The 71,549-nt window shown below is 48.0% G+C and overlaps 3 protein-coding genes across 4 annotated transcripts in view; all 3 read right to left on the reverse strand.

The window, feature by feature from the left end:
• BAZ1B (bromodomain adjacent to zinc finger domain 1B) overlaps positions 1-3,643 on the reverse strand; it is a 52,044-nt gene extending 48,401 nt beyond the window's left edge. The window contains exon 1 of the mRNA XM_075594475.1: positions 3,194-3,643. Coding sequence (XP_075450590.1) covers positions 3,194-3,312 — 119 coding nt within the window. The 5' untranslated portion in view covers positions 3,313-3,643. The remainder of the gene's footprint in view (positions 1-3,193) is intronic.
• Positions 3,644-12,194: 8,551 nt separating this feature from the next.
• Positions 12,195-40,059, reverse strand: MKS1 (MKS transition zone complex subunit 1). Its single transcript, XM_075594476.1, has 18 exons — positions 39,905-40,059; positions 39,690-39,823; positions 38,899-38,966; positions 38,540-38,695; positions 34,351-34,448; positions 34,121-34,249; positions 33,484-33,588; positions 33,192-33,300; positions 32,462-32,518; positions 29,292-29,334; positions 27,494-27,556; positions 26,232-26,302; positions 25,280-25,349; positions 22,592-22,696; positions 22,045-22,178; positions 19,978-20,060; positions 19,475-19,572; positions 12,195-14,855 (listed from the first exon to the last, which is right to left on the reverse strand). Exons 1-18 carry the CDS (start codon positions 39,979-39,981, stop codon positions 14,752-14,754), a joined length of 1,704 nt encoding a protein of 567 aa, XP_075450591.1. The 5' UTR covers positions 39,982-40,059; the 3' UTR covers positions 12,195-14,751.
• Positions 40,060-45,043: 4,984 nt separating this feature from the next.
• BCL7B (BAF chromatin remodeling complex subunit BCL7B) lies at positions 45,044-59,375 on the reverse strand. Of its 2 annotated transcripts, none has more exons than XM_075594477.1 (6): positions 59,220-59,375; positions 54,204-54,279; positions 53,506-53,578; positions 50,203-50,355; positions 49,316-49,395; positions 45,044-45,441 (listed from the first exon to the last, which is right to left on the reverse strand). In XM_075594477.1, the coding sequence occupies exons 1-6, from the start codon at positions 59,309-59,311 to the stop codon at positions 45,352-45,354; spliced, it is 564 nt and encodes a 187-aa protein (XP_075450592.1). In that variant the 5' UTR covers positions 59,312-59,375; the 3' UTR covers positions 45,044-45,351. The 2 variants fall into 2 exon arrangements, with proteins under 2 accessions (XP_075450592.1, XP_075450594.1); XM_075594479.1 differs by lacking the exon at positions 59,220-59,375 and adding an exon at positions 58,337-59,134.
• Positions 59,376-71,549: the final 12,174 nt, after the last annotated feature.

The following is a 71,549-nucleotide window of genomic DNA, read 5'->3' on the forward strand; positions in this document are numbered from 1 at the left end:
GCTACCACATGGTATTTGCAAACAAGATTACAATCTCAGTAACTTTCCAGGAGAAGGAGGTGAAATAGAAACACACAAAGCTCTCAGTACACCATTTTCAAAAGCATTTATGCTTAGGTCATGCTACAAGAGCAGAAGGGAGGGACCCAATCCAAGAGCAGGTGTGTAAACAATGGTATAGTGGTACTGTACTCTGTTATATGGCATTGCTACACTACGAACATACATTATGTGTAGGGCTTCCATCTTACAGTGTAATGTGTAAAGTGTTGCATTACAAATAAACTATATTTTACCAATCATATGACGTTACAAACGAAGAGTACTCATTTCTATTTTCCACAATCCACTTTAATTTTTTTTCTTCAGGTAATTTAAATATGTGGAAAAAACAACTACTATGGGCTACTCTAGTGAGAGCATTTTAGTGAGATTAATGTTTCGGCTCTGCTGGGGCACCTCCGTCAGGACAAGGGGTAACACCACGATATTTAACAAGATTACGTAGCAAAACATGAAAAAAGAAACGGCACCAAAACGTCATCCACCCACAGTATCGTAACAATACCTCCCACCAGATGTGTACAGGGTGGCACCTCCCTCAAAATTGTGGGGACATTGCACGCACCATTTACAGGGAGAATAGTAAAACAATTTCAAACAATATTCTGCAAATGAAAATACCAATGCATGTCTCAGACAGTTCTGCAACCCTTTTACCCTCGTATTGCTTTGCAAACTGCTTCCACGGCAGCCAGGGATTCTGGGTAATGACTTGCAAATGAGTAGTGTGTCACTCTTTAGTTCTTATCCATTTTAACATGGCCCATTAAGCTTAAACCTGTAGAAGCTGTGTAAGGCCGCGATTATAGTGGCTGCATGCGCGACATTGTGCCGTACCTCGCTGAGGCAAGCCATAGAGCGCACGACCGACTCTCTGGCAGCCAAACAATTTTTAGTTTGTCGCACGACGGCCAGGGCACTCGCGCGCGGTTCAGCCAATGAAGGCGAACCTCTCACGTGATGTCACGGCCACGGCTCCCCGCAGCGCAAATACTATGTACACAAACCGCGCAAGCGACAGGCGCACGTGACATCACGTGCGCGCAGCAACTATAAAACGCGGCCTAATACAGCAGGCATAAGTTTATAGGGGTCCATGTTAAAATGGATATGAAATAAAGCGTGACAAACAGTACTCATTTACAAGTCATTACCCAGAATCCCTGGCAGCAGTGGAAGCATTGTATACTAAGAGATAATGGGGAAAGAGGGTTGTAGACCTGTCAGACATGCAAATGCAACCCCACGTGGTATTTTTATTTACTGTACACTGTCCGTGGGAGGGTTTGCCACTTTTTTTTTTTACCCACCATAAGTTTTTTAATGTCTGGTTAAAGAATATTCACACTTTACTATGTAGAAGATAATGTCCCGTAATCTGACAATCAAGATTACAATACAGATCAATATTACTATCCATCCAATATATGATAAGTACAATTGAAGCATAGTGCTACTATAAAAGAATGGTGGTATGCAGTGGTCGACAAATCACCAAAAAAATCTACTCGCCACCCAGTACCACACGTGTGCTGCTTGGGCTAATAGGAGCTCGCCACGATGTTAAATCCACTCGCCCGGGGCGTGCAAATGTATACGTTTGTCGAACACTGGTGGTATGTATTCAACGTGAATCAATGTTATGCAACTCTGCAGCCTAACCGACTTTCTGCTTAAGTACAAAGAGATACAGGAAGCAATAAGAAGATACATATCTGTATCTATTCTGAAACCGGTGCCACAGAAGCAAAAAACTTTGGTCTCATAAAATATAGAGTAACCCAGCGTCTTGCAGATTTCTTTGCAACACCAAAGTGTGTGTGCAGGGTTACAAGGTTTCTACTACCATCAGTATAATGCTTGTCTGCATCAACACATTCTTAAACATAGTTGGACTCAGAGATTCAAGGGACATCCACTACATAAGTATGTAAACAGCTACGTGCTGCCTTGTTTAAGTCAGGATCCCTCTCTCCGGCAGCCAAACACAGCCACGCTTCTCATTTTACAACAGAATAAAAAAGGGTGCATATCCCTTCTTTGCAGCCTGACCCCATTAACACACGGGCACAACGTATTCATCAGGATAATACTGGGGATCAGTTGTTCTCATCGCCAGATAATGCTCCTATGTTGCTGCCCCCACTGGCAGTGAAGGGGTTAATGGTACTTCCCAACAGCGTTAATTATAGAATGATATGGTCACAGGTTTTCCCTTCCACCACAATGTGTTGCCAACTGCTCTGGCAGCAACATGAATATCCGAAATAATAACAGTGATAAATTCCCACTTCTCCTTTCCCCCACAATGCATTACTGGCAGTGGAGATGTTACCAGCACTTCCACCACTATTAAGATTATACTAATGCTAAATTAATGTACATATACCAATGTCCCACTTCCCCTGAATTATTGCGTAATGTTAATATGTTTCCCCTTCCCCTGTATTAGTGCATAATGTTAATATGTTTCCCCTTCCCCTGTATTAGTGTATAATGTTAATATGTTTCCCCTTCCCCTGTATTAGTGCATAATGTTAATATGTTTCCCCTTCCCCTGTATTATTGCATGTTATTATGTTTCCCCTTCCCCTGTATTATTGTATAATGTTAATATGTTTCCCTTCGCCTGTATTATTGTATAATGTTATTATGTTTCCCCTCCCCCTGTATTATTGTATAATGTTAATATGTTTCCCTTCCCCCGTATTGTTGTATAATGTTAATGCTCCCCTTCCCTTGTATTATAAAATATAGTATACTGCTCACACACAACGTTTCCCCTGTACTATTATACTAATTCTCATGTACCAATGTTCCCCACCATCCCACTTTATATAATGGGAATATAATGTCCCCACTGTATTATACCAAATGGCACCCCTTGCCCTGTATTACACCAATGCCCCCCCCCCCTGCCCCGTATTACATTAATGTTTTCCTTTCCCCCGCATTACACTATTGGTCCCACTTCCCCTGTATCACACTATTGGTCCCCTGTATTGCACTATTGGTCCCCCTTCCCCTATATTGTACTATTGGTCCCCTGTACTGTAGCACTGGCCCTCCCCCTGTACAGATTAGTATAACCATGTCCATAACAGAAGGGTTGCCCCTGTAGTAAGGATACTCCCGGCTGCGGAAGGCCTCCTGGGTGTGTTCCACCACATACTGGTCCTCTCCGGGCGCGGGCGGCTCGCTCAGCGGCTTCACCAGCGGGAAAGGTTTCCGGCCCAGCAGCGGCGCCATCCCGGGCCCGGGCCTGACAGGCAGGGAGGGAGGAGGGGGCGGATGCTGCGTGTGTCCGCAGGCAGCGCGCGTCCTGTGCCGGGCTCGGCCCTGCTGCTGCCAGAGGATGCTGCTGCCCTTCACTCCACAATCCGCCGGTTTCCCGCCACACCGCGGCGCCTTGGATACCCACACATACACAAAAAAACAAAAAAGGGATTGAAAAATGGCGGGAGATTCCCCTCCGCCGCCGGCTGCCTCCTCCCTCGGATACTTCCTCCCGCCTCCGCGTCGCTCAGATACTACCCCCCCACTCCAGTACCTTGCCGCGCGCTGACAGTCTGGCAACGCCCACCACCGGCCGGCGCTGTATTCCGATTGGCCGCGACGAAACGGGCGCCTCGCTTTTTGCTCTCCTGCTATTGGCTGTGCCGGCACCTCGGCCCCGCCTTCTTTTTTTTTTTTTTTTGTCCTAGCGTAAAATAGCTTGGTTGCAGCGCGCGCAGCAGGGAAGTGGCGCTTGTTGAAGCAGGGGGCGATGTCATTAATATCGATTTTTTTTTTTTCAATTCGTTGAACTTTATTGTAACACCTAGCGGTGCAGAGAAGGTGACACGGCCAATAGAAGGGACACGCACGTGTGGCATGTGGAGGGAGGAGTGTAATCTGACAGCGACGACATCCGGGCATCGGGCGCTTTGTCTCTACTCTTTTCCGCGCGCTGGCCCCGCCCAGACATCAGAAAGGGGGTCGCGCGGGCCCAACTGTCAAGAACAATAAAAGCACGCGCACATTGTCTGGAGGAGTGACGCAGCCTGAGAGGCAGGGGGGGGGAGAGGAGGTTGTTTTTTTTAACCCCTTCACCGCTGAAGTGTTCTTTACTACCTTAGACCAGTGGTTTCCAACCTGTTTTACATTGTGCACTCCCTGCTAGAAAACATTTGTCCTGCCAACCCTAATTAATACATCATATTGCTTATACATCAGACTATTTCTACCCTGACTGTGTGACTGATCCCAGGCAGTATAGTGTCCTGAGCTCATTGGGGGAACATACTCGTAATAAGGCCCCAAACTGCACCTCAGCATGTGCAGACGCCAATTACTGCGCAAGCTTCCAAAGCCGCTCACCACAATGCCTTGCTTCTGTGGATGCAAAGTGTGGTGGGGAGCCATTTTGGAAGGTCCTGCTGTATATGACAGACTACGTATGCCGTCCCCACACAGGGTCAGGAACCCCCTATACTGCCTGGGACCCATCCTTGTCTGTTTTTGGGGGGGGCGAACCCCTTGGAGACACCTCCTGAACGCCCTGTTGCCTTAGGCTGCGTTTGTGTGCGCGACGGCGCGAACAACATAAAGCACTTCTATCAGGCCGGCCATAGTGCAGAATTTTGAAGAGACAAATGATTTTGTTTTGCATTTTTCATTCTATGAGGCACCTTGGCTGTGTTTACTTTATGGTACTAGACTGACATTATCCATTAAGGAGCTTAAAGCTGAACTGTTTACTTACCACTGCACCTTCTGCACAGAGGGTTAGTGTTACCGTGGAGGCCATACTTTGAATCTCCTTCTAGCCTATCCATGCTGTTTGGTCTGTACAGTATAGGGTGTTCCCTGCTACAGTGATCGTTATGCTTGTTAGAATTAATTAGATCCATCTGGTGCAGTTTTCCTATTTTTACAGAGGGAGACCTTTATGGTTTGGGTGAAAGGGAAGTACCATGTGTCCCTCTTGAGAGGCGCCGTGGGAAAGGGCCTGAGGAAGGGGCATTTAGCCCCGAAACGTTGCCCCCCTTTTTTCCCGGCACATCAGCTCCCTATATTGCCCTTTTTTGGCTTTTGTATTCCCTATTTTTTTCCCCCAAACCCCCCCCCCCCTTTTTTTTTGTTTCCCCTTTTTCCCATTCCCCTCCCTCCTATGCTGGTTAGGCTTACATCAACTTTTATACTATTTTTCTAGATATGTGTATTCATGCCGTATCTGTCAATGTATATATATCCTTATATTGTTTCATTTTCAATACAATTTCACTTTTTTGATACAACAAAGTGTTTAAATATTTCTTACATTTACTTACGCTTTGAGTGCTGGGAACACCCACAATTTTACTGAATTAGTACTGGGAAGGCTCAGGGTCCCTCCCTTTGTTCCCCTGCACCTTACATACTTGATTTTCTCTTTCATCTGGAGTGCTGTCTATAACGCCATACATTGAGTTTTTCGCGTCACGTCACGTTTCAGCCAATGAGGGCGAACCAGCCTGGTGACATCACAGCCACGCCTCCCGAACCAGAATGCAGGGGTCACTCGGGCGACACAGGCGAGCGCGACTCCTTGCGCTCCGTCGCTCGCGCGCCTGCACTATAATCGCTGCCGTAGACTGAGACGTGAGCAGCCATCAACCGCAGTGAAGTGAGGGGAATGGGCTGCAGCTACCGGCAAACACTGGTACTGATTTCAGAATAGGTTAATTCAGGGGTGCGCAAACTGGAGGGCACGCAAGAATTTCTACGGGGTTACAGAGGGCCCGCGTTCCTCCCCCAAGGCATTTAAATTAAATGCCTGGGGAGGCGTGTGGCCTCTGTAACTCCCTTACCTGAACTCTGCCGGCTCTTCAGCGATGCGTCGCCATAGCAACGCGTGTCAAATGATGCGGCGGGGTCACGTGATGTCACATGACCCGCGACGTCATTTGACATCGGGTGCTTGAGGGTGGGGGGCGAGAACGCTGCGGCTGCCAGGAAGTTTGCGCACCCCTGGGTTAATATATCCTTTTGGAAAGGGGGAGAAACTGTTTAAACAAAGTTTAAAGTTAATTATTTGTATTTCATAGCCTTTGTGCCATTGAGAAAGCAGTAGTGCTGTTTGGTCTCCATTTAAAGTATGGTACAGGTCTGTAAATCCTTTTGCGAAGAATAAGTGAAAAGCAACTTTAAATGAGATGTCCCAGAAACAAAAAGTGATGCATCTTTTTAACCTCCACTATACAGCAAATACAAATATCACATGTGAACACATGAACGTCTCCTACAGGTGTGCAACCCGGCTTTTCCCCACGATCTCTTAGCATACAGTGCTTCCACTGCAGCCAGGGATTCTGGGTAATGACATACACATGAGCACTCACAGTGTGTCACTCTATACTGTTTATCCTTTTTAACATGGGCCCCTGTGAGCTTATCCCTGCCGTATTACACAGCTTCTACAGCACCGCCTGGGTTAAAGACGTGCATGGCCATTAAACCTTCTCAGAGAGCACTTTTTAACCCAGGCAGTGCTGAAAATCTGTGTAATACGGCAGTCGGCAGGCATAAGCTTAGGGATCCATGTTAAAATAGATAAGTAGTAAAGAGTGACTCACTTTGAGTGCTCATTTGCATAAGCACTCACAGCATGTCACGTGTCACTTCCTTTACTCCCCATAACTTACTTTGTGTACCAGCTTCACATAGTAAGGTCAGTAACTATCCTCACCCTGATGAGACTGTAAATTTTGGATGATCTGTCTGCGAGTACGTTTACTGGCCGTGCACGACTTTAACCCAGGCTGTGCTGTAGAAGCTGTGTAATACCGCAGGCATAAGTTTATAGGGGTCCGCTATAATGGAAAAGTAAAATGTGAAATGGAGTGTTCGTTTGCATGTCATTACCCAGAATCCATGGCGGCAGTGGCAGCGTTGTTTGCTGAGAGACTATGGGAAAGCAGTTTTATGAACCTATAAAAAATGCGGCAATGCACTTCTACCATATATAAACTCAAATATACTACAAAAATCCATACCTAGTAATAAGAGGGGGTGCACCCCAGGAGAAAAGGCAACATTAAGGACAAAAAAAAGTTTAATTAACCTGTCAGAGGCGTGATTGTGCTCTTAAGTAGTATTTTTATTTGCTGTGTTTTTTAAGTATACTGTAATTTATTAATATTTTTTTTATTTGTACAGCACTGACATATTTCCCAGCGCAGTATAATGTGGGAGGTCGGATAATAACGTATGACAAAAAGAGGACAAACGGAGACCATAAGGAAGTCCCTGTTCCCCGGAGCTTGATTTATTAATAAAAATGTTTTACCAGGAAGTGATACATTGAGAGTTTTTCATTTGGACTAACAAATAAATCCAGTCCTGGTCCTATGACATAAATTGTTAGTCCAAATAAAAAAAAGGTATCACCTAATACTGAAACAAAGACCCCAAAGAAATTGGGTAAAGATTGTAACGAGACACTCAAACTCATGGACATTGAAGCAGCAAACAACAAAATCTTATTTTTTTTTTTAAATCAATCAGTTCTGTGGTATTAGATAATAGTGACTGTTTTTGTTTATGTGATTTTTTTAAAGCATTTTTTGATTTCTGTAGCAGGTTGTAGCCCACCTCCCAAGCAGAGCAAGATCTTGTGCAACAGTTTCCTAATGTGATAATTTGTTGCAAATGTTCCCAGCTGTTTAAACTGTAACAATAATGTTACCTTAGTAATATCAGGATACATTGTAGCTGCTGAGTTAGGCTGCACTCCTGCAGCCCGGTACATGGGATGTTCACACATCGCAAGGATGGGCGTGCACACTCTATGTCGCGACTCCGGCACCCTGAACGCAGCTTACCAATGACTGAAGCAGCCATTATGTTAGGCACACAATCAGGACTTTGACAAATTTATAACAGGAGCACCAAACGATTGCAAGCTTAGGTATGAATGGAGTATTATACATTGTCACATGATATATATATCTATATATAAACATTGGAAAACATTCTAACTATAGGATTAAAGAAACATTTTGTGTGTAAAGAAGAATTTGAAATTATTTTAATAACAAAACAGATTTGCCAATTTTTTATAATTTACCAAAACTACATAAAAACCCCATTCATCCCCCTGGTAGACTTATTATTTCTGGTGTTAAATCTATCACATCTAATCTTTCAGCTTTTATTGATATTTTCTTGCAGAAATTGGTCAAGAAACTCAAATCATATTTACAGGACCACACACATTTTAAATGTATTGAATAATATAGTTTAGACTAGTCATTATTATTTAGTCACGTGTGATGTCACTTCACTGTACACTATTATAGAGCATGAACACGGATGCACTGCTGCACGTTATTTTTTAGAATTAGAAGGCACTTACTCAACGACACATTGATTTTATTATTGCATTAATAAAATTTACTTTAACACAACTTTTTTTGGTTTAATGAAGATTTTTTTTTTTTTTTTTTTTACAAATTAAGGGCACGGCAATGGGAACCAGGTTTGCACCGAGTTATGCTAAATCTCCATTTTGAGATGTGGGAAGACCAAAAAATCTGGTCTCAGCATGAATTTGGTGCAAACCTTGTGCTCTGGACCAGATTTGTGGCTGATATTGTTTTCATTTGGGATGGTGATCACAAAACTATATTATCATTTGATTATTTAAATCAAAATAATTATAATCTTAAATTTACTCACAATTATAGCACTACATTTGGAGTTTCTTGACCTACTTATCTATATTGATGAAGGTCAAATTCAGACTAAAACTTATCACAAACCCGTCAGTTGCCTTAATTATATTGAGGCTGATAGTAATCATCACAAACCCTGGCTTGAAAATATTCCACAAGGAGAGCTAAGAAGAGTGAAAAGAAACTGCTCTAATAACATCGTTTATGAACAACAGACAAAAACGATGTTGTCTAAATTTGAAAAATAATTCTAAAATACAAAATACAAATATTGATGGCAAAATTGATATTCCATTTATTACACAGTTTAATCCCTTAGCTACAGACATTAAAAAAAAGTTATTCACAAACATTGGCACTTGGTTTTAAAAGATACCATTCTTCAATAATACCTTCCTAAGACCCCACGTGTATTATTTTCAAAATCTGATACACTTAAAAACAAATTGTCACCTAGCTGTCTTAAACTGGCCCATCAAAAAGTCTCCAATACCACATTTTTGGACCCTAAGGGCTTCTTTAGAGTTGAGAGTAAATGGGATGATCCCACATGTGTGCTGTAAATAGGTATTAAGTGTGTGAGTCCAATGAGTGAATAAGAGTATATAGGGAACAGGTCCATATATTGGTGAACAGTCTCATGTAGCCTATATTGGTGTGTGGTGCCGATGACACAGAATAATGACAATCACCGGAGCATGTATATATACCTTGTTCAGTGCCCCTGTAATAAGCAGTATATAGGGCGCACTACAAGGAAATTAAAACTCCGTTTTGCTGAACACATTACTAATATACAAAAAGGTTTTCAACAACATAATTTGTCCAAACATTTTTCCGAATTTCACAATTGTAATCCTGCAGGTAATCTCTGTGTGGGAATGAACAAATTACCCCACAAGTGGAGGAGGGGGAATCTATAAATGCCATTTCTAGACTAGTGACAAAGTGGATACATGCTGTCAAAACACTTGTTCCACTAGGTCTCAATGTGGCTATAGATCTGGGTGCATTTTTGATGTAGTTTCCACTTTTTATCTATTTCCATGATTCCCTTTTATTTATCTCATCTTTCTATATATATATATATATGTATATATATATATATATATATATATATATATATATATATATATATATATATATATATATATATATATATACCGGTATATATATTGTTTATCTGCTGTGTTATCATGAAGAAGTATATATTTTATATAATTAATTATTTTTAATGTTATTTATTAACATGTTCTTTTGTTATTGTTAATTTTATGCTATGGGTTCTTAATCTCATATTGTCTGCACCTGTCACCTATATGAGGCTCTCATCTGGTTGGTATGGATGGTCCAGATTGTGACCCATCACAGCGGATTTCAATCTACTTAAGATCCTCATACAGGTGTGACTGCATACCCCTTGGAAAAGTCTGTTTAGACAAAACGCATAAGGCTACGGTAATCTTGTCGCCGAAATGTTCTAGCCTTTTTTACAGCATGCCTTATTCAAGGCAATTGGGACTTTAAACCGCATTCTTGGCCCAACCTCTCCGGATACTATAGGTGGGAATTGACCGTCATCGCGCAAATACCGCGAGACTTTGCAACGGAGGAGGAGACCTGGAGCACAAGCGTCGGATAGCAGACGGCGTTTCTTCGTGAGCGTGCAACGGATCCTGAGGCTACCAGTTCCTTTATTGCTGTTGAAGACCAGGATTTTATCTGGACATGCCCATTTTTATCTTCCGCTTCGTAAGTAAAATCTGTGCTTGTGCTGTGTCATATCTTTTTCATTTATAGGTCTCACTCAATCTCGGATTCTACAGATTGGGATATATTGTGATTAAGTCCAATCAGTGTTTATTAGTTTAAACATTGTTGCCAGTGGTTTGCGCCTTTTGTTTTTCTTCCCTCTATATTCATTGGAATTGTGTTTCCTATACATTGTGGCAGCATCCACCGGCACACTCATAATACTGTCTATTTTTATATTTTGCGCACCTTTATAAAGGAATACATTGAGAGTTAGCGCTCGTTTTCAAGTGTAGATTCCACCAAATGGAAATTGATCACTCTTGGCTCTAAGATCTGCCTGGAAATATGTACTAGAATTGTAAAGTCCAGTATTGTATTGCTGATGCAATATATAATGCAATAAAGCGCAGTTTAGCGTGAAACGCGTGGGAGGAGAGTTTTACCTGTTCTGTCCCTAGTATGTCATTTGTTTAACATGTAACCCAATAAATCTTTTTTTATTTTTGTATCACTTGGTGAGCTGTTTGGTGCCTTTCTACTGGGTAGCTGTTCAACCAATCTACCTTCATCCATAGTAGATTCCACCAAGGCTGATAAGGATGAGAGATGACCTGTTTTTAACACCACGGTAGTTCCTAGCACCTTCTTCTCCTCTCTTTGGCTACGGCCCCAGTGGTCACAGCTGCACGCGCGGCAGAGCGTGCACCCGTTTCAGCCACGACATGTGGTCTGTGGCTGTGCTTTCAGAGCAGAGCAGGAGATCCGACGGGGGCACGGCCTTGACGTCATGCGGCTCGTCCGCCCTCATTGGCTAAACCGCCACGTGTCCAATGTTCGGCCGGCCCACCAAAAGACAAAAGTCTTGTCTTTTGGCCAAGGTGGTCGCGCATCGCGGCTTGTGCGCGCACACACACACCGACTGGGGCCTGCCCCATAGGAGGGCTGTGCCTTGCGTGCGGCGCGGGTGCCGCCGTGGCCACTGGGGACCTAGCCTTTGAGAGCAAGCGAGGGCTGCATTGTCAGTTGCAAACCCAGTCTATGAGAGCAACAAACTCAGAACTGGCGACTCTCTCCAGTGTTTCCGCAGAACAGTCACTTGGCAGCCCAAGAAACGGCGTGCGAGTCTGGTAGCGACGGTAAGGAGGCGATAGGGAAATAAGTAACTGAAGGTGTATGGGATGCAAGGAGCGGCTCAGGGAGTAACGACACTGACTTTGCAAACACTGAGTTTGAAGCAGGGGACCCTGGTTATAATCCCAGTGTCAGCTCCTTGTGGCCTTGAGCAAGTCATTTTATCTCCCTGTACCTCAGGCACCAAAAACAGATTGTAAGCTCACCTGGGCAGGGACTCTGTGTCTGCCACATTGTATGTACAGCACTGCGTACACTGTCAGTGCTGTAACAGGAGGGAGGGGGAAAAGAGCTCGTATGGCCGAACTAGTATGACAAAAATAAGTGTCCTTGGGAGAGGACATGCCACAAATGTTTACTCTATCCCCCGTTGGGAGCAGTGTTTCCCATGCACTAATACTGCCATGGGAACGGCTTATGGTAGCATTATAACGTACCTCTCATTGCGGATATTCTGATCATTTATAATTAAATATGCGATCTCTCAAAAATGTTTAGTTGAAAGGAGACACGAACAAGCAAAATATGCAAAAACTTATTTTATGTACAGTTTTCCTTAGAAATAATAAAACAAAAATTAAATGATCGGACAGCAAAAACCTAACAAAAAAGCAGCCCTCTTTCCAAATAGAAAAAGAAAGGCAGCCTTTCCCCCCCACTCTCCTGCAAAACACAAGACAATACAGTATGTTCAGCGTGCTACAGATAAACAAATTAGCAGGAAGCATTGTAGAATGCATACAAAAGTAAAATAAAACAAACAGTTATCAGATTTCTCCTTCACTGTACATGGTTGCTTACATACAATATATTACAGTGCAATATTTCTGCGGGCATATTAGTCTTGAAGACGTGCACATTAATTGTATATTGTTTTAACCCTTCAATACACAAACTAAAGCAAGCGTCAAAAATGTTACAGAGCTTTTTAAAACCTCTAGGTCTCTTACCTCACTGTTACAAGCATAAAGAGCTATTGTGCTGGTCCATTACACCGTGTCACTAAAATCAGGATTTATTTATTATTGCTAACCAAATCACAGCTGGATGGACTTATAAAACATCAAGGTGACGCATGGTGTATATGTTAAGTATTCTCTTATGAATACACACGCTTACAAATCACATTGTATGACCTCGGGGGAAAAAGCACCATGGCTCATACTTACTAATCGCGCTCCGCTATGATTCCTACTAATCGCGCTCCGCTATGATTCCTACTGACGCCGGAAGACACCTTACAACCTGTATGTGAATACGTTATAAGTTGTCATCTGCCACCGGAAGGTGTCGTATGGTAGAGCACCGTTTAATAAACATTGGCCCTTATGTGCTTCAGTTACATCGGTAATTAGGAAGCCACCCTAGATTGTTCCTATTTGAAGCACCAGAAATATGCTGCCAAGATTCTCTCGACAGAAGATGCATGAATACCTGAAGTTCAATTAGGAAAAAGTGGCAACCGCCTCCCCAGAAAGCCTATACGACTTTAACTTATATAATGTTAGTATCTTGCCCTCTTAAAATATCCGTCTTTTTTTTTTTAAGTGTTAAAATTCACGATTTTGTTTAGTGTCAGAGGTAACCACTTGGACTGCTCCGGGAAGAGCTCCATTTTAACCTTCCCGTCACTTAATGTTTGAAAAGTTTATATCTCCGAAGCGAGAGGGGGTATTTTCTAAATAAAGTGTTGGAAAGGGCAAGAGATCTCAAGTACACAATATTCAAGAGGCGCTGTACCACTGTACAATTATTACAGGACTGCTTAATAAGTCACGGTGTTAACGTCTACAAAATAATCCTTTTATACTAGGACTCCCCAAGTTCCGTAATCGAGAGCAACGATATACCCGCTACTAATGATTTCTAATCATTAACAGTTTAACCAGCCTCACGCTGATGAGATCTAAAAGGTCGAAACAGCTGTCTGGGAGTAGGTTTACAGGCTGTACATTTATTTAACCCAGGCTGTACTGAAAAAAAAAAAACACTGTGTAATCCGGCAGGCATAAATTTATAGGGGATCCATGTTAAAATGGACAAGAAGCAAAAGGTGACACTTTGTGCTCATTTGAATGTCATTACCCAGAATCCTTGGCTGCAATGGAAGCGCTGTATGCCAAGAGATAATGGGGAAAAGACGGATTGCGGACCTGTCTGAGACGTGCAAATGTGCTCACAAGTGGTATTGTAATTTGCTATAATTAAGAATTAACCGAGCTCTAGTTATCACTGAGACAACTTGCTTTGGTATGTGTTGCCCTGAAATCTTGGGCTATTGGTTGCTCTTGATGATTGAAGTCTCTGTAACAGGGACCAAACAGCTGATTTCAGAGCCAGGTGATGCAGAGACAAGGACAGGATATGCACGGGGGCTGCTCTCTGTTATAGCAGTAGCATTTCCTCAAGTGTAGTCTCTATCCTATCTGTGGCAGGAGTAGGATGGACAGTGGCACACATTTGGTCCTATGGCCTAGTCGAGAGGTGGGATGAGACCAAGATTTTTTGGGTCTGTGCACCCCGGCTGGAGAAGTCCCGGGGGGGGGGGGGATTCGTAGTAGATTACGTCTGTATGAAGCTCACAGAGCGCAAGGTTACGCCCCAATGCAGCGACACACTGGTACGTCAAACCGTTCCCAGCATGAACCCTTGATGTCAAGGATATACTTCCCTCATTCCTGACGTTCCTGGGCCTTCTGGCTAAGAGGGGACAACATTTTTCAACCCACCCGGCCCATTTGGGCTGGGGTGCTCCGGCACGACTCAAGCCCTACGGCTGGTCACCGTCCCTCTTCGGAGGGAAAAAAGACTTGGACTTTCTTGCAGGCCTTTTGGCTGAAGGGAGGAGAGATGGACGTTCCGAATCCTGACGGAGGACAGCGTCAAAGAGCCCTAGCAGCTTCCTGGCCTTCAGCCTGAATATTTTTGGGAGGAGTAGCAGGACTTGTTCGACTTCGGGAGGACAATCTCAAGGAGAAGCCCCCAAGCCGCTGAAGCAGCTGGAGTTCAAGGGGGGTGGGGAGGGGGGGGGTTTAAAAAAAAACTAATAAAAAAAACCCAGTAGCATTTCCTTCCTCCAGTCTGTATCTTTACACGCTGAGCAGGTTCACGCTGTGGACTGCTGGAGCGAAGCCTTGGAGGTGTTCAGAAGGTCCTGGGGAAGGCTCTCTCTGGCTTGTTGCATTCGCCGCCTTGCTTTCTGAAAGGCGTCTGCAACAAAATAAAAAGGTTAGGGTTAAACACAAAACTGGGATAACAGCAGGAAATAGATTCCTGCAATGCACAGTGTATTAGATATTTAATGAAGCATTTGGGTAGCTCTGCTGGCTGATAATATACATCTCATGCATTTACCACCATGACCCCTTGCAGACGCACCCAATATAACACCCCACCTAGCGTCTCTGTAAGTTCTCCCCACTTACCACTTAGATTGTAAGCTCTTCGGGACAAGTACTACTTTTCCTAATGTCTACTTTTATATATGACGCGCTTATTCCAATGATGTTGCGTGTTACTGCTGTATAGTGCTACGTACATGGATGGCGCTATACACAAAGATATTATAATATGTATGTACAGCTGATCCTTTTCCTCCGCTGTGTAGCCTCAGCTGCATTTTATTTGTGGACTTATTATTTTAGGACGATTTGGTGCCTACCTGAAACAATTTTGGGAGTTCCAGAGCTGTATCAGTATCTGGCACATCTGCTTGGAAATGGTCACATGCAAAGCCAGGTTTAATACAGCGGGTTACGCAGGAATGTGCTTCCATGCTGTTTAAATGCTCTTAACACATTTGGGGTTTTCAAATCATAACATAAATATGAGGAGAGGGGAAAGAAGAAGTTGTGCTTATCATGTACATTTTACACCCTTCCACCAAAGTAACTGATTATTATGTAATGGGATAGTCCCTTCCCAAGTCCAACGTGACAAAGGAAAGTGACGAGGTATAATAGTTGCATAGGATTCATGTAGCTTCATTGACACCTTCAAAAAATTTAAATTTAAATCAGAAAAGTAGACGTATTTTTGTCATATTGTTTTTAAACCGGAACATTTCCTGGTATACTAATGCTTGGAGGGTTTTTAGAATCTTCCTCCATTATGTCTTGTGGCGAATATGCATGGAATCAGCGGCCCTGGCGAAAAGGGAAAAAAGGTCTATTTCTCAACACGTAGAGTGGTGACTTTAGGGATACAGGCAAATAACAGTGTCAGTGCTTGTCAGATCGCAAAGACCACATTTTCTTCTTTGAAAATGAGCTAGAGAGCAAAAGATAGAATGATGCGTTTCTTGCAACTAAAATAATAATACACAAACCGATGAGTTATGGAAGTCTTGCCTAACTTTTCCAAAGACTTCCATAACTTTATTTCATACAGCGCTTTCCTCCCAATGGGACTCAAAGCGCTTCACAATTACAGTATAGTGCACAGTAGCAGCACATGGAATTTTTAAAGGCAGAGTCCCTGTCCAGGTGAGTTTACCATCTATGATTTTGGTGCCCGGGGTCACAGGGAGCTGACACTAGGGATTGAACCAGGTTCCCACTCAGTGTCATTACTCACTGAGACACTCCTCCTCTCCTGCAATTCCTTTTGAAGCGGAGAAGATTGACGCATGTGTACATCCACTGCGCGTCTCACAGCCATTGGACAACGTCTCAACTGTGGTGCTATAAATAGATCATTCAAGCACTCCGTTTTTAAGCCCCCGGACGAAGCCAAGGTGGCGAAACGATCGTTGGGGCCGTGTCTGTACTCCCTGATGCCTTGTGCCCTATCCCGATTTACTGCTGAGCTGTCCTGTGCTAATCTGGATCAAGTTTTTTTTATCTCATTCACGCATTTGTGACTTTGCATTTACTTTGCCTTGACTCATTGCAGTATCATAGCATTGTTATGCTGTTACATCTGGTGCACTGCACATTTCCATTACTCTTGACTCTATTCCTTGCTATTACCTAGTTCCCTTTACATTTGTGATAGGTTAATGGTGTTTTTCACTGTTGATAGGGACTGTAGGGTAAGAGGTGTCTTTGATCATTGTGGTTATATTTGGTATGTGTGCTTTTGTACCATTTATTATAGTAATCTGTGTGGATGATTTATGCCTGATCCATTTTTCCACCTATATATTATAACTTCAAGACCAGCTGGCCTCATTGGGGAGAGGGTTTATTTTAGACTCTCTTTCTCAATTAGTTTACTTATATGAGGTTTAATTGAACATTTACTAACTTGCTTATGTATATCATTGTTTGAATGGGTTTTTCCCTATTTATAATTATATAAGGTGGCATCGGGGATTGTTTTAACTTATATGTGTATATTCTTTGACGTTCTTAATACAATTTGTATGTTCACATTTGAGTATATCTTAGTGCTATTATTGGAACACAATATATATATATATATATATATATATATATGTCTCCAGGTTAAGGTTGCCCAGGAGTCATAAATCACCAGTAAATATTTATACACAAGTCTCGTCTGGTTCAAGGGGTCCAGTTATGGTCCTCTCTGTGAGGGTGAACTCAGGCCGCACCGTAGCACAGATACACTGTGGAAAGAGGGGTTACACAGCCAATTACACGGATAATGATTTACATGAAAGAAACATTTTGACCCATACGTGAGGCTGCTCACCATATATCAAAATATCTCTACCATACAAACATAGGGACCTATTTAGCAAAGTCTCCCGGCGCAAATAAATCACACCAAATTTACCAAGGAAAAACAGTCCCTTAGAAACCAACGAGATTCTCTCCTCTGATAAATCTGGGGTTGTTTGCAGTCGGGAGACTGATCAATGGCCTCATAATCGCCTCCCTCGTGGGGTTTTATGGAGTGTTTTGGTACTTCAGGTATAGGGAAAACGTGACCCAGGATCACAAATAATATACACTCCTTGAGAAAGCGCCAAACTTCTGCAAAATGTGTGAGAGGTCGTTTTATTAACGACCAAATAAAGCCATCTTTATATTTTTATACAAAACGGGGTCCCGCGCTATTTTTTGCTCGCTGTGGCTGCGTATTTTTCCTTTTGTTCATGCTTCACAAATAATATATTACCTGATAAGTGCAATATTTACAGGTCGTCATTTTCACTCAGTATTGCCAAAGTATACCCTGCAGTACACTCAATAACCACCGTGTGGCGCTGGCTACGGTTATCATATGGAATATATACTGCGATCTAAATAATACCCACAGTGTGTCACTGGCAATCACTATAACCCACACCGAATCCAACTTGCAATGCATATAATGATCACTGGGTGACCGTTTGTAGTATACGGGTATATATGCTTGAATTAGCATCTTTGTTTCTCGTGTCGCTGACGGCGCACAAAGTTCTGACCTGCAAGAGATATACACTTCTCTAGGACCAATATAGCAAGGTACTGCTTTAAGACCTGCGCTTCCGCAAGCGCGCGGAAGCGCAGGCGAGCCCCTACTAAAGCCGCTCTAATTGCGGCTGTAGGGGCTCAGTGCTGAGCGGGAGCGCGCGTCAGCACGCTTCCGCCAGCAAGCGCCAAACATGGCCAAGGCCTTACACGGACCCATGGAAAACATTGTGCAAACCGTGTGCATTACACTCCGTGTAGTCAGTGAGCACACAACATCAGTGGCACTTTGTTACCTATACAGAATACACTGCTCTTACACAAACCAAAATGAAGCTTCTCCTCCCACCCACCCCAGGTCTAACCACACGGAATATATCACACAATGTGCAAAATGGCCACAAGGTGTCACCACTCACTGGAACAGAATAGATTATGCAATATACTGTACACACAAATACTTCTTATAGACACAAAGGAAGCCTACTACCGGGGCTTCTCCAGCTGCCGTCACCGGCACCACGGCTGTCTCCCAGGCCCCAGAGATACTTTACGTCCATTTCAGACAAGTCTCACTTGCAGCCTATGGCTCTTTCTACCACTGTCACGGATCAGTATTAATAACAAATGTATAATATATATTTTTTTAAAGTAAATAGCATATATATATATATATATATATATATATATATATATATATATATATATATATATATATATATATATATATATATATACAGACACACACACACACACACACACACACACACACACACAATGAATACAGCCAAGTATGATGATCATCCACATAATTATTAATATTGAAGTTGTCTGTGAGAGGGGTAAGTTTGAGAACTGTGGTCCTAGTTGATAAAGAAGTAGGAGGGGAAAAAAAATATCAAGTGGGGTCTAGGAGGGCACCAGCCACAAATGATCCCTCAGGTTTACTGGTTTCCACAACCAGATGATGTCACTGGTTTCATTCCCAGATTCCTTCAAACATCGCCCCCCAGAATCTACTTTAGATTCCATAACTAGGGTCTACAGCAGGGGTGCTCAACGCCAACGGGTCAGGTTTTCAGGATATCCCAGCTTCAGCACAGGTGACTCAATCAGTCGAAGACTGAGCGCCTGTGATTGAGCCACCTGTGCTGAAGCACAGATATCCTGAAAACCTGACCCGTTGGGGGGCGGCTTGAGGACTGGAGTTGAGCACCCCTGATCTTAGTGCTGCGTGTCCTGAGAAAATGAACAATACTCCAAATATTGTGTTAACCCCTTCACTGGAAAAGAGGCCTGCCACACATGGATTTGGCAGGCGTTGCAACCCCCCCACCTGCACCTAGTCTAACATGGCACCAGCATCTAATAACATGCACAATAAAATGGTGCAATATGAGCCCTGACCACATGAGGACACTGTTCTACACAGAAGTACACGGCTTCCGAGTGGAGTGAGACACGTACCAAGGACATTGTGAATGGAGCTTTGCTGGCTGGAGCCTCCCAGACGATCTAACACACTCTGCATCCTTTTCCTCAGAGAGCTGCTGTCAAGGAAGGATCTGCAGAGGAACACGCACATTAAGAGAGCCCAGAGAAATAAAGGACCCAGTGAATGATACAATTAACTCAATCATTTAAAATCAGTGGCGAGGGTCTCAAAATTGAAGTAGTTGCAAATGTGCCCGATTGGAAGAAACACTACACCCATTAAATGTTAAATATCGGATCTGTGGACTTTATTTTTTTTAGAAAGGCTTATACCAGCTTTCGGCTACAAATTCGGGCTTTTCTTTTGTGTGAAATCCCTTGGTTCCAATGCTAATGCCATGTATTAAATCGATCGTCCTTTCCTCAATTGACCGAAGGCCAAATGAATAATAGTATAAATCTAGGGTGGAGTGACACATTTTGACCCCAAAGCTTTAGCCATACAGAAACGCAGACGCAGAGAGGAGTGCTCGTACCGGGACTGCTGCACACAGTGGAATCGGAAAGTGACGCTCCCCGTTGTCTGTGTTCTAAAGCCGAAGCGACTGAGACGTTCTCCCTGCAGGGGGGAAAACAGTCAGTGATTCTCAGACACGACTGAGCAACCGTGCACCCCGCTCTCTGATGGATTGTATTTTTAGACAGAGACTGTTCAACTGGCAACCCAGAGACAATGGGAGTTGAGTTGCGCTAGACACTGCGAGGGGAGATCAAGCGAACAGAGATTCACAAATCTTAGCGAGCTCAAAATTCCCAAATATTATCAGAAAGTAGCCACTGGAACACTGCTCGGCACGTAAACGTCAGATACACAACAGAAAAACAAAAAGGAGTCCCCAATGCGCATCCAATTGATATACAACTCATTTTATCCATTTATATATTTTCTTCTAGTAAGCAAGGCTACTCGTGTATAACCTTTGCTGCCACCATAAGCTCGGGAAAGATAGATTTTTCTTCCACTTGGAAAAATAAAAAAAATGTTAGGAGCGTTTCTGGATTATTTGGAACCATATTTAACCCCTTGGGTGCTGGAGGGCCAGAGCGCCATGGTCACTCCGGCACACGCAATCACGTGTCCGCTCTCTGTAGCGGTCGCGTGATCGCTCCGTCGCAGGTGACGGAACGGGAGGAGTCGCCGACCCCGCCCTCCGCCATGACGTCAGATCGCACAGGACAAAATCTCCCCTAAAACCACATGCATTTTTGGGGGGGACGTAGCTACATCATGGGGCCCCCCAGGGTGCCAGAACCCATAATGTAGTAGCTATGTCCCAGGGCATCCAAAAGTTTAATATAGTACTTATAATTTGTAACCCCTTAGACCTTACATGCAGGACGCTAACCCTTGCTATTGAGAAGGGGTGGCCAACTCCAGTCCTCAAGAGCTACCAACAGGTCAGGTTTTCAGGACATCCCTGCTTCAGCACAGCTGGCTCAATCAGTGGCTCAGTCTGACAGAGCCCCCTGTGCTGAAGCTAGGATATCCTGAAACCTTGACCTGTTGGTAGCCATAGAAGACTGAAGTTGGCCACCCCTTATCAAGATCATTATGTTGCATTTGTTTTATATTTAGCGGAGGAAATACAAAGGGCACAGTATAAGATCGGTAGTGTAGGAACACCCCCAATGAGTCCACCTTGACGTGTTCGCAGGCTTAACATGTTTTGGCCAAAAGATTGCACTGAATGACCCATACTTTTTGGAAGAAAATATATGAATCCAATAAATAATTTGCCGTATTGAACGGGCATTGAGGCTACTTTGTTTGCTGTGCAGAGAGGTACAAACATGGAAAGATAGAGAGCGTTCGACTGACAGAGTAACACAAGAGATACTACATTATTGTCCGCTGGCCTTGCTCATCCATATGATCCAGCCCCCTGTTGAACAACCACCACCAGTAGGGCCAACCCCTGGCTTCTGATCACATGAAGATGTCCGTCCGGGTCAGGTTGTGAAATTGGGCTGGTTGTTGGAAAAGTCCGAACTGGCTGAAAATGTCCACAGAGTTATTCCAAGTATTCAAGGGGAATATTCTGCCAGCTTCGGCTCTTACATCAGGAATCCCAATTTCAAAGCCTAGCCTTTTTAAATCCCCCCCCCCCCCTCCTCCCTTTCTTTACCTAGATGGGAAGCAGGGGGTCCCAGGGCTGAAACGTGCTAATTTTCAGCTCTGGTTCCCGAGATACAGCTGGAGGTGGTGCCAGTACCATCCCCTACAGGGGAACAAAATGTCCGTTTAAATAGCCTGCATCACGTGGGTCAACAGGACTCAGCCATCTGTTGCAACTTCCTATGGGCCAGTTTAATGCAGGGGATTTCAAGAACAGGAAGTCCAGGCGCTGCCTTCTCTGCATCCCATCCGGGCAAATGGAAAAGGTGGGGGGGGGGGGGCGCGGTGGGGAGGTGCTGCTCCTTTAACCATTGCAATGGTCAGTGATATGGAAACAGCCGAGACCCCTGTGTTCTAAACTCCTAGTTCCCGGACACACGGCCCTGTGTGGGGCGCATGGTACAGACACACAGAGAAGCTCAGTCACCTGGAAGGTCCCTGGCACTCTGATGTAGGTCATGTCCTCCAGCTCTGGAGATCCCCCGATGAAGAACCTTCTGAGTTCAGAGACTGTTCCCAGCTCCACGGGCCTCCATGTCTGAGCGGTTAAGGTATGCATCCCTGAGCAGGGAAGAGGTGTTATGTGAATGGGACGCCCTCCGAACTGCTTAACGATATCCTAGTTGCTAAACGGGATTGCTCCTTCAAATCTTCGGCAGGAACGTTGCTTACAGCAGCAGTATGAAATCTGTCGTGAAGCACTCGGCCATGTAACGCTATCTGACCTTTTCCAAGGAGCTTTTCATTTACAGGACTCCCCATTCCCCCCAAATTAACACACATTGACGTAAAGTTACACGAGAGCCACAAAATACATGAACCCTGTTGCTGCCAGATGGATCTGCAATGCATTGTGTTATAGTCCCTTCTGGCACAGAGAGGATTAATAGAAGGAATATTAATGGACGATGTTTTAATAGTATCCCTGCACCCGTAGTGTACTTCACTGAAACTGCGGCCTCGCTCACACTTGCCTGGAGTCTCTGGCAGCACAACAGATCCATATCCTTCCACTCGGTATCTCTGCCAGAAATCCAGAGACAGCACCTCAAAGTACAGCACAGGCCACTGCGGGACGTCTGAAACAACAACCAATGGCTGTAACCTGCAGGCCCTGCTGCTGGGACTAGGCTGGGTCTGCCGCTGGGACTAGGCTGGGTCTGCCGCTGGGACTAGGCTGGGTCTGCCGCTGGGACTAGACTGGGTCTGCCGCTGGGACTAGACTGGGTCTGCCGCTGAGACTAGGCTGGGTCTGCCGCTGGGACTAGGCTGGGTCTGCCGCTGGGACTAGGCTGGGTCTGCCGCTGGGACTAGGCTGGGTCTGCCGCTGGGACTATGCTGGGTCTGCCGCTGGGACTAGGCTGGGTCTGCCGCTGGGACTAGGCTGGGTCTGCCGCTGGGACTAGGCTGGTTCTGCCGCTGGGACTAGGCTGGGTCTGCCGCTGGGACTAGGCTGGGTCTGCCGCTGGGACTAGGCTGGGTCTGCCGCTGGGACTAGGCTGGGTCTGCCGCTGGGACTAGGCTGGGTCTGCCGCTGGGACTAGACTGGGTCTGCCGCTGGGACTATGCTGGGTCTGCCGCTGGGACTATGCTGGGTCTGCCGCTGGGACTAGGCTGGGTCTGCCGCTCGGACTAGGCTGGGTCTGCCGCTCGGACTAGGCTGGGTCTGCCGCTGAGACTAGACTGGGTCTGCCGCTGGGACTAGGCTGGGTCTGCCGCTGAGACTAGACTGGGTCTGCCGCTGGGACTAGGCTGGGTCTGCCGCTGAGACTAGACTGGGTCTGCCGCTGGGACTAGGCCGGGTCTGCCGCTGGGACTAGGCCGGGTCTGCCGCTGGGACTAGGCCGGGTCTGCCGCTGGGACTAGGCCGGGTCTGCCGCTGGGACTAGGCCGGGTCTGCCGCTGAGACTAGGCCGGGTCTGCCGCTGGGACTAGGCCGGGTCTGCCGCTGGGACTAGGCCGGGTCTGCCGCTGGGACTAGGCCGGGTCTGCCGCTGGGACTAGGCCGGGTCTGCCGCTGGGACTAGGCCGGGTCTGCCGCTGGGACTAGGCCGGGTCTGCCGCTGGGACTAGGCCGGGTCTGCCGCTGGGACTAGGCCGGGTCTGCCGCTGGGACTAGGCCGGGTCTGCCGCTGGGACTAGGCCGGGTCTGCCGCTGGGACTAGGCCGGATCTGCCGCTGGGACTAGACTGGGTCTGCCGCTGGGACTAGGCCGGGTCTGCCGCTGGGACTAGATTGGATCTGCCGCTGGGACTAGGCTGGGTCTGCCGCTCGGACTAGGCTGGGTCTGCCGCTGGGACTAGGCTGGGTCTGCCGCTGAGACTAGACTGGGTCTGCCGCTGGGACTAGGCTGGGTCTGCCGCTGAGACTAGACTGGGTCTGCCGCTGGGACTAGGCTGGGTCTGCCGCTGAGACTAGACTGGGTCTGCCGCTGGGACTAGGCTGGGTCTGCCGCTGGGACTAGGCAGGGTCTGCCGCTGGGACTAGGCCGGGTCTGCCGCTGGGACTAGGCCGGGTCTGCCGCTGGGACTAGGCCGGGTCTGCCGCTGGGACTAGGCCGGGTCTGCCGCTGGGACTAGGCCGGGTCTGCCGCTGGGACTAGGCCGGGTCTGCCGCTGGGACTAGGCCGGGTCTGCCGCTGGGACTAGGCCGGGTCTGCCGCTGGGACTAGGCCGGGTCTGCCGCTGGGACTAGGCCGGGTCTGCCGCTGGGACTAGGCCGGATCTGCCGCTGGGACTAGACTGGGTCTGCCGCTGGGACTAGGCCGGGTCTGCCGCTGGGACTAGATTGGATCTGCCGCTGGGACTAGGCTGGGTCTGCCGCTCGGACTAGGCTGGGTCTGCCGCTGGGACTAGGCTGGGTCTGCCGCTGAGACTAGACTGGGTCTGCCGCTGGGACTAGGCTGGGTCTGCCGCTGAGACTAGACTGGGTCTGCCGCTGGGACTAGGCTGGGTCTGCCGCTGAGACTAGACTGGGTCTGCCGCTGGGACTAGGCTGGGTCTGCCGCTGGGACTAGGCAGGGTCTGCCGCTGGGACTAGGCCGGGTCTGCCGCTGGGACTAGGCCGGGTCTGCCGCTGGGACTAGGCCGGGTCTGCCGCTGGGACTAGGCCGGGTCTGCCGCTGGGACTAGGCCGGGTCTGCCGCTGGGACTAGGCCGGGTCTGCCGCTGGGACTAGGCCGGGTCTGCCGCTGGGACTAGGCCGGGTCTGCCGCTGGGACTAGGCCGGGTCTGCCGCTGGGACTAGGCCGGGTCTGCCGCTGGGACTAGGCCGGGTCTGCCGCTGGGACTAGGCCGGGTCTGCCGCTGGGACTAGGCCGGGTCTGCCGCTGGGACTAGGCCGGGTCTGCCGCTGAGACTAGGCCGGGTCTGCCGCTGGGACTAGGCCGGGTCTGCCGCTGGGACTAGGCCGGGTCTGCCGCTGGGACTAGGCCGGGTCTGCCGCTGGGACTAGGCTGGGTCTGCCGCTGGGACTAGGCCGGGTCTGCCGCTGGGACTAGGCCGGGTCTGCCGCTGGGACTAGGCCGGGTCTGCCGCTGGGACTAGGCCGGGTCTGCCGCTGGGATTAGGCCGGGTCTGCCGCTGGGACTAGGCCGGGTCTGCCGCTGGGACTAGACTGGGTCTGCCGCTGGGACTAGGCCGGGTCTGCCGCTGACAACTCACCGTCTGACTCCACCTCTTCGGACAGGAAGACCTCAAAACTGAACGGATAGCAGAAGTACGCAACGCTCTCCTGGAGACAGGATCAGACAGAGAGGACAATACGGTATGTTCACAGAGCAGGACATGCACATAGGGATATACAGCAAGAGGGCTTCAAAACAGAGACAGCAACAGAGAAGCAGCCTGGACTTAAGGAAAGGAAAACAGAGGAAGAAAACTAAAGTGCATGGCAAAGAGTGAGCACAAGAGAATAGGTTCAAGTGTGATGTACGTCACAGAGAATCAGTACTACCTTTCTCTTTTTAATATCTCTTCAGAGGATATCTTACAAAAAAAGCACTCTCCCAAACAGCTATTTTTGTTCACCCGTATTTTGTTACACTCAGTATAAAGTGCTGTCTGCCGCACGGATCTCTACAGCGTCTGCGATCCGTGGTCGCCGGGCAATTAGATATTCCAATACAAAATACACGCGTGGCAACGCTGTTACCTGCAGGAAATCTCCTGATTATGCTGAGATTTACATTCTAGTTGCCTAGCAACTGGGTCATGGGAGCACACCATGGTTGAGCTCCACACAAGCCCCGTCTCATTGGTCCAGATTAAAAATAAATAAATACAAAAAGATTTCACAGTGCACAGTTTTAGAGCCGGGGCGGCGAACTTCAGTCAGGTCAGGTTTAAGGACATCCCTGCTTCAGCACAAGTGGCTCAATCAGTGGCTCAGTCATTGACGGAGCCACCTGTGCTGAAGCAGGGATATCCTTAAAACCTGACCTGTTGGTGGCCCTTGTGGACTGGAGTTGGCCGCTCCTGTTTGAGGGTGATGCTTTCCTGCATTCAAACTCATCACCATCACACGCGGAGAGTGGCAGAGGCTGAGTGGGCGCCTGAAAGAGGCAGCCAGGCACAGGGGGATGAATGGCTGTGTTTGGGTTTCCGGAGCCCTTACCCTGCCGTGGGTTTTTGTTTTACAGCTTTGCGTCACTCCTGAGAGCTCCTGGAAGGCTGGGCTGGACCAGTCTGCGAGGGAGAGAAACAACCGCGCTATACGCAGAGCAAGCATCGTATCACGTCATCATCACACCGCGCTTTGTAACGGAGTCAGAAGCACCTTTACATTGTAGGACCCGTAGACCAGCTGACTCCTTACCTATCAGTGTGTGTTCAAGTGATAGTATTTTTGTATGTTAAATATACTGTATATGTTAAATGTTATTGTCTCGCAACCCCCGTTGCACTGCAGAATATGCCGGTGTCTCATACGTACATTTTACGAATAATAAAGGTCTGATGCTTTAAAGGCTCTTTTCATATGCGATCTAGCAAATTCAGTTAGAGGATGCTCAACAGTCAATAAAAACAAATGTTATTAGAAAGCGTATTATTTAAAAACAATACCCGAAAACAGGTACGAACCCCTTTTAAATGCGCTCTAAAAAGTATCAATAATAAAAAATTTAAATATAAAATATAAATACACATACTGTACTTAGTTAAGTTATGGTGGGGAAAAAAAGTGATAAAAACCCTCCACAGCAAAGCATATAGCAAATGGAAATATTACTGTGTGCTCATTTGCATGTCTTAGAGAGATCTGCAACCCCGCCTTTCACCATTATCACCCAGCGCTTCCACTGCAGCAAGGGATTCTGGGAAATGACATGCAAATGAGCACACAGTGCCACCTTTTGCTTCAAAACCATTCAACATGGTTCCCTATAAGCTTAAGGCTTAAGCTTGCTGCATAGTCACAGCTTTGAGCACAGCCTGGGTTAAGATGCATATCAGGTAAACCCACCCACAGACAGACAGACAGAAAGAGACTTTCAAGAAATATATTCAGCACCTTGATTTAAACTATCAAAATAAGTAATAAACTAAGAATTCAATTGTTAGACCGCTAAATAAGTATTCCGTTTGTGCGGAAACAGCAACCAATTTAAACTCGCCCGGTAAATTTAAGGAAGGAAAATAACAACATATTAAAACTCAATGGGCTTCATTTATAGGCGTCCCTAGAAAGTCCCGTACACCAAATTGTTGCTTAATAGATTTTTGCATCTTGGTATCTTTGTGGAACAGTCAGGACTACGACCCTCAGTGAAATGGACTTTGAACCACAAGTTCAGGCTCAGCCTGGATGCGGCTGCCTTTTAATGTCCAGTAGTGGTGAACACACACACACACACACCATCTGTGTTGGTTACTTACATTTCGGCAGCTCCATGAAGAAATGTACGTAAAGATTATCAAAGTCATATTCCTGCGCCGAGACTGGGATAAGAGAGAGACGAGAAAGTGTCACGGAGATTAAGGCAATAGATGGAAGACAGAGAGAGGAGGAATTCAAGAAGCGGAGCTGACAGGAGGGCACATTGGTCGAAGACGAATGGCAGAAGGAAAGTAAGGTGGGGGGGGGGGGGGTGGGAGTGAGAAGGCAGGAGGGGAAGGGAGAAAAAAAAAGTGGAGGGTACGCAAGAGAATATACGATCGGCCACAAATACATAGAGAAAGTAGGGAGATGAGATCAAAAGTGGAAAGGTATAAGGCCCATATTGACCACACTATGAAATGACCGCCTTGTTAAGGAAGCGTTAGCAATACATTAAGACTTGTATGAAAGCCATCAATCACATCAACATCTTCACAGCATATTAAATAGGTGGATCAGTGAGCAGTGATCATAAATGGGTGTCCCCATGGAAGGCTGCGCTTATAGTGCCTTGCGACAGCGACGTCGCTCGAAAACAAATACATTGACTCCGTCGCCAGCGCTTATAGTAAGCGCGACGGAGCGTCCAAAAAAATTGGTAGCCGGGTCTATTTGATTTCTTAGAGACAGTCGCCACATGTGACTGTCTCTAAGCCAATCAGAAGAAGCAATGCAGGAATAACCTGCCGCCAGTGCGCAAGGGCTAGAGAGAGTGTATAATCCGTATTGATAATAACACACAGGTAAGGCACTTAATGAAAAAGCATGCTTGTAGGTCCAGCGGCCAAATGAAGCAGGTTAGGGGGAGGGGTGATAACGGGCGACATTAAGAATCGCCGACCATCCTGAATGAGAACAGCCGGGCTGATGCTACGACACCCTCAGCCCACTCTGCCAATAAAATGCCTGCTGTCACGCTGTATCCAGTGTGTCCCGCTGAAGCGGAGATTATACACCGCAATGAGTGTCTGCAACGGTGTGTAGAATCCACGTGCCACCAGCTAAGGTATCCAGAACATCAAACAGAAGGAGCGGTGCACTGAGGTAAGTAGGGAAAACCAAAACGCAGCTCTAACAAAAACGGCTATTTATTGAAAAAAAAATGGACAAAAATCACTTAACTAGATGACTTCTGACACGTTTCATCCCGCAAGGGACTTTGCGGGATGAAACGCGTCAGAGGTCATCTAGTTATGTGATGTTTGTCCATTTTTTTTTCAATAAATAGCCGTTTTTGTTAGAGCTGCGTTTTGGTTTTACCTACTTACCTCAGTGCACCGCTCCTTCTGGTTGCTGTTCTAAACCAATCAGAGACCGCGGCCCGCCCCCTTTGGTGACGTCACTAAAAAAACAAATTACAACTATCGCGGGTGGCGACGGCATCGGTCGCGTCGCCAGCACTATAAGCGCGGCCTAAGGCAGCATTATATGCATTGCCTTCTCTTCCACTCCTGACCTGAAACCGGTGACTGGAGACCAGTGGCCCCACACTAGTCAACTTGTGGACCGCAGTACTCACACTCCTGTATGTGCCAGATCTGTGTCCGTGTCACCCAACCAGGGATAGGATAGAAATATGGCTATTCAGAAACCATGTTAACATAAATAGTGCCGTTTTAGATTGTGGCCCAACGCAGTACATATGAATTGGAAGTATTCAGCATATTAAAGTCTCAACGTATGAGACATTTCCCCATATTATAGTTTGCCTCTCATAGGAGGGGATTTGGGGTCCTACTGAGGGGTCTCACGTGTATCTCTTTCGTGGAATGAAGCGACCTAAATAAATGTACTCACCAACCTCCCCATTAACAAAGAGCCGGAGAGTGCCAGCAGGAGGCTGCAAAACCAACAGACAATAAGGAAACGGGTTAAGTGTACACTCAATAAAGTACACACAGATCTGCACAGTATGAGTGTGGTGGTGATCTAACCAAGGAATGGCAAACTCCAGTCCTCAAGGGCCAACAACAGGTCAGGTTTAAAGGATATCCCTGCTTCAGTCAATGACTGAGCCACATGTGCTGAAGCAGGGATATCCTTTAAACCTGACCTGTTGGTGGACCTTGAGGACTGGAGTTGCCCACAGCTGATTTAACCACAACGCATCCTCAACACTCAGAACCATCATATAAAAGTCAGGCTTAATCAGTACTCAATCATCGAAAAAGTTCTTCCTGGATCAGATTATTCGTTGAAATATGTTCTTTTAATCTTCCAGCAGAAAAGGAGGATTCTTCTTGTACTCTTTATCCTGACAGTAAAGCTCGTAACCAATTTTCAGGCCCAGGTTGATGACAGTCTTGATGACTGTCACAAGGTTGATGACACCTGAAATGTTTCTTTAAAGAATCAGACCCATGCTGGAGGGAAAATATACAGATAATAAACAACGTGTGCATGCGATAACTTTCCCTCTAATATGACATTTTGACTTATTTGTTTCCTGTGAAAAATAAATGTGCTTTTGCATTAATACCATATACTTATTGTGCTACACTCGTACCTGTTTAACTAATTAAGTTACCATAACTACTCACAAAGAACAACAAAAAAAACACACATTGGGATTTTACTATTTACAGAAACAGAACTCGACGGTTTGATCACGAAACATTGCGCAAGCGTCTTGAAAAAAATATTTAAAATACCAACATTTTGGACTCTAACATCACTGTAAACAGTTCACTTGGGCCCCCAAGAGTAACTGCACCTTTCATTTAATACTGATGAACATAAACAATGCACCTTAAATTCAGATTCAAATAGTTGAGTGTCAATCAAACACATCTCTTATGTTCAAACATTGATACACTGGAAAATGAAATGCGTCAGGTTTAGAAAGCTCTGTACTCAATCATTTTATCTGTGAAGAACTCGGATGTTGGTCCCTAAGAAGTCACAACGTACGGCCCAGCTGTATTTCTCCAGGACCAAAATGTGCCTGTGAGAAAGTATGATACAGAGGATGTGACCGCGAGAGAGGAGAGAGGCGACAGAGAGAGAAAGAGAGAGAAAGAGAGAGAGAGAGAGAAAGAGAGAGAAAGAGAGAGAAAGAGAGAGAAAAAGAGAGAGAGAGAGAGAGAGAAAAAGAGAGAGAGAGAGAGAGAAAAAGAGAGAGAGAGAGAGAGAGAGAGAGAGAGAAAGAGAGAGAGAGAGAAAAAGAAAGAAAGAGAAAAAGAAAGAGAGAGAAAAAGAGAGAGAGAAAGGAAGAAAGGAGAGAGAGAGAAAGAGAAAGAAGAGCGGCGTCGAGAGAAAAATAAGAGCGAGAGAGAGAGAGCGAGGCGAGAGAGCGAGCCGAGAGAGAGAGCGAGGCGAGAGGCGAGAGCGCGAGGCGAGAGAGAGAGCGAGGCGAGAGAGAGCGAGGCAAGAGAGAAAGAACGAGGCGAGAGAGAAAGGGCGAGAGAGAAAGAGCGAGGCGAGAGAGAGAGAGAAAGAGCGAGGCCGAGAGAGAGAAAGAGAGAGAAAGAGAGAGAAAGAGAGAGAAAAAGAGAGAGAGAGAGAAAAAGAGAGAGAGAGAGAGAAAAAGAGAGAGAGAGAGAGAGAGAGAGAAAGAGAGAGAGAGAGAAAAAGAAAGAAAGAGAAAAAGAAAGAGAGAGAAAAAGAGAGAGAGAAAGGAAGAAAGGAGAGAGAGAGAAAGAGAAAGAAGAGCGGCGTCGAGAGAAAAATAAGAGCGAGAGAGAGAGAGCGAGGCGAGAGAGCGAGCCGAGAGAGAAAGAGCGAGGCAGAGAGAGAGAAAGAGCGAGGCAGAGAGAGAGAAAGAGCGAGGCAGAGAGAGAGAAAGAGCGAGGCAGAGAGAGAGAAAGAGCGAGGCAGAGAGAGAGAAAGAGCGAGGCAGAGAGAGAGAAAGAGCGAGGCAGAGAGAGAGAAAGAGCGAGGCAGAGAGAGAGAAAGAGCGAGGCAGAGACAGAGAAAGAGCGAGGCAGAGACAGAGAGAGACAGAGAGAGAGCGAGGCAGAGACAGAGAGAGGCAGAGCAAGAGACAGAGAGCGCGAGGCAGAGCAAGAGAGAGCGCGAGGCAGAGCAAGAGAGAGCGCGAGGCAGAGCAAGAGAGAGCGCGAGGCAGAGCAAGAGAGAGCGCGAGGCAGAGCAAGAGAGAGCGCGAGGCAGAGCAAGAGAGAGCGCGAGGCAGAGCAAGAGAGAGCGCGAGGCAGAGCAAGAGAGAGCGCGAGGCAGAGCAAGAGAGAGCGCGAGGCAGAGCAAGAGAGAGCGCGAGGCAGAGCAAGAGAGAGCGCGAGGCAGAGCAAGAGAGAGCGCGAGGCAGAGCAAGAGAGAGCGCGAGGCAGAGCAAGAGAGAGCGCGAGGCAGAGCAAGAGAGAGCGCGAGGCAGAGCAAGAGAGAGAGCGAGGCAGAGCAAGAGAGAGAGCGAGGCAGAGCAAGAGAGAGAGCGAGGCAGAGCAAGAGAGAGAGCGAGGCAGAGCAAGAGAGAGAGCGAGGCAGAGCAAGAGAGAGAGCGAGGCAGAGCAAGAGAGAGAGAGAGAGGCAGAGCAAGAGAGAGAGCGAGGCAGAGCAAGAGAGAGAGCGAGGCAGAGCAAGAGAGAGAGCGAGGCAGAGCAAGAGAGAGAGCGAGGCAGAGCAAGAGAGAGAGCGAGGCAGAGCAAGAGAGAGTGCGAGGCAGAGCAAGAGAGAGTGCAAGGCAGAGCAAGAGAGAGAGAGAGCGTGAGGCGAGAGAGAGAGCGAGCGCGAGGCGAGAGAGAGAAGGGCGAGAGAGAGAGAAGGGCGAGAGAGAGAGAAGGGCGAGAGAGAGAGAGAAGGGCGAGAGAGAAGGGCGAGAGAGAGAGAAGGGGGCGAGAGAGAAGGGCGAGAGAGAGAGACGGGCGAGAGAGAGAGAAGGAGGCGAGAGAGAATAGGGAAATAGAGATGAAAAGTGAGAGATAGTGATCACCAGACACAGGCTGAGACAATAAAACAGAGGGTCAACAAAAGGAAATACAACATGACAGTGATAGCATCACCGGGCAACTCACCATCTCAAAGTCTGAGCCCACCAGGCTGCTCAGGTATTCCTGGTGTCGGCTGTATAGCTAAGGAATGAGTTGAAGATGAACCGGTTAGAAAACTCTGTCGTCAAAGCATACTGGGCCACGTAACAGTGCTCACCGGCAAGGAGTCGTATGGAATAGCACCGCTTTGTAAATATGGGCCATAATTAACTAATGTAGAGCTGCAAAGTACTGGCATACCCCGCATTAACGTACGCAATGGGACCGGAGCATGTATGTAAAGCGAAAGGGTACTTAAAGTGAAGCACTGCCTTTTCCCACATATCGATGCATGTACTGTACTGCAATCCTCATATACGTGCATAACTGATGTAAATAACACATGTGTAACAGGCTCTATTGTCTCCCCACTTGCGCACAGCTTCGGTACAGGTAGGGAGCCAGTATTGCTGTTCAAGACGTGCTGACAGGCGCATGCACGAGCTGCCATTTGCCTATTGAGCAATATGTACTTACTCGCGAGTGTACTTAAAGTGAGTGTCCTTAAACCGGGGTATGCCTGTACATAGATCTGGTTACTGCCCAGAAAAGTCTAACTTTAGGGTTCTTAGAAAACAATGTTGCACTTTTTTGATAAGCCGAAATAAAAAATGATTCAGAAACCAACTCGTTCCCCGTTGTATTAAGTTAAAGCCAGCACTACCTCTCCAGCCTCACCCACCCCCTAAGGCCTCTTCCCCTCAGGTTCCCCTACATCCATGTAGATGTTCTGTTCTCGCTCCTGCTCCTCTCTCTGAACACCCTCGGACACATGCTGCAGGGTGTATCTCCACAGCTCACGCCTCTGACTCTCCACCTCCAACCTAGGTGGGGAGAAAAAGATCTTACAGACTTTATCAACCCCTTATTCAACATGGTAAATAGCTTGGTAATGGACAGTCAACAACGTATTTATGTTCCACGCAACTGGATAGAACTTAATGCATAGTTACCTGTACATTACCCAACATATTGAACAAGAGCCACGAGTCGCCAACTTGATTTACCTGTATGGCCCCTTTGTGCCAGTGACATCAGGTTTCAATGTGATGACACCATTACTGTCTACACGAATGGTACAAAGGACGTGTTCATTCTCCCTGATGCCAAGCCTGCAAGGGATACGTGGGTAAATAAACTGGAATGCGAGCCAAGAGGCAAACCTAGAACATTAAACGTTGCTGACCAGGGCAGATCACTAATTTGGTACACCAAGTTTCCGAAGAGCATAAAGAGTGGGGTCAGTAAAGGGAGTGAAGGAGTTACAGTGGGCCAACTAAATAGAGAAGGGTTTAAAAGAAGAAGGATGGACGAGGACGGGGTACAGGTCAGAGGTCCACCCTAGGATGAGAAGGGGCTCACACAAGTCTTATTTAGGGGTAGGGAGAATTCATTAATTTGGTTGGTCACAGTGGGATAAACGAGGGAGGAACACACAGAACGAGCTGGCAAATGCAGGGTGGAATGTGGTGGGAAACAGAGAAGGCAGAAGTGGGAGAGTCAAGAATAGGGGAGAGATGGGTCACAGAGAGATGTGCTGTAGATATGGTAAATCTTGTAAGGTCATACCAATAAAAAGGGACTGGGGGGGGTGTGTGCGTGGAGCATGTTCAGTTTTTATTCTGCATGGTTTGACACACTCACTTTCCACTCGGCCCCAGGTCCCCCATGATGTACATGGTCTGCACAGGAGTGTTAATAACGTGGTTATGCCTAACAAATTCCTCGGAGGGATTCCATGTGACAAGACGAGTCCGCATCCCAACTCCATCCCTGGGAGAGACACAGATCATTAAAAATGTGTTTGAGAGATTTACGTGCAGTCGGGAAGTGAGTAATGCCATATACAGCACACTATCCGTCCTGTCACTCACAGCTGTCTTCGGTCCTGACGTCTTCGCCTGATGTTGGCCATTCGCTCTGTAAGGAACGTGGGAGTCTCCTGTTGGGAGGTCGTCACTGACTGACAGTGCTACAACAGAAAGGGAGAGAGGGGAGAGAAGAGGGGAGAGAAGAGCGGGGGAGAGAAGAGCGGGGGAGAGAAGAGCGGGGGAGAGAAGAGCGGGGGAGAGAAGAGCGGGGGAGAGAAGAGCGGGGGAGAGAAGAGCGGGGGAGAGAGAGAGGACGGGGGGAGAGAGAGAGAGGACGGGGAGAGAGAGAGAGAGAAAGAGGACGGGGGGAGAGAGAGAAGACGGGGGGGGAGAGAGGATGGGGGGAGAGAGAGAGGACGGGGGGAGAGAGAGAGGACAGGGGGGAGATAGAGGACGGGGGGAGAGAGGGGACGGGGGGAGAGAGAGAGGGGACGGGGGGAGAGAGAGAGGGGACGGGGGGAGAGAGAGAGAGGGGACGGGGGGAGAGAGAGAGAGGGGACGGGGGGGGAGAGAGAGAGAGAGGACGGGGGAAGAGAGAGAGAGAGGACGGGGAAAGAGAGAGAGAGAGGACGGGGGAAGAGAGAGAGAGAGGACGGGGAAGAGAGAGAGAGAGGACGGGGGGAGAGAGAGAGAGGACGGGGGGAGAGAGAGAGGACGGGGGAGAGAGAGAGGACGGGGGGAGAGAGAGAAAGAGGACGGGGGAGAGAGGGAGAGAGAAAGAGGACGGGGGGAGAGAGGGAGGATGGGGGGAGAGAGAGAGGACGGGGGGAGAGAGACGGGGGGAGAGAGAGAGGACGGGGGGAGAGAGAGAGGACGGGGGGAGAGAGAGAGGACGGGGGGAGAGAGAGAGAGAGAGGACGGGGGAAGAGAGAGAGGACGGGGGGAGAGAGAGAGAGGGGACGGGGGGAGAGAGAGAGAGGGGACGGGGGGGAGAGAGAGAGAGAGGACGGGGGAAGAGAGAGAGAGAGGACGGGGGAAGAGAGAGAGAGAGGACGGGGGAAGAGAGAGAGAGAGGACGGGGGAAGAGAGAGAGAGAGGACGGGGGAAGAGAGAGAGAGAGGACGGGGGAAGAGAGAGAGAGAGGACGGGGGAAGAGAGAGAGAGAGGACGGGGGAAGAGAGAGAGAGAGGACGGGGGGAGAGAGAGAGAGGACGGGGGGAGAGAGAGAGGACGGGGGAGAGAGAGAGGACGGGGGAGAGAGAGAGGACGGGGGAGAGAGAGAGGACGGGGGGAGAGAGAGAAAGAGGACGGGGGAGAGAGGGAGAGAGAGAGGACGGGGGGAGAGAGACGGGGGGAGAGAGAGAGGACGGGGGGAGATAGAGAGGACGGGGGGAGAGAGAGAGAGGACGGGGGGAGAGAGAGAGAGGACGGGGGGAGAGAGAGAGAGGACGGGGGGAGAGAGAGAGAGGACGGGGGGAGAGAGAGAGAGGACGGGGGGAGAGAGAGAGGACGGGGGGAGAAAGAGAGGACGGGGGGAGAGAGAGAGGACGGGGGGAGAGAGAGAGGACGGGGGGGGGAGAGAGAGAGAGGACGGGGGGGGGGAGAGAGAGAGAGAGAGAGGACGGGGGGGGGAGAGAGAGAGGACGGGGGGAGAGAGAGAGAGGACGGGGGGAGAGAGAGAGAGAGAGAGGACGGGGGGAGAGAGAGAGAGGACGGGGGGAGAGAGATAGAGAGAGAGAGGATGGGGGGAGAGAGAGAGGACGGGGGGGAGAGAGAGAGAGGACGGGGGGGAGAGAGAGAGAGAGGACGGGGGGGAGAGAGAGAGAGAGGACGGGGGGAGAGAGAGGGAGAGAGGATGGGGGGGAGAGAGAGGGAGAGAGGATGGGGGGGAGAGAGAGGGAGAGAGGATGGGGGGGAGAGAGAGGGAGAGAGGATGGGGGGGAGAGAGAGGGAGAGAGGATGGGGAGGGGGGGAGAGAGAGGATGGGGAGGGGGGAGAGGGAGAGGATGGGGAGGGGGGAGAGAGGATGGGGGGGAGAGAGAGAGGATGGGGGGGAGAGAGAGAGGATGGGGGGGAGAGAGAGAGGATGGGGGGAGAGAGAGAGGATGGGGGGGAGAGAGGATGGGGGGGAGAGAGAAGATGGGGGGGGGAGTGAGAGAGGATGGGGGGAGAGAGAGAGGATGGGGGAAGAGAGAGAGGATGGGGGGAGAGTGAGAGGATGGGGGGAGAGTGAGAGGATGGGGGGAGAGTGAGAGGATGGGGGGAGAGTGAGAGGATGGGGGGAGAGTGAGAGGATGGGGGAGAGAGAGAGAGGATGGGGGAGAGAGAGAGAGGATGGGGGGGAAGTGAGAGGATGGGGGGAGAGAGAGAGGATGGGGAGGGAGAGAGAGAGAGGATGGGGGGGGGAGAGAGGATGGGGGGGAGAGAGAGGGAGAGAGGATGGGGGGGGAGAGAGAGGGAGAGAGGATGGGGGGGAGAGAGAGGGAGAGAGGATGGGGGGGAGAGAGAGAGGATGGGGGGGAGAGAGAGAGAATGGGGAGGGGGGGAGAGAGAGAATGGGGAGGGGGGGATAGAGAGAGGATGGGGAGGGGGGAGAGAGAGAGGATGGGGGGGGAGAGAGAGAGGATGGGGAGGGGGGAGAGAGAGAGGATGGGGAGGAGAGAGAGAGGATGGGGGGGAGAGAGAGAGGATGGGGGGGAGAGAGAGAGGATGGGGGGGAGAGAGAGAGGATGGGGGGGAGAGAGAGAGGATGGGGGGGAGAGAGAGAGGATGGGGGGGAGAGAGAGAGGATGGGGGGGAGAGAGAGAGGATGGGGGGGAGAGAGAGGGTGGGGGGAGAGAGAGAGGATGGGGGGGAGAGAGAGAGGATGGGGGCGGAGAGAGAGAGGATGGGGGGGAGAGAGAGAGGATGGGGGCGGAGAGAGAGAGGATGGGGGCGGAGAGAGAGAGGATGGGGGGAGAGAGAGAGGATGGGGGGGAGAGAGAGAGGATGGGGGGGAGAGAGAGAGGATGGGGGGGAGAGAGAGAGGATGGGGGGAGAGAGAGAGGATGGGGGGGAGAGAGAGAGGATGGGGGGGAGAGAGAGGATGGGGGGGAGAGAGAGAGAGGATGGGGGGAGAGAGAGGATGGGTAGGGAGAGAGAGAGAGGATGGGGGGGAGAGAGAGAGAGGATGGGGAGGGAGAGAGAGAGAGGATGGGGAGGAGAGAGAGAGAGGATGGGGGGGAGAGAGAGGGAGAGAGGATGGGGGGAGAGAGAGGGAGAGAGGATGGGGGAGAGAGAGGGAGAGAGGATGGGGGGGAGAGAGAGGGAGAGAGGATGGGGGGAGAGAGAGGGAGAGAGGATGGGGGGGAGAGAGAGGGAGAGAGGATGGGGGGGAGAGAGAGGGAGAGAGGATGGGGGGGAGAGAGTGGGAGAGAGGATGGGGGGGAGAGAGAGGGAGAGAGGATGGGGGGGGGGAGAGAGAGGGATAGAGGATGGGGGGGAGAGAGTGGGAGAGAGGATGGGGGGGAGAGAGAGGGAGAGAGGATGGGGGGGGGGAGAGAGAGGGATAGAGGATGGGGGGGGAGAGAGGATATGGGGGGGGAGAGAGGATGGGGGGGAGAGAGGATGGGGGGGAGAGATGATGGGGGGAGAGAGGATGGGGGGAGAGAGGATGGGGGGAGAGAGGATGGGGGGGAGAGAGGATGGGGGGGAGAGAGGATGGGGGGGAGAGAGGATGGGGGGGAGAGAGGATGGGGGGGAGAGAGAGAGAGAGAGAGAGAGGATGGGGGAGAGAGAATGGGGGGGAGGGAGAGAGGATGGGGGGAGAGAGAGGGGACGGGGAGAGAGAGTTAATTTAACAACAATGTTATTTATACAGAAAAGAGATCCAAACAAACCTTCTAACAAGACCCTAGTTAGTCACCCACATTTTCCGGTGAAAAAGAAGGAATAAACTAACCACTGAGCCAATACACCCACAGGGTTGTACGTTAACCCAGAGATCAAAAGGATAACGTGGGTCACATATCACTGCAGAGTGACTAAAGACAGAAACAGAAAGGACCTTGGGCTTATTATACCACACTGGAGTAATAAGGTACATACTGTTTATTTAATCAAAGTATTCAATCTCAGGGTGCCAAGGGGATTCAAGGAACCGAAGGAGTCTGTGTCTACTTGACGTGGTAGTGGCAAAAACAGTAGAGTCCTGTGTCCTATTACATCAGTTTATACCAACACAAATTATCAGTATCTCTCCATCCTTAGATACCTCCTCTAGGTTGGTGTATCGGTCATAGTCTGTGTACGTGAAGATGCGTCTGTTCTTCCTCCCACTGGTGCGCTCCAGGGACAGCACATCTTGGTGATACTGACGGTCTAGAGGCGTCTGGCAGGCAACCTCATTCATGTACAGCTCATATTCAAACTGGGAGCAGGGCGGAGACAGACATCGTCATGTGTAACACAGCACCATACGAGGGGAGAGGATTTGCAAAGGAAAGTATGGAGGGGTGGGTGGTTGAGATTGCTTGAGAGAAGGAAAGTGATAGAAAGAGAAATAAGGCTGGGGGAGAATGAGTAAAGGGGTTGAATAATTAAGGAGTGTGGGAAGGTAGAGGAGGGTCTCACCTGGCTGAAGAATTTCTCCTGCCAACCAATCACAGCTTCTTCCTCATCATCACCAGGTCGATACCCACCTGGAAAACAAAGTAACCCTTTTACTTTCAATCTCACATATACACTGAAGAATCAAGGACACCCACAATATGTTCATTGCCAAACTGAGTGTAACACTGCATACACAAACTATCCACCCCCAGTACTACTACAAAATACACAAACACTTTGTCCAGTCCAGCGGCAACGTGCCCACTCTGCCCACCTAGGCACCCACCCACTCTGCCCACCCTGGAACAGCAGCAACGTGCCCACTGGCAACGTGCCCACTCTGCCCACCCTGGCACAGCAGCAACGTGCCCAATCTGCCCACCCTGGCACCGCACCCACTCTGCCCACCCTGGAACAGCGGCAACGTGCCCACTCTGCCCACCCTGGCACAGCAGCAATGTGCCCACTGTGCCCACCCTGGCACAGCGGCATCGTGCCAACTCTGCCACCACAGCCACTCTGTCCACCCTGGCACAGTGGCAACGTGCCCACTCTGCCCACCCTGACACCCCCCCACCCTGGCACAGCAGCAACGTGCCCACTCTGCCCACCCTGGCACAGCACCCACTCTTCCCACCCTGGCACAGCGGCAACGTGCCCACTCTGCCAACCCTGGCACCATGCCCACTCTGCCTACCCTGGCACAGTGGCAACACGCTCACTCTGCCCACCCTGGAACCCAAGTGCAACCACACACACACATTCCATGTCAGTGCAGCAACACAGAATACAGATGCACTCAGCAGACTCACTGGCCGCCGGGTTGGAGTGCAGGCTCCGCAGCTGCAGGTCTCCGTCTCCTCTTCCTCCTCCTCCTCCGGCGCGTTCCTCCTCCTGCACCCGCTGCACCAGCGCACTGACCGGGGACACCCGCTGCAGCAGCACCCTGCGGGCACACACAGCACACGTTACCTCCCCGCTGGGCCCGGGTGAAGCGCCTCGGGGTTCCCGCACGCCTCTCACTCACCGGAGCCTCAGATTTTTGATAGGGTCCCGGGATCGGTACACCGCCTCCCCCGTGTCCCGGTTCCACTCCTCCGCCATCCCTGGGCCTCTCAGCGCGCGTCCCCGTCACCCAGGCAACCACGCGCCGCCGCGGCAAGCCACGTCGCAGGCGCGCACGTGCGTCCCGTGACGTCAGACGCACGGACAGTTGACGCGACCCGTGACGTCATAGCATGGCCAAACTTCATGTGTGAAGTCAGAGCCCACATAGATTCATTGAAGTCTCACTCATGAAAGTTAGAAATATTCCACATGCCACTTTTGTTGATATCCACGTAATGAAACCCAACCCATCTTGGTCACTGCAGACTGATACAGCTCTGCGCAGATATTGTGTATTATAGTGGCAAAACGCCCCCATTAATCTTGGAGACTTCCCTGTGCCTAACTGATACATGCACGGAGTGAATGTCAGAGCAGGGCCAGTTTTGACCTGTCTATGTCAGAGGCAGGGTTGCCACCTCTTCGGGTTTCACCCGGAGACTCCGGGTTTCGTGCACTTACCTCTGGGCTACGGGTTTAGTCTGTCAATCCGGGTGGCGGCGGGGTGTGGCGTGCTGCTGCGGCGCCATCTCCGGCATTCTCCTGCAATTCCCCCGCCAACTGCAGTGAACATGACATGACTGCCACGTTGCCATGACAATGGGACGCTACGTGATGTCATGATGCAATGCGGCAACGTGATGTCACGTAGCGTCATGTTGCCATGTAGCATCCCGTGGTCATGGCAACATGACGCTGTGCAGCTATGTTTACTGCAGTTGGAGGGAGAGTTGCAGCAGGATGCCGGGAGGCGCTGCCGCACAACGCTGCACAGCGTAAGGGAATTTGTTTTTGTTTTCTCCGGGTTGGCCTACAGTAGAAGGTGGCAAGCCTGGTCAGAGGCCCTAATCAATGAATGAAAAGCCTAATATATTCGTGTCACAACTGGGATGGCTGAATATTTATATTTGCGTGCGGCCTTTATTTACTCCTGTCACTTGTACGACACCTTTTAACAATACAAATACTTGAAAATGAGAGGCGACTCTTAATGTATTTATCCCTTGTGTAGCCAGGTCCCCTCTGGCTCCCCTGACGTTCCGGTCCCTCTCTCTTACCTCCGCCAGAGTGGGGGCTGCTGCGGGGGAGAGTGTCGCCGGGGGCTCACGGTGACGTCAGAGGCATGGCGTAGCCATCTTTGCTATGTCCGCACATGCGCGGAGGCTCGCGCAGACGCGATGCGGCGGCCATTACAGAAAGGGAGGCAGGACCCAGATGGCGCTCCGTAGTGCAGGGACCCCTAGAAGTCGTGCATGCGCAGCTATGGCGATGCGGCGGCCCTTACATGGATGCGCAGGGACAGGGAGACTCGTGCATGCGCAGTACGCATCGCGCACGTGGCCCCAATAATAAAGAGGGCCATGGAGGACTACAGTCCCCAGAGTACTTAGGGGCAGACAGGTCACCTGACGCCAGGGAGCTAATAGGGCTTGCAGCTTCCCCTGAGGATAGGACACATTTGTTGAGCACAGACAGTAAGAAGTCAGTTGGTGCTGGGATAAGGTAGGGGGAGGTAGTGTGTAGGGAGCAAGTAGCTCCTACACTAGGCCAGGTTACCCCCCTAGGCCCAACTCACCAGCAAGATTGTGGTTGCTCTAGGGAAGGCACCTGCAGTTAGGGACTTTGCCCTGTTAGCAGTCAGTTTAGTCAGGGACACAGCTGCAGTGCTGCGTGCTCTGACAAGAAGGGTCAGTGTTGGAAGAGAATCATTCTCTGAGCGGTGAGGAGGTCATCAGAGGGAGACCATCCACCAGGAGGAGGACGCCATCGCCGAGGCTTCGGCGCTGGATACAGACGGGTCCTCTTCAGTTCTTCGGTACCGGGTGCAGGAGCCCCGCCCGGGCAGGTACAGTCACCAAGTGCACCACCATTACCAGTACCAAACAGGCACTGATCACGCCTAAGGGGTGGGTTGCGGAACAATTGAGACTCTGGAATATAAGGTGTGGGGTACAAAGCCCTGCGAGGTGACCGGGTAGTTGTGCCATTAGTGTATAGAGTGACACCCTGTTGCTGAGATGCGATTGTGTGATTGTTATATTGTTATGCAGTAAACTGTTTTATATATACCTTTGGTGTATTGGTTACTGTATATGGTTCCTGTGTCAGGGTCATTCTGCCCTTAGAATCCGACACAGGTGGAGGCGCTGTCTATATATGAGTATCGTTCCAGAGGATACACCCCAGGTCTGAACCTCCGCTAGTGAGAATAGAGAGCGTTGATAGCGCACTGCCAGGGAATCCTGTGAAAATCATTCAGCAAAAGGAAACAGCCAGGCCACTCCAAAAATGAAAAAATAATTTTGGATTTATTGCATGCTGAAAATTACACACAAAGAACGGACAGGTAAACGCACCTACGCGTTTCGTACTTAATGTACTTTATCAAGGTCCAAAATTATTTTTTCATTTTTGGAGTGGCCTGGCTGTTTCCTTTTGCTGAATGATTTTCACAGGATTCCCTGGCAGTGCGCTATCAACGCTCTCTATTCTTGTGGATCTTCAACAGATGGACCGCACGCCGCCAACGACACGAGTGCCCCCTTGGTAGTACAGGTAAAGAGCCGCAGTGCCTTTTATTTATTCCTGCTTACCATGGTCACTGACCACTCACTTCTTATACACTGGTTGGGTTTGATTTACTGTAATCTAGTGAGAGTCTGGCTGATTCCACGTCTGTCCCACCAGTTGTTAATCAACTCTATTGGGGGCACTCTATCGTATTACGGATTAACCCATTGTGGATTTAAATAATACCGGATATCCAACAAAGGACTGGTTGCAATTGGGAGCATCACATCCACCTTGTTTCTATGTGATATGTGCTCCGCTAGTGAGAGCCTATTATGTGAGCGATTAGTCACGATATTTATGTGATACTCCTGTGAACCTGACAGGTAAAATCACCACACCTGGTAATACATATAGATTTCCCTCACATGCACTCTATCTGCGATTGAGGGGGGGAACTGTGTTACACTTGTAAAATGTGTTTTCTCAATGTTGTGAAATCTGGATGATAATTGTGGTAAACTACGAGCCTGTGGAGGGATTCCCAACAGTAGGGATTCCTTTAGCAGTGGGAAAACATTATTAAGTGGGCACTGGGTTAAAATCTGTGACAAATCAGTATTGCCCTCTGAAGCGCTCACTTTCCCTCCCTCTTTGCAGGTAGAGGGCAGAGCTGGACCGCACTTTGGTACAGATGTCCACCTTCAAGCTCTGAAATCAGCGGGATTTGGCGGTTCTGAACCAGAAACAGGCCATTTTGAAATAAATCAGAGAGAGCCCATTTAAGTCTGAGACTGCTGATGGTAAAAAAGGAGTGAGGAGCATGACTCCAAATTCAATGAGCCTCACAGTCACATAATATCAGTGAGAGTTAACATGTCTGGTGTTGGATGGGACCTGGCAGCCATGAAGTCTGTGTTTCATTTTGTCTGTTCACGAGTAGTTCAGCTGAGACCCTTCCCTGCGGAGACCCCCTGGAGCTCTGTCCCTTCCCTATGGAGACCCCTGGAGCTCTGTCCCTTCCCAGACAAGGGCAGGCCTGTATGGAGAAGAGGCGTCCTGCAGAATATAAAGAATCCAGCTCCTGCAAGGTTGAGAGCGTCTGGATGAACTCCAGGGAGGTTCTTAAATCTATCTCTGGACAACTCCTACTGTAAGCCTTTGAGAGAGTATGTCTTGTTAAACGCAGATGTATAGTAGCACGGGTTAATCACCAATAATAAACAATTAGGGAGAACTGCTATTCGTTAAAAAGTAGTGGGATGTATTCCATGCAAGTTCAACATTGCAAACTCAGCAGCAACATCCAGTTATTATTGTAAAGAACTGTTTTAGCAAGGTCCAAAGTGGCTGAAGACAATGGTCAAAATCAACAGCCAGCCCTGTTTTACTGAATAAGACACGAAGGCAGGAGGAGTGCGGGAACTTTTTTTTTGGGTGGGGTTGCTGTACATCCAAAATCCACAATTTACATATATTACCATAACGTAAGCATTTATAAACCCTTAGTTCCAGCCCCCATGTTCGACGGAGCTTTAGAGGCTAGGAATGCAGAGAGAAACTCAATATCATTACATAGTGTAGTGATTCCCAATAGAGGGTTCGGGCACACCTATGGGTTTCCAAGGTGTGGCCCCTAACAAATCTATAATGGCAGAAAAAATCTATAATGGCAGATCCCAGGCACTATAGTGGATTGCTGAGCAAAGGTCCAATGTTACCACTGCACCGCTCAATCTCACATAACACTCCCTCTAATCTTCTACTAAGTGTCGCACGCCAATCAGAAAGAAAAAACGCATGCGCGCTATTTCAAATATATATTTATATATTTATTAAAAATATTCTCTGCCGTGCTAAAATATATCCGGAGCCGGATCCTCTTAGCTCTACAAAACAGGTCTGACAGGAGCGTGACCAAGGCTCTGCCGTTCACTCGAAATCAGAATAAGTCAACAGAATGGCACCGTGCAGGTCCTCCGATAAGGACTTGTTAGAAGTAATGAGCCTGGGATTTGCAATATGCTAATGAGAAATAGCGGGCAATTGGATCGTTTTTTTGACCCGGATGGATGTAAAGGAACAAATGTTCTGCCCACCTCTAATTTGAGGTCATGGAATAACTTGCTGCAGGTCTCTTCATGGTTGGGGCACTAAAGTCATTTTCTGCAGGTCACTGATGAAAAAAATAAATAAATAATATAGCTATAAAACAGATTTCTGATTTTCTAAATGGGATTGGACAATTAAAAATCGGGGCCAACACGCTGTGTGTTTCAGAATAAGTGGGGATAATGGCAGCCTAGCTTAGATTGCGATAATGCATCAATGCTCTGGTAGAGATTAGGTTTATGGAGCAACATGCTTCAAATAGGACATTTCAGTGCAAGTACAGATCGTGGACAGGCATAAATACCGGGGGTCCGTTTCTGCAGAAAGTTCGGGGGTTTCTGTAGGCACTAGTAAAATGAAGAAATGTGCTTCCGCTCACTGATGAGTTGAATCAATGGAGCAATCACTCTGTATGTTTATAAGAAAGGGATTGGTATAAAAGGGAGTAAGGAACTGGGTTTATTGGCCTAATCATCTGTATGTATGACATGGAAATGGTGAAAAGCGGTAGTTCTGTGCAATGCCTCTGAAGAACACGGTTAACGAAGCCATACTTTGCATTCCTCGAGCAGAGACTAGGTCGTTCTCCACAGTGTCTCTTTGGAGCGGAGCGACGTTCCCTCTCTCAAAACGGTGCATTGTGGGTAATCACACATCTTCCAGCCACCAGTGCAAATGTTGTCGGCTAAGGCTCCCCCCAAAGCAGTCACAATGAGAGGATTAAGTGCAGTTTTGTAGCTGGGACTAGCTTTCCAAAGCTGTGGGGAGCTGTGAAGGCAGATCTTGGCATATCCTCTTAAGGGGCGGGGCTCCCGGCTCCATAACCTCCTCTACCTGTGACAGCAAAGAGAAGTTTAGCATGAGCTTCCCCCCGACACTGCCCTGTCCTAGCGTCTGTGGGCCCCTCCACCTGGAAGTGCCCTGTTCCAGCATCAGCGCCCCACTTTAGTAGTAGATCGTCCCAGTGTCAGCTTCCCCCCCGGCACTGCACCGTCCCAGCATCAACTCCCCCCTGCACTGCACCGTCCTAGCGTCAGCTCCCCCCAGGCACTGCACCGTCCCAGCGTCAGCTCCCCCCAGGCACTGCACCGTCCCAGCGTCAGCTCCCCCAGGCACTGCACCGTCCCAGTGTCAGCTTCCCCCCCGGCACTGCACCGTCCCAGCATCAACTCCCCCCTGCACTGCACCGTCCTAGCGTCAGCTCCCCCCAGGCACTGCACCGTCCCAGCGTCAGCTCCCCCAGGCACTGCACCGTCCCAGCGTCAGCTCCCCCTGGCAGTGCACCGTCCCAGCGTTAGCTCCCCCCCGGCACTGCACCGTCCCAGCGTCAGCTCCCCCCAGGCACTGCACCGTCCCAGCGTCAACTCCCCCCCGCACTGCACCGTCCCAGCGTCAGCTCCCCCCGGCAGTGCACCGTCCCAGCGTCAGCTCCCCCCCAGGCACTGCACCGTCCCAGCGTCAGCTCCCCCCCAGGCAGTGCACAGACCCAGCGCAAGTTCCTCCCCAGGCAGTGCACGGACCCAACGCCAGTTCCTACCCCCCACCCCCCAGGCAGTGCACGGACCCAGCACCAGTTCCCCCCCGGCAGTGCACGGACCAGCGCCAGTTCCCCCCCGGCAGTGCACGGACCCAGCACCAGTTCCCCCCCGGCAGTGCACGGACCCAGCACCAGTTCCCCCCCGGCAGTGCACAGATCCAGCGCCAGTTCCCCCCCAGGCAGTGCACAGATCCAGCGCCAGTTCCCCCCCGGCAGTGCACAGATCCAGCGCCAGTTCCCCCCCAGGCAGTGCACAGATCCAGCACCAGTTCCCCCCCAGGCAGTGCACGGACCCAGCACCAGTTCCCCCCCGGCAGTGCACAGAACCAGCACCAGTTCCCCCCCGGCAGTGCACGGACCCAGCACCAGTTCCCCCCCAGGCAGTGCACAGAACCAGCACCAGTTCCCCCCCGGCAGTGCACGGACCCAGCACCAGTTCCCCCCCAGGCAGTGCACAGATCCAGCACCAGTTCCCCCCCGGCAGTGCACGGACCCAGCACCAGTTCCCCCCCGGCAGTGCACGGACCCAGCACCAGTTCCCCCCCGGCAGTGCACAGATCCAGCACCAGTTCCCCCCCGGCAGTGCACGGACCCAGCACCAGTTCCCCCCCGGCAGTGCACAGATCCAGCACCAGTTCCCCCCCAGGCAGTGCACGGACCCAGCACCAGTTCCCCCCCGGCAGTGCACAGAACCAGCACCAGTTCCCCCCCGGCAGTGCACGGACCCAGCACCAGTTCCCCCCCAGGCAGTGCACAGATCCAGCACCAGTTCCCCCCCGGCAGTGCACGGACCCAGCACCAGTTCCCCCCCAGGCAGTGCACAGATCCAGCACCAGTTCCCCCCCGGCAGTGCACAGAACCAGCACCAGTTCCCCCCCGGCAGTGCACAGATCCAGCGCCAGTTCCCCCCCGGCAGTGCACGGACCCAGCGCCAGTTCCCCCCCGGCAGTGCACAGATCCAGCGCCAGTTCCCCCCCGGCAGTGCACGGACCCAGCGCCAGTTCCCCCCCGGCAGTGCACGGATCCAGCGCCAGTTCCCCCCCGGCAGTGCACGGACCCAGCGCCAGTTCCCCCCCGGCAGTGCACAGATCCAGCACCAGTTCCCCCCGGCAGTGCACAGAACCAGCACCAGTTCCCCCCCGGCAGTGCACGGACCCAGCGCCAGTTCCCCCCGGCAGTGCACAGATCCAGCACCAGTTCCCCCCGGCAGTGCACGGACCCAGCACCAGTTCCCCACTGGTAGTGCACAGATCCAGCGCCAGTTCCCCTCGGCAGTGCACAGATCCAGCACCAGTTCCCCCCGGCAGTGCACGGACCCAGCACCAGTTCCCCCCCGGCAGTGCACAGAACCAGCACCAGTTCCCCCCCGGCAGTGCACGGACCCAGCACCAGTTCCCCCCCAGGCAGTGCACAGATCCAGCACCAGTTCCCCCCCGGCAGTGCACGGACCCAGCACCAGTTCCCCCCCAGGCAGTGCACAGATCCAGCACCAGTTCCCCCCCGGCAGTGCACAGAACCAGCACCAGTTCCCCCCCGGCAGTGCACAGATCCAGCGCCAGTTCCCCCCCGGCAGTGCACGGACCCAGCGCCAATTCCCCCCCGGCAGTGCACAGATCCAGCGCCAGTTCCCCCCCGGCAGTGCACGGACCCAGCGCCAGTTCCCCCCCGGCAGTGCACGGATCCAGCGCCAGTTCCCCCCCGGCAGTGCACGGACCCAGCGCCAGTTCCCCCCCGGCAGTGCACAGATCCAGCACCAGTTCCCCCCGGCAGTGCACAGAACCAGCACCAGTTCCCCCCCGGCAGTGCACGGACCCAGCGCCAGTGCCCCCCGGCAGTGCACAGATCCAGCACCAGTTCCCCCCGGCAGTGCACGGACCCAGCACCAGTTCCCCACTGGTAGTGCACAGATCCAGCACCAGTTCCCCCCCAGGCAGTGCACGGACCCAGCACCAGTTCCCCCCCAGGCAGTGCACAGATCCAGCACCAGTTCCCCCCCAGGCAGTGCACAGATCCAGCACCAGTTCCCCCCCGGCAGTGCACAGATCCAGCACCAGTTCCCCCCCAGGCAGTGCACAGATCCAGCACCAGTTCCCCCCCAGGCAGTGCACGGACCCAGCACCAGTTCCCCCCCAGGCAGTGCACGGACCCAGCACCAGTTCCCCCCCAGGCAGTGCACAGATCCAGCACCAGTTCCCCCCCAGGCAGTGCACAGATCCAGCACCAGTTCCCCCCCGGCAGTGCACGGACCCAGCACCAGTTCCCCCCGGCAGTGCACGGACCCAGCACCAGTTCCCCCCCGGCAGTGCACAGACCCAGCACCAGTTTCCCACTGGCAGTGCACAGATCCAGCACCAGTTCCCCCCGGCAGTGCACAGATCCAGCACCAGTTCCCCCCCGGCAGTGCACAGATCCAGCACCAGTTCCCCCCCAGGCAGTGCACGGACCCAGCACCAGTTCCCCCCCGGCAGTGCACGGACCCAGCACCAGTTCCCCCCGGCAGTGCACGGACCCAGCACCAGTTCCCCCCCGGCAGTGCACAGACCCAGCACCAGTTTCCCACTGGCAGTGCACAGATCCAGCACCAGTTCCCCCCGGCAGTGCACAGATCCAGCACCAGTTCCCCCCCGGCAGTGCACAGATCCAGCACCAGTTCCCCCCCAGGCAGTGCACGGACCCAGCACCAGTTCCCCCCCAGGCAGTGCACGGACCCAGCACCAGTTCCCCCCCAGGCAGTGCACAGATCCAGCACCAGTTTCCCCCCCCCCCCGGCAGTGCACAGATCCAGCACCAGTTCCCCCCGGCAGTGCACGGACCCAGCGCCAGTTCCCCCCGGCAGTGCACAGATCCAGCGCCAGTTCCCCCCCGGCAGTGCACAGATCCAGCGCCAGTTCCCCCCCGGCAGTGCACAGATCCAGCAGTCAGCTAGGCCCAGCTCAACGAAAAGGTGCTAATCTTTAGCATACCTCATCTCCCATTTACATGAATGGGAGTAGAGGCGTGCTGAAGCTTAGCACCCGTTTGTGTATCTGGGCCATAGTGCCCTGTAGCCAGCTCCCCTCATAGTGCCCTATCCCAGCGTCCTGTCGCTGTGAGTTTTCCTTTCCACCATCAGTACCCTGTCCCGGATTGAGTTCTCCCAGCAGTGAGCTTCTGCCCTGCCCCAGTGGGTACCTGAGCTGTAGAAGGGGCAGGTTCTTCCTTTGTCAGAGTGGGGGGTTCGTCAGCCACTTCTGATGGAGGCATGGAGGCTTCTGAAACAGCAAAACATGCAGCAAGTCTAATTATCCTGCTTTTATTAACCATGACACGAGAACATCTACCCCAAGACTGATTTCACCCCTTTTATCCGGTTTCCACCCATCCTGCAGCAATCTCTCATCTCAATTCTAGCTCTCCAACTCATCTTGCCCAATTATTATGTTTAAAAATAATATTTTTATTTTAACCAAAAATGACATTAGAAATATGGGGTGAAGGACACACAAATAGCACAGAGAGGACAAAACAGATGCAGCATACTGTGGTACATAATTACAGTTGCATTACTATGCCCATGGTAAACAAACCAATGTCTCCAAATAGTGCAAGATTAAGGATAGTGGTAACACAGAAATATTATATGTCTCTCTGTAATACAGATCTACTATAAGGCTCTTGCTACCTGACTGACAGATGGCACGTCACCCTGCCTCCAACGTCTAGCTATTACACATTTACTGAGAAGTAGCAATGTGCATGCTTAAGAGATCATCATGTCTTCGTATGACCAGGTTATTGCATAACCCTATTCCTATAAAAAGGGATCTGGCACTAACCTTCCCCACGCATGCCCTTCACGGGTTCCAGCCTTCCTTCTGCATGGCCTCGTATCTTCCCTGTGACTACCTCTCACTGACCTAACTTCACATTCATCTATTGATTGTACCACTCCACGGCCACCCATAGGTCCTCTGACAGCACCGCCTCCTTCCTGATTCCACCCCTGCTATGTCATATCTGTCTATCGGTCCTATGGCATGGCCTCCTCTTCACCCAGTTTCAAGGTCACTCCTCCTCACCCTCTAGGCTCTCCTGTCCCAGTGTGGGGGGCTGCGAGTCAGAGGTGTGCACTGGGCTGGGGGACTCGCTATGCGGGGGGCTCGGGCTGGAAGTGCTGCTTTCCACCTTTAGCTGGTACACGTCAGACAGCGAACTCTGGTTACTGGTCTCATCTGCAGGGGGATGGGGGGGAAGGGGAAGAAGAGAGAGAATGTTACAAGATTGTTAAACAATACAGAGACAACCCATAGAATCAGAGCGCACAACACCATACACATAGCAGTGACAAGTTTCCCAAACATATTTGGCTGTAGTACTGACCATAAAAGAACCAGATATAGAATACATGCACCACGATGGAGACATTGTTAGTAGCCTAAAATGTTAATAAAACACCCATTTATAACTTGTGCTTCAGCTCAGAGGATTAAATTTTTTTTATTAAAATGAGAAGTTAGGACTTGCCTGCTCTGGAGTTACCTTGGCGTGGTGGCCAAACGGACCATACTTTGGCCAAATAAACTAATTATCTAACTAAAACCCCAACTGAAATAAAATAGTAGGAAAGAGTTAAAGATGTGCAGGATTTATTCAGCATGATACAAGTAATAATAAGTGGTTAATCAAGGTGGAGTTTGTGTATTTGGAGGTGCGTTGATGCTGTGTTTTTGCAGTCAGCTTTGTTTGGTTACTCCAACAGCACTCTCGGAACAATGATACAATATCACTGCTGGGTGGAACGGGATTTCTAACTTTTGATGTACCAGTGGGACAGGGTCATTTCTGTGACTGACCAGGTATCATCAAATGTGTCAGCATTGCAATGGCAACCCAATGCCAACAAACTTAAGCATCATTCTGAATCTGCGGAGGAGACTCATGGCACCGGTGTTAGCTAGACGACATGCAGGGAGCCATGAAGACACGCAGGAAGGGACAAGTTCTCACTTAATAGAAGGCAGATAAGAGATGGAGAGAGGTGGAGTCGCACTGTAGTCAGGTCTTGGACTGCGATTATAGTGACTGCGCGCTCCGGGAACAAAATAAAAAAAGGTGGAAAAATGTAATGTAGAAAGATTGATGAAAGGGACGGGTTGAAACCACACCTAGAAAAGTGGGCGTAGGTTGTTTTGAATTAAGGGAATTTGAATATAAACCCTGGATTTGAATTATGACGTAGAATTCAGCAGAGCTGTGTTTTGGAATCAGACATGGGAATTCTCATCTTTCCTACTTCAGTGACCTCTCTGGGAAGAACCTGATACATGTGACAACGTATAAAGAATTCTCATTGTTTATCTTTTTATTTTAAGAAACTGTCTGCATTTTTATACTGTATGTTCTTGTAATCTTTTTCTGTAACCTATGCACTGTACTTTTTTTTTATATATTAAAGCTTGTGTGACCAGACATCCTGCTTTAGCCGGGACAATTCCGTTTTTTGGCCATTTGTCCCTGATCCTGACTTTTCTGCCCACTATCTTGGTTTTTCTGTGTGCTGGCCCCGCATGCTGCAATTGTCGCTTGCCGGGCGCGCATGCACGTTCGGCAAGCTCTGATCACGCATACACACAAGTGGCCGGCAAACGCCAATCACACATGCATAGTTGGCACTCGTGACTGCGCATGTGCAGCATTTGTCCCGGTTTTTGCCGGGGCAAATATTGTCACCCTCATTAAAGCTAAACTTTAATAAGTAATTGTAAGGGAGTCAAGGAGTTAAACTTCCTTTACAGGGCAGGAGACTGAACTAGGTGTCGGGTTTCCTGCAGGTGATGTGTAAAACTCCTGATTGAACAGGGGATAAAAGGCAGGAAGTAGCTGCTTTTCAGTGTCCCCGTTGGAGTCTGTTAGAGGAACACATACAACAGAGCTCCTGCCCGGTCAGTTTTGACTGGCAACAGTGGGGAACCCAAAGCCCCACACATCAGAGAAGCCTGTAAAGAGATAGGGTAAAAGACTTACTGGGAACAGCGGGACTTCACTGCATGCATCTTAATGTGCCTGGAGAAATCGATGACGCCGGACCAGAAAACACAGATAAGACTTTCTATATTGCTCCCTGGTCTTGGCACTGTTTTATATGTTTTGGGGTTGGTAACCAGCTTAGCTGGCGGCACAGAAAGGGCCAGAGTAATGTTTATTTTGTTTCCCTAAAGGGAATAGGTGTTTGTTCTATGATTTGTTTTGCCTTAAAGGGGCAGTAGCCCCAATGTTTCAGTTGTTTATGTGGAGAATAAAAACCCTCATTATTATGGTTTGCCCAGAAATGCATGTGTGGACTCTTCTCTGACCTCGCCTACAGGCCGCTCCATCACAGTAATATTGTAGGTTTTGAATTGAACTGTTGCACGCTTTGTATAGAGTAATTTTAATTGTCTGACACATTTTGCTATAACAGATTTTTCTGTGTTAAGGGCAAAGTTTTGTTAATAAACAGGGACCAAAGACTCCGCAAATTAATATTTTGATAAAAAAATTTTTAGTGGTGGAAACGGATTCAAGATGTATTGTGATGGATTGAGGGGAGATAATATTCACTTGAGGGACCTTTTGCAGAAGGTGAAAATTTGGTCAGCTAGATAGCTGTATGTATTAACCATTGTCACGTGCTCACAGGTGTGCGGTAGGACACCAGAAATCTAATGATATTACCTCAAATATAAATACATACACACACACACACACACGTTTATGTGGGTACACTTAAAGAGACCTGTGGGTGCCGAATCCTAATTTCATCAATAAATAACTCACGTTGGTCCCCCAAAAGATATCACAACTCCAGAGCTGATCTACCTTTGTTTCAACTATAAATTATTATTCTGTATGCAAGTGAACCAGTGCAAATGATCCAGTACTGGGAAACAGTACTCGATATAGCAACTTGTTCTCCTTACACTTGTATTGTCGAATACTTTGGAAATATAATATACCGGTAGCTATAGTGCACCTGGACCCTGATCCCTGGGTGATGGCCACTTAAATCAGGTCATGAAATTTAGGATGGTGGATGTAAAAGATAGAGCTGCCTGGAGATGTCCATTGAGCTACAACAGAAATTAAAAGGGACCCCTTCAGTTACATCTGGATATATTAAAAGTGACCCTTCAGCTAGTTGACTCATAATAGCCATCCCTGATTTCACAACCAACCAAGATGGATATGTTTGTATGATCAGGATCCAGGTGTCTACCACAAGGGGCTGATTCTATATGTGCCGAAGCAGCCGATCGGGTAGTTTTCGGCCGAAATTCGCCATTGGCTTCAATGTAAGTGGTATTGCTAAAATGTGAGCACAGAGAAGGGGGTCTGGATCTTACCCTGAAATTCCAGCAGGAGGGAGGAGTTGGCAGTGGATGATCTGTTCTCCAGGTGGCTGCTCCCCTTCACCTTCTGACCGGGGATAGGGATATAAGCCCACATGTCTCATTACCACTCCATTCCGCAATGCCTAGCTTATCTTCCAAGATACAGTATTCACTTTCTGACACTTCCCTTCATGTGCTCTCTCAATCACTCCTGATCTCCCTCTCCCTTGTTCTTCCCTCCCCCCCACTCTCTCTCTCGCCTTTGGAGAAAGATGGGAGACAGGAGACCATGAGACATATTCACACATTTCACTCACAGGTCTCTGCTCAATATGGGATGAAGGCGGCTGTATTTTACACATCATAGACACATACTGCAAATAAGAAACATTTACCAAACCTACTCTGACTTTTTCCTACCTGCCGTGAGACCACAGACCCAAATTAGATCCATAGGCCGTCCCCTCCATATTTAAATTAGGGTTCTCTTTCTCATGGATGATTGGAGCCAATTAACTCGAAATATTAATCGAAATAAAGATGGCTTAAAACTTCCATGACAAAAGGAAGAACGAGTCACAACACATTGGAGCATCTATTCAATCTGTCAATACCTGAACGCCAAATCTGTCTTTTAACCCATCGTTATTTATCAGAAATATTACCATTTGCCATATCATGGTCCATTTTTAATAATGTTTTATACTTACCTCTCTCCCATCGAGGACAGGAACCCACTTAAATATCCGCAGGGATGTGTCACCCACTGTCACCCATTTCTTCTCCCTACAAAAAAGGTACAGTATTAGGATTATTACATAGCATTTGTAGCACATGTGCAATTATTCAGCATAGTCTCCCTATATATATGAAATACATCATTATGTGCCATTGTATAAACCTTGTATAGCCCCAGTCAAACATGGACAAATCAGTGAATGAAGCAAAAGTTGAGTTACCGGGTGGAAATGTGAACCATGTTCCATTACAATGCACATTCCACCAGCATCATCTACACACTTGTTTTGTGTCTTCATCTTTTATTTATTTATTTATAAAATGTTTTACCATGAAGTAATACATTGAGAGTTACCTCTTGTTTTCAAGTATGTCCTGGGCACAGTTAATATGACAAATAATACACGGTTACAAGTACAGTTACATAAATGAACAGGGTATACATTATTTACAAGACATTGCATGCACAGTTAGAGATAATATATATTATAGGCGTATGTAACAGTTACAGACCAGATTAAAATGTGAGACTGCTTTAGTTTTGAAAGAACTTAGACTGGTGGTGGCTGTGAGAGTCTCCAGTAGATTGTTCCAGTTTTGGGGTGCACGGTAAGAGAAGGAGGAGCGGCCGGATACTTTGTTGACCCTTGGGACCATGAACAATCTTTTGGAGTCTGATCTCAGATGATAGGTGCTGCATGTGGTAGGGGTGAGGAGCTCGTTCAGATAGATGGGTAGCTTGCCCAGAAAGTATTTGAAGGCAAGACAGGAAAGGTGAGATCTTTGTAAAGTACTGTCAAGTAGACTCAAGCTTGGAGTAAAACAACTACAGTAGTTGTTTTAGTAATGAGTGGTTTGCACTGTACGGCTGAATAACCGTATAAACAAGACCCTGTTACATAACTTCAGTGCCTTCTAAGCCCCCCCCAGTCCAGCACTGCATGGAATAGAGTCCCGGCAGGGCATGGAATGGAGTCCCGGCACTGCATGGAATGGAGTCCCGGCAGGGCATGGAATGGAGTCCCGGCAGGGCATGGAATGGAGTCCCGGCAGGGCATGGAATGGAGTCCCGGCAGGGCATGGAATGGAGTCCCGGCGTGTCTCTCGTCATGTTTACATAAGACCCGGGCCTTACACGTTACAACATTCCATGGTAAGCATTAGAAAGATGTGTGAAATGTTCGCATGAGATTGCAAACCAGGCAAAATCTGCCCTTTGAGTCTTGAAAAAAGGACTTGCCTAGTCAGAATTGGCAGATTATTTCACAAGCATTAAATCAATGAGCATTGTACAGTTATTTAATATGCTAATTCACTCAATTCTCTAAAAAAAAAAGCGGTAGCTTCTCTTAATGCTGACACTAGTATAAACAGAAGAACACACACCATGTTTCGGTCACTCTATAGTGACATTTTGCTGAATGCTTGCTAATTTTGCGACATTACTAGCCCTTTGGGGCTTGGTAAAACATGTCACCCGAAATTGAATTTAGGAAGGGGGGGGGGGGGGGGAATCTGCCTAAATGTTGCCACTGCAGTTCAGACAGCATCAACACGTCTGAAATAATCATGAACACGTTCTATTGGGAACAACTGCATTTTCCCCTTGGAATCATGTATATGGGCTATTGTGACCACGTGATTGTTCCACAGAAATCACATTCCAACGTAGTCACACTATAAATTCTACTGCAACCATGTAGATATTGTAATATCATAACCAGACGGTTCCACTTCCACCATGTACATGATCCACTGTTTCTCACCATTTTTCCCCTGACAAGAAACCTGTATTCATAGGATGATCTAATCTCTGGCCATTCCATTCATTTATCACTTGTTTACTAGTTGTTATAATACTGATCAGACACAAAATGCAATACCTAATCAATACATTTTTTTTGCAGTTGTATGTACAGTCACTGTTATAATAATGTCCACAATACTAATTGTACATTCCTATTTTTCTAGCGGTAATGCAAATCATTCATCAACAACACACTAAAAACATCACTTTCCTTCCCATGTCCCTAAACACGTTTCTAGGGTTTTCTGGATAGAATGAACTGCCTGCCATTTCCTCAAAAACAAAGCCCCGTTGTGATAGCGAATTATTCATTGTGTATAGTCGAAATTATAATGCAACATTTGTGTGACTCCTCTAGTAGCAGGTGGGTTTTGCAATGCATTGCAGGCACCTACAGCAGAGACCGTCATTGTACTCGATGCAGGTCAACCGGCCGCCAAGAGACTAAAATCAGTCAATTTAAACGAGACTCCCAGAAAATCCGCAACATTTGACATGCCCGAGTACGGCATCTCTCTTGAAAACTTTCGGTTGAACGCCAGCACTTAAGCATCACACGTTTTCTGAAGAGAGATCTAAAAAGCTTTTAGCCTTGTGTAACAAAACAGTGCTCTCTTGCATTAATAATAGCAGAATAATCAGACGAAGCATGACTATTACTTCTTATACGAAACAATAAGAAAAAGCAGGCACTGGTACTCAGGAAACAGAAAAGTAAATGATGTCCAAGAGAGCGTGTGCCCATAAAAATAAATAATTTAATGGATACTACAAAAAAACAGCTACATTACGGGGTACAGAGACCCCCACCAACGCGTTTCGAGCGTGAGCTCTTTCTCAAGGTGACTTCTTATAAACGGCTCTCAATGGGTTCAGCCAAAGGTCGAACTATGACAAGGCAGCATACCGCACCATTATTTTAAACAAAACGTAAACACAAACTTAAAACAGCAATCCTGGCTGTAGGGTGTTTTTTTTTTTTTAAATATTGATTTTTTTTAACATGACTGGAACTGGGGGAACCTCCAGAGCTGAACCGCTTTGTTTCCAGCTCTTGGGACCCTATGGATCCCAAGATACTTACTGTTTAAGTTGCCATTCTTCTTCCTGGGTAAACAAAATGGCTGCAAGTATGTGACAATAGGCGAACCGACAGTCATCTTTAAAAAAAATATATACGTGCACCTGTAGCTAACACGAAGTATTTGGGGAACCAGAGGGATCCCCGGAGATGGAAAGAGTTCAGCGAAGTGTTACTTTAACCATTACAGTGCCCTTATGACCAGGGCCGGCTGGGCGTTTTGCGGGGCTAAGTGCAGTGGAAGTATAACGGGCCTCTTACCTTCTCCAGAGAGGCATCTCTTGGCGTAATGTCATCATACAGTATGATTGCAGGAGGAAAAACGACTCCAGAGAGAAGGTAAAATGCACTTACAGAGTCCCCTGTGCTCTCCCCCGGCAATCAGTTTAACTATTGTGGGGAAGAGCGCAGTGCCTCCAAGGGCTCGATTATACCAGATGCCGCTGAGCAGCAGCGCGATCCGGTGACGTCACCCTGCGCTGCCGCCAAGCGGCATCTTGATCATACAGGGGGAGACAGTGAAGAGATGCAGAGGAGGCAAGGCGGAGGCGCGGCCGTGAGCGGTTCGCCCTCATTCGCTGAACCGCTCGCATGACGCAGCTGTCGCCTGCCAAAAAACAATTTGGAAAATCTCGTCATGAGACTGCCACCCTGCAGCTCCAGGCGGCGCGCTGGTATGCAAACCTTCATCGGTTTTCAGCTATTTGTTTTCCAAGCATGCGGCGTTGCGACGGCGATTTCTAGTATAATCACGGCCTATGTGTGGGGCTCGGTGCAGTGGTACTGATGACACTGCCATCATACCGGGTAACTAGGCACAGACATGTATGACATAACTGGTACATCACAGCCACTCGCTCACTTTCCAAAGGGTGATTGGGCTCACTGCTCCAAGGGAGCAGCCAGCACAATCGAAAAGAACGTTGCGCCCCCCTCCACTTCCATATATGGAGCCTGGCACTGTAAAGGTTAAACGTAGAGTTGTCAACCTCTTATGACTGAAATCAGTAAGATTTGGGCAGTTCTGGGACCACAGAAAATGGTGTTTTAATGGAAAAGTGATGATTTTTACCAATGAGATTCTATTGGCGCCCATGAGGCTGCTGATGCTAAAACTTAGTGAGACTGGCAGATCTGGAATTAGGCAGTGATCAGGGTGTGATGTACAAGGCGATTGGCACACTCAAAAAGAAAGTAATAGCAAATTGTTACTTTACCTTGTGCCCATCTGTTTCATTTTTATTTTCCCAATAACTTTAATATTTGCCCAATAACTTTAATATTTGCCGAGTTTTCACCTATTTCACAGACATCAGCGGTATATGGCACATTTTCGGCAAGCTAGATCTCCAGCAAGCCATCGCCAGAATATGCATAGTGTGTAATCGCCAAAGGATTTCAACCAAACTAAAAAAGAGAATATTAACTTCTTTTTTTAATGCTGAGTAGATGGGATTGAGGAGGTAACCCCTTTGCTGCCAGAAGGGTCCACGGTACATTGCAACCCCCTCCAACTGCACAGGGGTTAGGCTACGCTTATAGTGACAGCGACGTCGCGTCAAAACAAATGCATTGCAGCCGTCGCGTTCGCTTATGGCTTGGTCGCGATCGCTGGAAGTTATCTCAATTTGATTTTTCCAGCGACCGCAGCCTGACGTTGCTGTCGCCGACACTATAAGCGTAGCCTTAAAGCCTAAAAGTTTTACATGTCATATACTTAGGTGATCCTTTATAAAAACATAAACTCTTTCTGCCATTTGGTTCACTTTGACCCACAGTGGGACTGCAGCAATCAGTCCTGTTAACACTAGATGACGTAACATGGGCAGCCTAGGGAGGTGATGACGTTTCCAGCACACATCCCTGGAATGCACAAACCACCTCCGAGCTGTCACTCCTCGCTCATTACCATAGTAACCACAGAAGAGAGCCCGCTGATAGGCTGAGCGTGCTTTCAATCAGGCGCTCATCCAATCAGCAGGGGGCTGCGCTGCCCCGGCCCCCTTGTCAAGGCATTTGCCGGGGCTGGTGTCGCTCTGCCCCTGACCGAACTCCCTCCGCTCACTGCACAGGGCTCCAGCCGCCCCGCCGGCCCCTCACCATCTGCGGACCTTCTCGATGGCCGCCATCACCTTCTTCATGTCATCCTTGGCCCGGCTGCGGGTCTCGGCTCTTACCGAGCGGCCCGACATCTTCCTACAGACCCCGCAGCGTGACGTCAGGGGAGGGCAGGGCCTTTTGGTATACTGCTATGGGGTGACGTCATGAGGCGGGACCTCACGCTGTTGGGGGGAAAATGAAAGGCGACGGGGGGAGCTTGGCTTGAGTAGAATTGGGCGGGACTTGCGACTGTCAATCATGAAGCTGCCTGTCAATCATGAGACTGGCGGCCTGTCATTCGGGCTGAAGTGGAGCATGCTCAGTATTACATGGAGGGCATAGAAACCATATTGAACACTACAACTAGAAAACATATTTTAATTGCAAGTTTCCCCCTGTATCATATCTTTTGGATTACTTCTATAAGTAGGGTTGCCAGGTGGCTTCTCCATAAATAGTGGGCACAATGGTGAAAGGTGAGACACACACACACGCTCGACACACCCATGCCATCAAGACACGCGCTCAACTAGGGTTGGCAGGTGGCTTCTCCGAAAATACTGCACTCCATGGTTAAAGGTGCGTCAGGTCAATATGTCCAGGGAGGAAAATACCGGATACATACATGTCCAGTATTACAGTACCTCTCATTTTTTACTGGACAGAGTATCCAAATACAGGACAGTCCAGTTCAATACTGAACACCTGGCAACCCTACGCTCGACACACCCATGCTCTCGAGACACACACACAAACCCCTCTGCCCCATGCTGTTCCCTCCTCTCCTTGGCCCCAGACATCTCCTGATTGGCTGCATTACCCAACAGCAGCCATTCAGGATGGAGGAAGCTGCTCAGCCCCTTAGCAGCAGCCTTGCTCTCTCCCTGCTCGGGGAAATCCCGTGGCCCCCCCAAAGCCGGTTAGGTCACTATGTCCAGAGAGGTAATACCGGACACATACATGTCCAGAGAGGTATTACCGGAGAAATACATGTCCAGAGGTAATACCAGGCACATACATGTCCAGAGAGGTAATACCGGAGACATACAGGTCCAGAGAGGTATTACCGGAGCCATACAGGTCCAGAGAGGTATTACCGGAGCCATACAGGTCCAGAGAGGTATTACCGGAGACATACAGGTCCAGAGAGGTATTACCGGAGACATACAGGTCCGGAGAGGTATTACCGGAGACATACAGGTCCAGAGAGGTATTACCGGAGACATACAGGTCCAGAGAGGTATTACCGGAGACATACAGGTCCAGAGAGGTATTACCGGAGACATACAGGTCCGGAGAGGTATTACCGGAGACATACAGGTACAGAGAGGTAATACCAGGCACATACATGTCCAGAGAGGTATTACCGGAGACATACAAGTCCAGAGAAGTATTACCGGACACATACAGGTCCAGAGAGAGGTATTACTGGGGACATGCATGTCCAGAGAGGTATTACCTGACACATACAAGGCCAGTATTACCTCTAATTTTTTACTGCACTTTTTTTAGCCACTTCAAATTTAAAAACAGCCTGTCACATTTTTCCAAAAGTAGATCACTGACACCTACAATGTGCTCTTTAATCCCATCGACCACATACCCAAGATATACATTTACATGTTCTTCTGATGTCTTGTCAGTTGAACCAGCAATCAACTCATTGATACATGTGGTCCTCTTAACAGCCCCCTCAGTGCCCTATGGATCAGGGGTGCGCAAACCTTTTAGATTGCACCTGCCACCCCCTGCCCTCTTACCTTGCTCTCCGGCATCTCCTTATCTCTGCGGCGTCGTGACATCACATTGTCATGGCAACGTGGCGCTCTCCCCCGGCAATTTAAATGTGGGGAAGAATGCGGGGCTCAGTTTGGCGCCCCGCTTAGAAAGTGTTGCACCCCCCGGTTTGCACACCCCTGCTATAGATGTATATAATGAATGGTAGCATAGTGGGGCCCTTATTACTTGTACTGTACTTCATCTGGGTTTGCTAGTTTCCTGGGGGGGCGTTTGCTCACAGCGCTCCGTAGGAGCATTGACTGCGAACCAAGCAGAAGGTAGGCTGCCTCCCCTATCGGTTTCCATTAACGGAAGCAGGAAGCGATCGCATGAGCACTAGGGAGAGAGATCGCATGATAATTAATGCTGAAGGGTCCGTGGCCATAGAGTTTGCTAGACCCTCCGACACTGAAGGGATTCATGCATTTGACAAGATCACCTTTCAAAGTCTGTGCTGTGTAACGGATAAAAACGTTGCACTGCTTTTCATTGCTATACCGTGTTAAAATGGTGACATTTTATTTTGCTGATGGATCAGTACAATCTTGGCATGGTTTTGTCATTTTTTGTAATATAATAAGCTACGTTGAAAAGTTTGGTCCTACGGGAAAACGATTGGCTATCTATTTAAAAAAAAAAAAAAAAAAACGTTTTTCCAATGGCTATTCCTGATGGTAAAGCTTTAGCTTTTAAATGTTCTATATTTTCTGAGTGAATTTTACTTTTATTGTGACTGAGATTATTAATTTTTGAATGGCATAGTAAAGTTGTTTTTGATCAACAGCACTTTTCGCTATCGTCATATATTATCCAATCAACCTGACCTAGCCAAGCCTTGTTAACTGTACTGTCACTTGATTTTTTTGGACTCCTTTTGGTTTGGTGTCTTTTCAGACATTGGGGAAGCAGCAGATTCTGCAAACTTGCCGTTCTATACAACTCAATATACTGTGTTGTCTCACTATACAACCACAACACCCTCCATTGCTAATTGTTTAACTAGGTTGGTTATCTCTTGAATCCAGAAGCACAATTTTAATGTCTCACTTTAATATACTTCCTAGACAAGTTATACAATTTATCTGAGCCGTCTTCTTATGCCTGGTTCCAAGGTTCAATAAAGAATCCAGTCGCTCTCCCTTCTCTTCAGAAACAATTTACCTGTCTCTCAAAATCGCCACCTGTTTAAGCTGTTTCATACTTTAAAGTTTAAACATGTAACTGAATTATGTAATGTTGTCATCACAATGTCCTGTATCCAGGACATACTTGAAAACGTGGCGTAGTGCTCAATGTATTTTGTCCTGTTAAAATATTTAATAAATCCCTAGGTTTGTTCCCTGTGCCCAAGTTATCACATCATTCATCATTTGATGTTCTTTAAGTACATACAGGAGAGCAGCGGCACGCAAAGTGGGGGCGTGCCTCCCAGGGAGGGCGCTGGATTTTTTGGGGGGGGGGGGGGTGCGGGCGCTTGCAGAGGCCCCGCTCTCTTCCCCAAGGCATTTAAATTAAATGCCGGGTGATCGCGTGAGGGCTCTGCAACAATAAAACTTACCTTGATTCAGACACTGTGACGCATTGCCATGGCAACGCGGCGTCAAATAACGTCACCCCCCCCCCCCTCTGGGGAAAACAGTCTCTCAGTCTCTCCTCTCACTCCTCTCTCTCTCCCCTCGAACCTGCAGTCTCTCAGGAATCCTGCTTAATTAGGCTGTAGGTGCATGCAGTTCTCCAGCAGTAGGTTAACTGGTTGAGTGCTGGAAGGTACACATATCCTCCATTCCAGCCTACTGAGTCAGTGACTCTGTCACAATTTATATAGCCCTAAAGAATATCACTTGTGAGCACAATTGCATGTCTTAGACAGGTCTGCAACCCCGCCTTTCAACCATTATCACCTAGCATACAGTGCTCCCACTGCAGCAAGGGATTCTGGGAAATGACATGCAAATGAGCATACGTGTCATCTTTTGCCTGGAATATACTTTAATATACTTTTCACTCACCATAACTTCAAATATGAGATATATATATATATATATATATATATCAAATGGAAATATTACTGTATGTCCATTTGCATGTCTTAGACAGGTCTGCAACCCTGTCTTTCACCATTATCGTCCAGCACACAGCACTTCTACTGCGGTTTTTGTCACTTTTTTTTACCCACCATAACCTTAATAAGTGTGATATATATATATATATATATATATATATATATATATATATATATATATATATATATATATATATATATATATATATATATATATATATATATATATATATATATATATATATATATATACACATCCACACGCATATCTCCGGAAATAATTGGACAATGACACAAGTTTCATAATTTTGGCTCTGTATGCCACCACAATGGATTTGAAATGAAACAACCGAGATGCAATAGAAGTGCAGACTTTCAGCTTTAATTCAAAAGGTTAAACAAAAATATTGTATGAAACGTTTAGGAATTGCAACCATTTTCATACACAGTCCCCTTATTTCAGGGGCTCAAATGTAATTGGACAAATTAACACAATCATATAAATAAAATGTTCATTTTTAATACTTTGTCGAGAATCCTTTGCCGGCAATGACTGCTTGAAGTCTGGAACGCATGGACATCACCAAACGCTGGGTTTCCTGCTTTGTGATGCTTTGCCAGGCCTTTACTGCAGCTGTCTTCAGTTGTTGTTTGTTCGTGGATCTTTCTGCCTTAAGTTTTGTCTTCAGCAAGTGAAATGCATGCTCGATCGGGTTGAGATCAGGTGATTGACTCGGCCATTGCAGAATATTCCACTTCTTTGCCTTAAACTCCTGGGTTGCTTTCGCAGTATGTTTTGGGTCATTGTCTATCTGTAAAGTGAAGCGCCGTCCAATCAACTTCGCTGAATCTGAGCAGACAAAATATTCCTATACACTTCAGAATTCATCCAGCTGCTTCTGTCTTCTGTCACACATATATATATATAGTCAGATAAGGCAGTTGGCACTCCAATAGGTGCTGGTAAGCCACAGGTGCACGTCCCATATAGAGAATGTAGTTATACGTTACCGTTCCAAGGATTGGTAAACAAGAGACAGCACTCAATGTTGAAAATCAAAGTGTATTAGTGAAAGCAAAAATACATCCAGAAACCCAACGTTTCGGTCCTACAGAATGGGACCTTCCTGAGGAAGGTCCCATTCTGTAGGACCGAAACGTTGGGTTTCTGGATGTATTTTTGCTTTCACTAATACACTTTGATTTTCAACATTGAGTGCTGTCTCTTGTTTACCAATCCTTGGAACGGTAACGTATAACTATATATATATAGTCATTTCCCAGAATCATACTGGACACCTAACAAGCTCCTATTAAACCCCCAAAATACCCACAACATATATATAAGCATATGAGTATCAGAGGAGTGCTACTGAGCATGGCAATATGCATTAAAACCAGAGACATAACATAAAACACAGACAAAGCTCAGTTTTTAGCACATCTAGTGAGACTCATACACGGTACAGTGCCTAAATATATATGGATAAATATCTAATAAGTAAATGGTCTTTTAGTTTGACATTTTTGGCCAAAATTGTTGTAAGCCCCTGAGCCAACGCCAAGGCAGACCACATATCAGGGGTCCCTAACGCTAATATAAATTGCCATGCTCAGTAGCACTCCTCTGATACTCATATGCTTATATATATGTTGTGGGTATTTTGGGGGTTTAATAGGAGCTTGTTAGGTGTCCAGTATGTTTTACAATTCTTGTCCAGCTAGTCATGGCTGATTGGAGGTTGGCAACCTCCTACTTAATTTAAGCTCACCCCCTCCCACATTTAAATGGTTATGGGCTCACTCCATAGCATCTTCCACTCAGGGGAACTTGCCTGCTTGCAGTTTGGCTGTGACATCTCTAATACAGAGTGCTTTTCCTGGTAATGTACAGGTTAATAAAAGCTTCAGTCAGACAGAACTTTGCAGCTAATATTGACAGATTTACTATAAATCATTCTTCCTGTTATTAAACAGGTTATTAAAAAAAAAAAAAAAATTATATTAGCGTTAGGGACCCCTGATATGTGGTCTGCCTTGGCGTTGGCTCAGGGGCTTACAACAATTTTGGCCAAAAATGTCAAACTAAAAGACCATTTACTTATTAGATATTTATCCATATATATTTAGGCAATGTACCGTGTATGAGTCTCACTAGATGTGCTAAAAACTGAGCTTTGTCTGTGTTTTATGTTATGTCTCTGGTTTTAATGCATTTCCCAGAATCCCTTGCTGCAGTGGAAGTGCTGTAAGCTGGGTGACAATGGGGAAAGACAGGGTTGCAGACCTGTCTAAGACATGCAAATGAACATACAGTAATATTTACAGTTGCTTTATGCTTTACTGTGGAGGGTTTTTGTCACGTTTTTTACCCACCATAACCTTAATGACAGTGGTAATTACCTAGTCTAGTCTCAAACCTGCTAGCCATTAAGACCAGCCTCACACTGATGATACCCATCAAGGTTGAAACATGTATGTGAGTAGGTCTAATGGCTTTGCATCTCATCCCAGCCTCTGTTTAAAAGCTGTGTTTAAAACAGCATGCATTGGCTTGAGGATTGGCTTGTGTAATACGAGCTTGAGACAAAAGGTGGCACTGAGTGCTCATTTGCATGTCATTTCCCAGAATCCCTTGCTGCAGTGGAAGTGCTGTAAGCTGGGTGACAATGGGGAAAGACAGGGTTGCAGACCTGTCTAAGACATGCAAATGAACATACAGTAATATTTACAGTTGCTTTATATATATATATATATATATATATATATATATATATATATATATATATATATAAATGTTTGTATGTCTGCACCGTCTGTGATTGGCCGGCAGACGGCAACACCTCTTTGGCCTGCGGGGTGGCCTGACGTCACGGCCACGCCTACGCAGCCCCTCACACTCACACCCTTGGCCTCACTCTCCATTTGGTGACTGCCAGGAATACAACTTACTCCTACTCCTCCATTTGCTACAAGCACTTCTTGCGGTCTGGTTATTGCCAGGACCGCATAGTGTCTCACCCCCCCCCCCTCCATTGCGGCCCTTCTTCACCCCAATTAGCAGCTCCGCACGGGTGGGATGGCGGGGAATGACGGGGGAAGAGTCAGGACAACACACAGCCCCCCCCTTTCCTCCGCACCTCTGCGGGGGGAACAGTCAACAGAGAGGGGGGGCAACACCAGACTGACTGACACACACACACGAACTGACTGACACACACACACACACTGATTGACGCACACACACACTGACTGACGCACATACACACACTGACTGATGCACATACACTGACGCGCACACACACACACTGATTGGCGCATGCCCACACACACACTGACTGGCGCGCACACATACTGCCGCACACACACTGCATGAAGCTGTAAAAGGGGGGGGGAGAACGGGCCTGTAAATGGGGGGGGAGAACGGACCTGTAAATGGGGGGGGGACCGGACCTGTAAATGGAGGGGGGGGACACCAGACCTGTAAATGGGGGGGGGGGAGGGACCGGACCTGTAAATGGGGGGGGGGGAAGGGACTGGACCTGTAAATGGGGGGGGGGGACCGGATTAATGTGAACGGGAGACAAACAGAGAGGGCTGACGGGAAGAGAGAGAGGGGGAGATGGGAAGAGGGAGGGGAGTGAGAGGGGAGAAGGGAGAGAGAGAGGAGGGAGGGGAGAGAGAGAAAGAGAGAGGAGCGGGAACATTACATCCCGGGCAACGCCGGATATATCAGCTAGTCATCAATAAACACTAGTGACCCAGTGCCATTGGAAGCCATGCATGCCCATGCCATCACACTGCCTCCACCGCGTTTTACAGATGATGTGGTATGCTTTAGATCATGAATCGTTCCAAGCCTTCTCCATACTTTTTTCTTCCCATCATTCTGGTACAGGTTGATCTTAGTTTCATCTGTCCAAAAAATGCTGTTCCAGAACTGGGCTGGCTTTTTTAGATATTGTTTGGCAAAGTCTAATCTGGCCTTTCTATTCTTGAGGCTTATGAATCGTTTGCACCTTGTGGTGAACCCTCTGTATTTGCGCTCGTGAAGTCTTCTCTTTATGGTAGACTTGGATAATGATATGCCTACCTCCTGGAGAGTGTTCTTCACTTGGCTGGATGTTGTGAAGGGGTTTTTCTTTAATGTTCAATGGTGAAATAATATGATGCTTGGCTCCTATGTGCTGCCTACTCACAGAATGTCAGTAGGATAAAGACAGTGGCGGGATATGTGGAGTCTGGTGGGTCTCTCTGGACACAGACAGGAAGCAGCTAGGACTAGAATATCAGGTGCAGACGTACATGGAAAGATAAAGACAGACATCCATGGTGCAGATCAATGGTACAAGGATAATATTTATGTAATAATAAAAATGTGCACTTACAATGTTAAAAATCAATAATAGCGTTTTATAACTATATCAGTGAAATGGAGTGTGTAGATGGTTGCCGCAGCTCACCGCACCGCCGACGTCCCGGATGGGCTGTTTCACAGGCTCTCTGTAGCTCCCTCTGCACCATGCAGTGTGGGGATCGCCTCCAGCGGTGTCTCCGGCGCGACACGTCACTTCCGGTGGGCACGATCAGCTCTGTCGCGTCACTTCCGGTCCGGCAACAGATTGACAGCTCGCAGCAACAATCCTCTCACTTCCTAGGCGGGTCCACTCTACGCGTTTCGCCAATAGAATGGCTGGCTTCGTCAGGAGTATGGAACCCCCACTTCATGCTAAACCTTATATACCTTGCTTAATTGCCGGTATTCTTAACCTCTGAAATGCTGCTGTGGGGTCTATGACTATCTAGAGACATGGTTGGATGTATTCACATAGTCAATTAAAAAGGGGAATAAACAAGCAGATTGGAAATTGGGGAAATACTCTGATAGTATTCCATAATGTGCAAATCCAGCAATATAAATAGCGGTCACTATATATATAAGAGAACTAGGGCTTTTGAGGTGGGGAGTGGATACGAGGTATACAAAATATGCAAAAATACATTAATTTTTTTTTATAAAAATACATTTGAAACTAGCTTAAAAAACTTTATTGTTATTCAATATTTAAAAATAAAAGTATATTTTGATATATATGTTTAAAAGAGTTCAGTGGTAGTGATGGGTTTATAGTTATGAAAATGTGAATACACCCCAGAAAAATGCTATAACATATTATATGATTAATACCATTATATAGCTCTTATTGAAGGGATGGTGTATTAACAGCATAGGAATTCATTATAATTCCCAAAATATTGGGATATAATAAACATATTTAATACAATAGTTCAAAAAACATATTTTCAATATTGAACAGGACATAATACATGTTATCACAATACACATACTAAATCTAAAGATCTAAACGACACATATGGTAACGGAATCTTCTTGTTCACCTATGGAGGGGAAAGAAAGGCACATTAAAATCCAATTATTTATTTCAAAAAGGGAGCCACGTCTATTTCCATATTAAGGCCTCTGGGGTGGAGAGATCTTAGTTTGTGGATCCAGAAGGATTCTCTTTTGATAAGTTCTAAGTTCCTATCTCCTCCTCGCCAGTGTTGTTTGACTGATTCTATGGCCATATATGTTAGTCCTTTAGGATCTCCCTGGTGTTTCTCCAAGAAATGATTCGGGACACTATGAGTGACTAAATGTCTCTTAATGCTGCTAAGATGTTCCAGTATTCTGGTTCTTACTGGTCTTTCTGTTTTAGCTACGTACTGCAACTTGCATGGGCACTCAAGGACATAAATCACATGATCGGTCCTGCATGTCAAGCATGATTCGATCTGGAAAACTTCATTTGTCACATTTGAACAGAACTCTGTTTTTTTGTCTGTCTTAAATTCGCATGCCCTACAGTTATTGCAGCCGAAAAAACCTTTTCCCGTTTGGAGCCAGCTATCGGAATTGGTGTCACTCCTTCTTAGTACACTCGGTGCCAATCTGTTTTTAAGATTATTTGCCCTTCTAAAGATGATATTAGGCTTCTCAGGAATGGCATTCCCCAAAATTGGGTCATTTCTGAGAATGTCCCAGTGTTTGTGAATGATGCTCCTTATAACCTTCGCTTCTCCACTATAATTAGTGAGAAAAGCAAAATCAAATTTCTCATTTCGTTCTTTCTTTTTGACTTTGGTTTTTAGCAAATCATCACGATTGATTACCTCCACTTTCCTCATTGCACTATCCAGCTTTTCTTCCCCATATTCCTTCTCTAAAAATCTTTTTTTGAGATACTCTGCCTGTTCGAGATAAGTGGTATTATCACTACAGTTCCTTTTCAGCCTTGTAAACTGTCCAGGTGGTACACCGTCCATCCACCTGGGCAGGTGACAACTCGATCTTAGTATATAGTTGTTTTTGTCAGTCTCCTTAAAATAAGTTTTTGTTTTTATTTTGTTTTCTTCAATAAAGATTACAAGGTCTAAAAAATTTACACTTAGTTAGCTCAAGCTGCTAGTGAATTTCAGGTTATTCTCGTTAACATCTAAGAAGGCTAAAACCTTTTCTAGGGATTCTTGACCCCCCCTCCATATTAAAAACACATCATCAATGAAACGGCGCCAGAGGACAAGATCCTCCCCCAGATTGCCACCTGGCCAGATCTTCTCATCCTCCCAAACGGCCATAAAGAGGTTGGCATAACTGGGGGCGAACCTCGTCCCCATCACCGTTCCACATTTTTGAAGATAGTATTCTTCTCTGTACCAAAAGAAATTGTGATTTAAAATGAATCTAATGCTATCTACAATAAAATCAATCTGTGTCTCAGTAAGGTCTTTGTCTCTAGATAGTACCTGTTTAATCGCTCTACACCCTTTTTCATGTTCTATTATTGTGTAGAGCGATGTGACATCACAAGTGGCCATAATAAAATGTTCTTCCCATTCCACTTTGCTTAAAGTATTGATCACATCTGTAGTGTCCTTCAAATAGGCCCTCTGCTGTACTACATATTTTTGAAGGAATGTGTCTATGTACAGTGACAGATTGGCCGTTAGCGAGTCAATCCCCGAGACTATAGGTCTGCCTGGAGGATTGACTACACTTTTATGAACCTTTGGTAGATGGTAAAAAACTGGTAGTTTAGATCTGTCACTGTACATAAACTTGTATTCATTGTCATTTAATATGTTCAGTTCCTTCCCCTTATCCAAGAAGTTTTTCAACTCCTCCGTAAATTTCCTCATTGGGTTGGTCTTTAATTTGGTATATGTATTTGCATCTCCCAATAGTCTGAGGGACTCTCTGTCATATGCCTCTCTGTCTAACAGCACTATTCCCCCTCCTTTGTCTGCAGGTTTTATGACCAGATTTTCGTTTTCAGTTAGATCTTTCAAGGCTGTTTTTTCCTCTTTTGTAAGATTATTTTGCATTTTCCCCTGCCTTGAAGCTAAATCTTCAAAATCTTTGTTAATCATTTTGAAGAAAACTTCTAAATGGTCACCTTTAGCATAGTGAGGATAGAAGGTAGATTTCGGTTTCAGATTCGTATGAATAATACGTCTTTCTTCTAAAACCACTGGGGGAATGGTCTGTTCAGGCCTATCTATTGTCTCTTTCCCAAGGAAGTACCTTTTTACAGTCATTTTACGGAGGAATTTATTCGCATCTATGAAAAGGTCAAACGAACTGTGACCCCTCATAGGTGCAAAACTTAATCCTTTTGATAACACATTATGTTGAGCTTTATTAAGAGACACTGAACTCAAATTAAAAATATTTGTCTCCTTCACTTGTTGCTTCTTTTGTATCCTCTTTCTTCTCCCTCTCTTTCCTCTGAATCTCGACTTCTTTTTGAGTCCTTCCTTGCTTTTGGACAGGGTTGCGTCCCTTTGTCCCACAAAGTGGAAGGTCCCTCCCCTAAAAAATCTTTTTCCCGGTGGTGACTTTTGGGGCTTACGTCCCTCTCTTTGTTCCTTCTATCAAACGAGTTAACCCGTCTCTCTATATCCACTGGACCTATCTTTTTCTCTTTTGTCCCTTTTTTCTTTATTTATAGGGGTGTAATTGGACCTTCCTCGTTCTTGAAATTCTGACCTAGATCTAGACTGATCTCTATTAGGCTGTATATTCTTTTTTCCCCTTCTGTCTTAGTTTTTTCTTCCGTATATTGAGTTCTTTCTTTACTTTCATGATAGTTTTTCTTAAAGAATTCTTTTTTATGGGAACCCTGGTATTCACCCTTATCTCTACTCTTTCCACGTCCCCAAGTTCTCTTATTGATCCTATTTTTCTTCCATGTACGTTGCTCCCCTTTGTTATAATCCTCCTCGTCACGTATAAATTTACGCATTTTTGATGTTTCTACCTCCTTTTCCAGAGTATTTAATTTCTTTTGTAGTGCTGTGTCTTTCTCAATAAACTCTGCCATTCAAGATATACTCACACCACTAGTAAACACACCAGAGTTTATTGAGAAAGACACAGCACTACAAAAGAAATTAAATACTCTGGAAAAGGAGGTAGAAACATCAAA

This window comes from Ascaphus truei, chromosome 3, assembly GCF_040206685.1.
Source record: "Ascaphus truei isolate aAscTru1 chromosome 3, aAscTru1.hap1, whole genome shotgun sequence".
Classification (NCBI taxonomy): domain Eukaryota; kingdom Metazoa; phylum Chordata; class Amphibia; order Anura; family Ascaphidae; genus Ascaphus; species Ascaphus truei.

Bases quoted from the DNA above. Each gene is read 5' to 3' on its own strand.
- MKS1 (XM_075594476.1), bottom strand. From the start codon at position 39,981: ATGGCGGAGGAGTGGAACCGGGACACGGGGGAGGCGGTGTACCGATCC. The intron at 26,303-27,493 runs GTAAGTAACCAA...TCTCCCTCGCAG, and splicing joins CTTCATGGAGCTGCCGAAAT to ACTGGTCCAGCCCAGCCTTC. The intron at 20,061-22,044 runs GTGACTGAGCTT...TCCCCCCTGCAG, and splicing joins GAGTGCCAGGGACCTTCCAG to GGAGAACGTCTCAGTCGCTT.
- BCL7B (XM_075594477.1), bottom strand. From the start codon at position 59,311: ATGTCGGGCCGCTCGGTAAGAGCCGAGACCCGCAGCCGGGCCAAGGAT. The intron at 54,280-59,219 runs GTGAGGGGCCGG...CCTTTTTTGTAG, and splicing joins ATCGAGAAGGTCCGCAGATG to GGAGAAGAAATGGGTGACAG. The intron at 45,442-49,315 runs GTACCCACTGGG...TTGCTGTCACAG, and splicing joins CTGCCCCTTCTACAGCTCAG to GTAGAGGAGGTTATGGAGCC.